General features: G+C 47.9%; 2 protein-coding genes, 1 long non-coding RNA gene and 1 other non-coding gene across 5 annotated transcripts; 2 read left to right on the plus strand and 2 right to left on the minus strand.

The window, feature by feature from the left end:
- Positions 1–6561: 6561 nt before the first annotated feature.
- Positions 6562–34669, minus strand: VANGL2 (VANGL planar cell polarity protein 2). 2 transcript variants are annotated; one of them, XM_004027716.5, is made up of 8 exons: positions 34359–34669; positions 19313–19573; positions 19039–19159; positions 15619–16226; positions 14680–14816; positions 14040–14175; positions 10938–11169; positions 6562–10103 (listed from the first exon to the last, which is right to left on the minus strand). In XM_004027716.5, exons 2-8 carry the CDS (start codon positions 19381–19383, stop codon positions 9843–9845), a joined length of 1566 nt encoding a protein of 521 aa, XP_004027765.1. In that variant the 5' UTR covers positions 19384–19573; positions 34359–34669; the 3' UTR covers positions 6562–9842. The 2 variants fall into 2 exon arrangements, with proteins under 2 accessions (XP_004027765.1, XP_063549780.1); XM_063693710.1 differs by lacking the exon at positions 19039–19159.
- On the plus strand, positions 27122–30938 carry LOC129527141 (uncharacterized). The gene is made up of 5 exons (XR_008672088.2): positions 27122–27225; positions 27340–27424; positions 28903–29056; positions 30325–30430; positions 30836–30938. It is a non-coding gene; the product is annotated as an uncharacterized lncRNA (long non-coding RNA).
- Positions 34670–42296: 7627 nt separating the features above from the next.
- Positions 42297–42438, plus strand: LOC115932074 (U4 spliceosomal RNA). Its single transcript, XR_004068432.1, has one exon. It is a non-coding gene; the product is annotated as a U4 spliceosomal RNA (small nuclear RNA).
- A 20280-nt stretch (positions 42439–62718) lies between these two features.
- On the minus strand, positions 62719–68494 carry NHLH1 (nescient helix-loop-helix 1). Its single transcript, XM_004027710.3, has 2 exons — positions 68228–68494; positions 62719–65021 (listed from the first exon to the last, which is right to left on the minus strand). Exon 2 carries the CDS (start codon positions 64844–64846, stop codon positions 64445–64447), a length of 402 nt encoding a protein of 133 aa, XP_004027759.1. The 5' UTR covers positions 64847–65021; positions 68228–68494; the 3' UTR covers positions 62719–64444.
- Positions 68495–71100: the final 2606 nt, after the last annotated feature.

Consider the following 71100-nt stretch of genomic DNA (forward strand, 5'->3'; position numbering starts at 1 on the left):
ACCATTTGTCTCTTATCTACCTATGACCTGGAAGCCCCCCTCCTCACTTCGAGTTGCCCCACCTTTGCTTCAAGTTGTCCTGCCTTTTCCAGACCAAACCAATGTTCATCTTACATATGTTGACTAATGTCTCATCTCTCCCTAAAATGTATAAAATCAAACTGTATTCTGACCACCTTGGGCACATGTCATCATGACCTCCTGAGGCTGTGTCATGGGTATGTGTCCTCAACCTTGGAAAAATAAAGTTTCTAAATTAACTGAGACATATCTCAGGTATTCAAGGATCACACTTTCATTCTATACCCATATCAATTAATGCAAATATTGAAGTACATTAAGTCACCTCATCTGAAACTATCTAAATATGGTAAAACTCATGAATTTCCTCGTTCTGTTGGTCATTGATATGGTTTGGCTGAGTCACCACCCAAATCTCATCTTAAATTGTTGTTCCCGTAATCCTCATGTGTCATGGGAGAGACCAGATGGAGATAATTGAATCGTGGGGGTGGTTACCCTCATGCTGTTCTCATGATAGTGAGTTCTCACAAGATCTGATGGTTGGATAAGGGACTGCCCCCTTCAGTTGGCACTCACTTCTCTCACCTGCCGCCATGTAAGACATGCCTGTTTTGCCTTCTGTCATGATTGTAAGTTTCCTGAGGTTTCCCTAGTCATGAGGAACTTTGAGTCAATTAAACCTCTTTTCTTTATAAATTATCCAGTCTTGAGTATATCTTCATAGCAGCATGAAAACAGACTAATATAGTAAATTGGTACAACAGAGAGTGGGGTACTGCTATAAGGATATCCAATTATGTGGAAGTGACTTTGGAACTGGGTAACAGGCACACGTTAAAACAGTTTGGAGGGCTCAGAAGAAGACAGGAAACTTTGGAACTTCCTAGAGACTTGGAGGGCTCAGAAGACAGGAAAATGTGGGAAAGGTTGGAAGTTCCTAGAGACTTTTTGAATGGCTTTGACCAAAATGCTGATAGTGATATGGACAATGAAGTCCAGGCTGAGGTGGTCTCAAATGGAGATGAGGAACTTGTTAAGAACTGAAGTAAATGTCACTCTTGCAACGCAAAGAGACTGGCAGCATTTTGGCTCTCATTCTCTTTCCTGCCACAAAGTGAAGAAGGATGTGTTTGCTTCCCCTTCCACCAGAATTGCAAGTTTCCTGAGGCCTCCCCAGCCATGAGAAACTGAGTCAATTAAACCAGTTTCGGGTATTTCTTCATAGCAGCATGAGAATAGACTAATACAGTCATGTTGGCAAAAAATTTCTAGCCAAAGATAATTTATATTGGAAACTGCTCCTTTAATTTCTATGGCCTTTAGTGATAAGATCTCATTTTGGCCCTTTTTTGTGTCATTATTAACGTCTCATGGATCAGTTAAGTTGCATACTGAACTGCTTTTGTATAAACTCCACACGTAAGGCCTATCTCACAACATATCATTTAAGATTCCTATAAAATCACAATTTGATACAGGCGGCACAATTTTATATCATGAGCAACAATGACCTTACCAAACTATTTATTACATTCATAAAATTTAGACCTCTTAACAATTTTGATCTCTTGCATCAATTATCTTAGAGTTAAGTAAGGCGTGTTTAGGACCCTCAAATTGTCAGGGGTATATTAAGCTTCTTTTAGGGCCTTGCTGCTCAAAATAAGGTCTGTAGAACATCAGCAGCAGCACCTGGTGCTTTATACTGTGTTGCCCCAGAATGCATATGTTGAAGCCTAACCCCCAATTTGATGTTATTTGGAAATGCGGCCTTTGGGAGGTAATTAGATTTAGATGAGGTTATGAGACTAGGGCCCTCGTGATGGAATTAGTGCCCTTATAAGAAGAGACATAAGAAACCTCGCTCTCTCACTCTCTCTCTCTCTCTCTCTCTCTCTCTCTCTCTGCCATGTGAGGGCACAGCAAGAAGGCAGCATCCTATAAGCCAAGAAGAGATCCCTCATCAGATCCCAACCATGCTTGCCAGCCCAATCTCGGACTTCCAGCCTCAAGAACTATGAGGAATAAATTTCTGGATTTTAAGACACCCAGTCAGTCTATGGTATTTTGTTACAGCAGCCTGAGCTGACTAAGACATCTGGGCACCTGTTTGAAATGAAGAAACTCAGACCCTACCCCAGACCTGTTGAATCAGGGTCTGTATTTCTCATAATCCTCAAGTGATTTGTACACTTGCTATATGCACCATTAAAGTTTGAAAAACTCTATTTTGGGGACCTATTTCAAGACAGAGTAAAAACCCGATGAACATTTCAATTCCAGGAAAAAGGTTGCCCAGGGTCGAATTCTTCAATATGCTCCAAACCAGAAGTACACAATCTCGTACCAGTCACTGAAAATGAATTCTACAAGCTCAGCTTTCCCTGATGATACAGTTTGGATCTGCTTTCACTTTAACTGGATTCCATCTTTGAGGCCAGAGGTACTGTGTTAAGATATAAGTAAACTGACAGAAGACAAGAAGTCCTTCAACAAGTGTTCTTTATTACAGTAAAAACCATCCCAGCCAACCCCACCCTAAAATCACACATTCGTATGTCAAAGAGAACTAACATTAACAGGAACTTGAAAGGAGTGAAAATCTTCACTAAGTTAAATCACATGTTTCCTGACTCATTTAAGTCCCCTCATGCAAATTTTTGGTTGTCACAGTATTATTGATGGACCAACAGAGCTTCAGCTTCCTCTTCAGTGGTCTTTAACAGATTTCCAAGCTCCATAGTGACACTGTTAAGGGATTCAGGGGAAACAGCACACACCTGCATTTTTTTCCCCTGCATCACAAGTACCTATAATACTATCACTTTTATTACTAGAGCGGTGTCTAGAATTAGGTAAAGTTGTGCTTGATGTCTTCTTCGTCAGGTTTTTTTAAATAGAGTTTGTTTGTAATTTATTTATTTATTTTTGAGATGGAGTCTTGCTCTGTTGCCCGGGCTGGAGTGCAGTGGCACAATCTCAGCTCATCGCAGCCTCCACCTCCCAGGTTCAAACGATTCTCATGCCTTGACCTCCCAAGTTGCTGGAATTACAGGCGCATTCCACCAAAATAATTTTTGTATTTATAGTAGAGATGGCGGGGGAGGGTTTCACCATGTTGGCCAGGCTGGTCTCGAACTCCTGATCTCAAATGTAAATAGCCTTTTTAGAGTAGTTTTAGTTTCATGTGAAAATTGAGTGGAAGGCACAGGGATTTTTTATACATGCCCTGCCCCCACACTTGCATGGACTCTCCCATTATCTACATCCCCCACCAGAGTGGTACATTTGTTCCAATTAATCACTCAAAGCTTATAATTTACATTAGGCTTCACTACTGGTACTGTATATCCTATGGGTTTTTCAAAAAATGTATAATGCCAAGTATCCACATTTATAGCACATACACAGTAGTTCCACTGCCCTAAAAAATCCTAAAACCACATACTTTTAACCACATACTTACCCTAAGTGAAGCAGCAGCATGACCTAATTGTGCCCAAAAGCAAGAAGGGACAATACACAACCGAAGATCTCATACTCCTAATTTTTTTTTTCTTTTTTCTTTTCTTTCTTTTCTTTTTCTTTTTTTTTTTTTGAGACAGAGTTTCACTCTTATCACCCAGGCTGGAGTGCAATGGCCCAATCTCAGCTCACCACAACCTCTGCCTCCCGGGTTCAAGTGATTCTCCTGCCTCAGCCTCCCGAGTAGCTGAGATTACAGGCATGCGCCACCACGCCCAGCTAATTTTTGTATTATTAGTAGAGACGTGGTTTTACCATCTTGGCCAGGCTAGTCGCAAACTCCTGACCTCAGGTGATCCACCCGCCTCGGCCTCCCAAAGTGCTGAGATTATAAACGTGAGCCACTGCGCCCAGCCATACTCCTAATTTTTATAACCTTATAACCAAAGTCATTCCCCTTACAGGACATCAGAGAACAGATGGCTATTTTTGACAAGTGACATCAAAATAGTTTACATATCAGGCTCAATACCCTCACACACTGTTGGCTTCAGTCTACCTTTTACAGATGGTATTTACCACCTCCAGGAAAATAGTGTGCTTCCTCGGGTTGCCTACAACATATAACAAAATAAAATTTCCCAACTTATCTAGCAAAAGTCCCATGAGCTCCAAGGGGAGGGGGCCAATGTTTTATTTATCTTTGTATCACAATGCCTACCACACAGTAAGTGTGCCCCCAAAACTTGCTGAGATGAAATGAGAGAAGCCAATGCCTTGGCCAGGTTTCCCAACTCTAAACCAGTACCTTCTCCCACTATTCTACATACTCAAATGTGGCATTCACTGTTATGAGCAGGTAGGATGTCATGTCTACCCTGCCCTTTGTACCAAGAGAAATGGACCCCATTCTCAGCCTGAAAAGAAACTGGGGAGCTAGACAGGGATGACTATTCTCCAAGATTTACTATGTAGGTGGTCCTTTATTATCTCTCTAGCATCTTCCATAACCATGTGTACACTAATGCTGCAGTGCTTTTCCAAAGGCTGACTTTCCCCTACCCCAGCCTTCCTGGCAATTGGAAGAGCATTACTATCATATGCTTAAAGTAACAAAAAAGCCAAGGGTTACTTTAAGCAAGCTGACTTTCAGTCTGTAGAAGCCATTAAACTATCCCAAACAAACAAAAATAGTAACAAAAAAATTAAAATTAAAAAATAAAAAACTAATAACAAATCACTGAGACCTTGCTCTAAAGATCTTTATGTCTCCTCATCCAGAGCCCCAGCCCCCAGTTCCCCCTCTCGGCTGTATTTCAAAGGCAAAGGCTAAAAAACCAAAATCACACATGGGCAGCATATGTAATCACATATAATCACAAATAATGTCATGAAGTCCCAGGCATGACCCTGACAATCCACCAAGCTGGGTCCCTAACTTCAGTGCTATGTGAAGTACTTCTGTGGAAAACACATCCTTTCAAACAAAAGTTACAAATACCCTTTGCTGCCTGACAAATGGTCAGGATTATCACTTTTGCTTGCAGCAAACCTCTAGAGAAAATATGATCTCATCAATCAAATATTGAGGTCTGGCTTTAAATCTATGAATTCCTGGGGCCAGCATTACAAGAGGAGGTCCCTGAGGTTAACTAGCCTTCTCAAGGGTCCACCAAGGTTAGCTCAGTGAGGGCAGGACCATATCCAGTATCTTTACCAGAGAAAGTACTTTAGTATCAGGCTGGGAACATCATAGGCACTAAGTAAAGAATAAACTTAAAAGGTGTTTACTATACTTGGCTGTTGAGAACAAGAATAATTTCAGAGGCATGCTAAGGTAGAAATTTGGTCACAATGTAAGTCACAAGTTGACTCTGAAATGAACTGGAAACAGCAAGTGAAACTATTCTACAAACCTAGTTACAGAAAGAACAGAGCCGTGAGAATGGGGATGCAGTTTCAAGGGAGGTATTTTTGTTTGTTTTCACATGAGAAAGACTGGAGTGCAATTTTAAAGGGAGAAGCAAGTATATGATCCCTTTCATGAGCCCCTATTGTATTGTTAGTTGTTCAGTTCATTATTCATGCAATAATTTTTTATTGAGGACCAACTATATGCGAGGAACTGGTTTCAATTCTAGGAATACTTAGATGAACAAAATGTAATCTCAAGGTGAGTGTGTTCCCCCATCTTGAGTCTTAAACAAACTTCCTAGATTTCTTGAAGGAAACTCCCCGAGCTCCTTGGAATCCAGCCAGGGTTTGTCTACACTCTGCCTGAGAACACGCCATGAAGCCTTGCACTAGGGTCACCCGGCCTGTCACCCCTGTAAACTGGGTCATCCTCCAGGATGGAGCCTCTCTTGCCTTTGCATCCCCAGAGCCTGGCAGAGTATGAGGCAGGGGAGAGGAGAAGGAAATCTAGTGAATAGGCCACCTCCATACAGAAATGCTTGTTTTTAACCTTAGCAGGCTGTTTACATGCTAAGCATCTTGCCCAAAGTCACAGAGGTCAGGTCCAGGTAAGACTGGGAGAAGGGACCCAATCTCTTGAGGGTGATTTTAGTACCTGATTACATGCATTACAGTGACAACAGAGCACTGAACTCTCTACATATTTAGAACTAAGATATATACTACAGAAACTTGTCTCAATGAATTGTGATGGGCTGTCACCACTGACTAAAATCTCAACTATCCCCTGAAATTCCTATGGCACTTTATGTTTTAGAAACCCACTCCTGCCCTAGAGGCCATACAGACACAAGCTTGCTCAGGAGGGTGGACCCAGGAAGTAATCTTTCTTTCTCTATCCTGACAACTACACCAGGAAGTGGTTAAGCCCTCACATTGTTGTTTCTCTCTCTTTAGAATCAGGATTTGGAATAAGCAATTTCCTTTTTCATTTTCCCATTTCTCTCCAACACACCCTGAAGGCCTGCAGAGCAATGATGAGCTCACACTGCCCCCTCCTGCCCATTCCCACCCTAACAAGGAGTATATATTCATTATTCCCTGGCCCTCGTTTGCTCCCACTCCTGTGAAGAAAGAAAAGCAACAGAATGCCCCCACAAAAGTCAAATGTCTTTATTTTATATAAAAAAAATTTGTACAGTTTTAGTTCCTATGTTTAAGAAAAAAACCCTAAAATTGCCGTAGTGTTTAGATCCACTGCAAACTGTAGAAACAAGCTTTTTATATATTAAAAAAAATTTACATTTTACAATTTTCTACATGCATGCACAAGGTCTCAGCTCTGTAACCCCCCCAAAAAAGAAAAAAAAATCTAGATCCAACAGTGGAAAATTCTACATTTACAATCTCACTTGGAAGGAACTCAAAAAGCCCTCTTCCTTTTGCGCACGGAAGAACAAATCACAACAATCACACACCAGGACTGAATCCATCAGCAGATACTGCCCTGTGGGAAGGGCAGAGGAAGGAGAAGACAGACAGACTGACAGACACCACAGAGGAACAGGGGAGTTCGCCTGGGACCAATGGAGGAGAAGAGAAGTACGAACCCTGGGAAAAAGACGTGTCAGATGAGAAAGTTCCGGAGAGTCCGATGTCTCATCGCAGGTGTTACATCAGGGTTTGCCATTGGAATACTGAGTGGAGATGGGAAAGAGAAAAGTTAAGGGCTGAAATGGGAGGGGAATGGGAAGAAAAAATGAGAGACAAGAGGGAAATAAGAAAAAACAAAGAGAGCACAAAGACCAGTTTAGGAGAAAGGACCAATGGGGACAGTGGCAGAGTGGCGAGGTAGGTGAAGGACTGAGGCACAGCGTCCTGTTGTGGAGGGAGGAAAGGCAAGCGTTCCGAGGTGGTGAAAAGGAAGGCCTGCTAGGCACGGTGGGGATGAACGAGGATGCCATGAGTCACACAAAAGACAGTGCTGGTGAGGCCCAGCCACAGCAGCCCTATGGTGTCAAGGGGGTAAGAGGTGGGCATATCCCCACAGCAGGAGAATGAGCAGATCCAGCGCATGATGGGACAGACACAGTGGGGGAACTGCTCAGAGGGACTGAGTCAGCTGCACACCCCACAGCAGTTCACAGCATGGAGACAACTTCCCACAGGGGAGAAGCAGAGGACAAACACATGGCCATATGTCTGACAATTCATCCTGACATTTTAAAAAACAATAGTAATAATAATAATAATAATAATGAAAGAAGACAAAGATACCACAGTTCTGAAGCAAAAGACCAAAATGCTACCATTCTCAGGCACAGCCCTTAGTGCTTAGAGAGTTGGAGGAAAAAATTCTTTTTTTTAGGAAAGGGGAATGAAAAAAAAAATCACAGTGATTAAAAACATGGCAGGATCTTAAAATAAACACTCCCCAGCCCCTAACCTAGGGCAGCAACTAAGATCCCAAATCCTTTCCCTCTCCCCGACCCCAACCTGCTCCTCAGATCACACCACACTCCATCCTGTCCACAAAGGCAATGACCCCAGTCACCATCCAGGCCCTGTTTTCCAGGATAGTGAGGTATTTATGTGACTCAGAAGGGACTCCTCTGACACAAAGTTTTTGAAGAGAAGAAAAGAGACAGACCCCCAGAACAGGACATATTTCATACAGGCCTATCTCATAACCCTGGCCCCAGCCAGAGGCCCTGCCTAAGTGAGCTCCACAACCTACCCCTTTGGGGACAAGGTAAGCATTGGCCAATGAGCTCCTCTCTAGCATGTGGTGGGTGAACAAGTAAACTTTTGCAGAAAGGACAGCAGGAGAAACCCTGATCACTAGGCTCCATCATTCCCAGGGCTGGCGCTACACAGAGCGGGAGCCTCCCAGGGGAGACCCTAGGGATCTTATCCCAGGATGTGCTCTGCAAGGTAAGTACCAACCAGTCTTTCAGGGAAAAGAAGGGCCTACAAAAGGACACTGAGTTACTCAGAGGAATGGCCTAGTCATTGCAGCCATCAGAAAGGTCCTCCATGTGGATCCTGGCTGGATGTATATGGGTACTTCCTAATTCTACTCTCCTTGGCAAAAATGTCTGAGTCAAAGGCTCAGATTTATATTGAAAATATTTATTAGAGGGCCAGCAAATTTTGCTCAAAATGAGATCTAAATTATCAAGAATTTGGATTTGGTGCAAAGACTATGGAAGCTAAAATGGGGTGAGGGGTGAAGTACCTACAAAAGGCAGTAATCCTTGCCCCTCAACCCAATACAGACGGAGCCCAGAGCTCAGAGAATCAGGCAGGGAGAAAAGGGGTGGGGACCCTGGAAGGCCAAGGAAACGAGACCCCTGAGGCAAAGAACTGGACTTAAGGCAGGGGATGAGGAGGAGCTGCCGGCTCTTCCCCAAAAGAGATGAGGCAACAGGTCTCTGGAGTTGAGAGAAGGCGGCAGGACAGGGATGACTGGTGACAAAAATAAAAACATTTGTCTAAGACCACAGGGGCTGGGTCAGGGTCTGCAAGCCACTATGTCTGTACAGGAGTCTACATACCATCCTTCACTGGGAAGAGCGGGGACGAAAGTGAGGGTAGGGTTAGGGAGCAGGAGTCAGTGATGGGGGTCTCTCCAAAACCTCAGGGATCTATTCAGCCCTCCTCCTCAGGGGCTGCCTAGGAAGACACATTGGAAGAAAGGTACCTTCCCCTAAGTCCCTGGAAAAGTGGTCACAGAGGGTTTCCACGTGTTTGCCTATGGTCACGTGACCATACAAACCAAAAACATTAGGTGGAGATTTCTGGGAAAAGGATGGGATCCTTCTTTGCTCTAAATATATGTGGAAGCAAATGCTCCTAGCAAGGAGATTTCTAACTCGGGCTGTGTGGCAGGAGTATCCCTGCCCTAGAACCCAGGGTTTGTTGTGGCTGGGGTGAGGGACAGGAGGGCCAGTTGCTGCCCTGGAGGAGTTTGGCACTGTGGCTCTCTGGAGTCATGTCCATGTGCCCCAGAGAAACCCTGTTGGGCCACTGAAGAGAAATGCTTTAAGAACTTGGGTTTGTGAGTCGGGGCTCAGGAGGGGAAAGTACAATCAGCAGGGCCCTGTGCCCTTTCAGGAGAGACTATAATCTGGGAAAAGACTAGGGAAAGAAGAGGGAGAGAGGCACTGATTCCTGCAGGGCCTAGAGTAATACAAAAGTTGTTGGTGAGGTGGGGGTCCTTCCCAGGTACTGTTGACAGCAGGATGGTCTCTCCAGGTTCACATGGGGTAAAATAAGGAAGAAGCGAGGAGAGAAGGTGGGGGTACGTTAATTCAAGTAAAAAAAAAAAAGAGCAAGAAGAAGAAGGGTGGCAGGAATGTGGCTGGGCCTGAGAACCAAGCCCCCTCCCACCCCCTCAGGACCCCCCAGAGTTTCCCACTCCCCCTGCTGTTGCACAGTCACACTGAGGTCTCAGACTGCAGCCTCATGACAAACTTGTGTGACTTGGGATCCACAAATTCCTCGGAGAGTTTGAAGAATGGGACCTTCTTGGTGCTGACCACCAGGCTGAAGTCCTGGCGTTTTAAGAGGAAAACGATGCCATCCTTGAGGCCGTTGGTCACTGGCTCCTCGCTCACCAATGTCCACTGTTTGGCCAGCCAGCGTTCCTTGTGGTACTGGATGGTAGGTCCAGCCGCCAAGTATCGCTCCAAGAAGGCCTGAAGTGGAAAGAAGGGGCTGCATAAGAATCTCTGTCATCTACCCACTGTCCTTCATCCCCTAGGGCATAGTTTCCAAAGACAAGAAGGACGTCCCTGAGCTCACTCTATGCATATGAACTAGAACCTCAGAATGTTACAGCAGGAAGGGGCCTGAGATCATCTGCTTCAGACCCTCATTTTATAAATGAAGAAGCCAGAGTGCACAGGGGGATGTGGCTCATCAGGTAGGACTGAACTCGGCTCCCCTGATCCCCATCTGCTGCTCTTCTCCTTGCACCAGGCTGTGACCTGGGCAAGCCCTCCCTCATTCTTCCTTCCTTCCCACACAGCTTGTATGATTCGTGCCAAGCAGGTCTGCACCAGGAGGGAGCCAGAGGTGTCAAGGTTAAAGTGCAACATCTTTAGTTACCTGCTCACCAAGGGTGGCTCAGGGAAAGCAATTCTAGGAAGCTGGCAATAGAGTTGAAGGTGGGCAATGGCTCAAAATGACACAAAGCCAAGACCAGCTAGTGGAGGTGAAGAGGGTAATGGAGGTGAAAGTGGGCCTTTGGATCTGGTAATTCCGGAGCCCTCATAGAGATGAGAAATAAGTCTCAGCCATCCCCAAAATGGTCCTGAGGACTCCCTTCTCCTCATCTACCTAAAGACTTCACCCCACACAGATGGGGCAGGTGGAATAGGAATGAGAGAGAAGATTATAAAGAGGAGGTGGTGAGGAGAGAGAAATGAGGTGGACAGTGAGGAAAGTAGTGAGAGAATAAGGGAAAATGAAGGTGGGAAAGAAGAGGAGCTGGGGAAGGAGGAAGGATGCTGGCAGCAGGGCAGGCCTACCTTGGGCGTCATGTCATGTGTGATGCAGAATTCAAGGTGCTGCAGGATGCTCTCCATGGTGTGGTAGGGCTGCTGCTTGGTGGTCCGAAGGTACTTCTGCATGGCACGGGCCATGGATGCAAAGATGGCTTGGGCTGCCTCCCGGGGGTCCATCACCTCCCTGGGGTTCTTCTGCTCCTCTTCCTGCAGCCGCTTAATGTGAGTGAAGGCCTCCTCCACCGCCACTACAAGCCTAGGGGACAGGAGGGGACTGGGCCAGATGCCCACCTCTCTTTCCCCCACCCCACCCCTCTTCCCTAGCTCCAACACTCCAGCAGCCTGAATGAGGTCAGGCCTTTGTGCTCACCCAAAGTAATACAAAGCCAGAGGCAATAGTGCCTTTCTCCCACTGGGAACAGTAAACAGCCACAGAGTTCAGTGGGCCCAGCCCAGGGACTCAGAGGGCAAACCTAGTGTCAAACCCAGAGAGACAACTAGGAACTATGCTATAGGAAAGACAAAGCATTCCATCAAACTTTAAAGAAAACCTTCTTAAATAAGACCCCCAAATCATACTTCATTGGCTCAACAATTAATAGATATGATTACATCAGAATGACAGATTTCTATTCAACCATGACAGCATGGGCAACATTAACTGACGTCTGATGGAGCTGGGGAAAATATACACATCTAAAACCAACAAGGGATTCATATCTAGAACATGCAAAGAATTTGCTACAATTTATATCAAGAAGAAAATGACAGGAAACCTAGAGAAAAAAGGGCAAAGGGGGTGAACAGAAAATTCACAAGAGGACTGAAAGGCTAAAAGATATAGGAAGTAGTTACTGGCTAGCAATTAGAGAGATGCAAATGAAAATGTTAGTAAAATATTACTTTTCCATCAAAATGGAAAAAAGAAAGAAGGTAACTATAAACCAAATATTGGATAGGATGTTGGGAGTATTCCATGAACTATTGTGCAGCAAAAAGATGCAACAAACTAGATGTACAGACAACTTGGATGAATCTCAAAAACGCAGTGTTGAGGAGGAAGCAGGGAAAAAAAATCCATTTACATTAAAAGCATATAGATGGCCGGGTGTGGTGGCTCATGCCTGTAATCCCAGCACTTTGGGAGGGTGAGACAGGTGGATCACCTGAGGTCAGAGGTTCAAGACCAGCCTGGCCAACATGGCAAAACCCCATCTTTACTAAAAATACAAAAATTAGCTGGGCATGCTGGTGTGCATCTGTAATCCCAGCTACTGGGGAGGCTGAGGCAGGAGAATTACTTGAACCCAGGAGGCGGAGGTTGCAGTGAGCTGAGATCATGCCACTGCACTCCAGCCTGGGGGACAGAGCAAGACTCCATCTCAATTAAAAAAAAAAAAAGCATACATACAGACACACACACCAACACCAACAAAGATCACTACACTAACACTAACTTTGCACAAGGATACATATAGCTTTTAAGGAAGTCAAACACACTCAACAGGATGCCTAAAATGTGGGGCTGGAGTGAAAGTGGGAACTGGAGGAAAAGAAGAAACAGAATAAAGAACCATGAAAAACTCTATAATGACAATATGTTAGAAGCTGAAAAGAGCAATTAATGCAATTATCTGCACTTCAAGTCCAAAAACCAAAATAAAAGCCCCCTGGCCTAAGAGCAGGACCAGCCTGAAGTGACAGGACAAAGAAAGAAAGTGAGGCCTTCTATGCAGAACCCAGGAACCTGGGAACTTGAGTCATTTCAGATGGGACTCTGGGTATATAGGTGTGGATCTGTGTATGTCTATCATTTCTTCCTTTACTCTCTTGCTTCCCCTACATTTCTCAGTAAATTCCCTTTGAAAAGATCCTTTTATCTCAGGTAAACAAAGGAAAAAGTTTGCTCCTGGTTAAAAGCAAGGTAATGGGGAAAGGAAAGAGTCCTCTATGTGCCAAAAATGGTGGTGGCAGTACAGGAGATTGGATGACCCTGGTCAGGGCAGAAGGTAAAGGGGTAGGGACACCACTGGTTTCCTTCCCAAGTCTCAGGCCATTTCCAAGACAATTAGAGACAGGTTGGAATGCCACAGAAATGGAGTTGGTGATCTTTGTTCTACTACAGGGGATGCCAGCCTCAAATAGGAGCAAGGTAAGGGCTACCTCTTGCCCTTGAAGCCTGGAGTTCGTGTGGGAGATGGGGCGGAGGCCAGGTGCGTGGTCAAGTCCCGAGGCACTCTGCTCCTCCCTCAGGGAACTCCCGACAGACCAAGATGGAACCCGGCAGAGTAGGCACCAAGTAAGATTCTTCAGGGTTGACTAAATTCACTTAATAATATGAATAGGGAAAGGGAGAAGCTAGGATGGCATTTAAGAATTTACCAAAATATAAGCAATAAAACGTCATTTTTTGAAGGCAACAAAAGCACCATCTGGTGAGTCCTCTCAAGATCTACTGGCAGGCAGGCTAGTCTAGCCTGAGTCCATGCTGTTGCAGGTAAAGCTCACATCCCTTTATTGGGTCCCTACCCCACTGTGGCAGGCAGAATTCAAAGATACCCTCCACTTCTACCAGACTCCCATCCCCTCATTAGACAACAATCTTGGTACATTTTGCAGATGTAATTAATGTGCCAAGTCAGTGGGCTTAAAAGAAGACTGTCCTTTAGGGCCTGATCTCATCACATGAGCTCTTTAAAATCAGCGTTATCTCCAGCTGGTGGCAGAGGTCAGAGACCTGTTTCTGCTGGAAAAAAAAGTGCACTACCATCATGTAAACTGCCTATGGGGCTATGTGATAAGGCACTGAATTCTCCCCATAATAATGAGCTTGAAAGAGAAAGCATAGGCTCAGATGAGAGTCCTCTTGATTTCAGCCTGTGAGGCCTGAGCACAGCCTCCAGCCAGCCTGCACCTGACCCATGGAACTGGGAGATAATAAATGTGTGCTGTTTCACAGCTGCTAAGTTTATGGTAATCTGTTAGGGCAGCAACGGAAAACAAGCACACACCCCCAACTCATGTCATCATTGCCCTATATTTCCAGCAGTTACAGAAGTTCCTTGGTCTTCCTCTCCCCATTCACCCAACAAGCACCTCCTCTCCTCTTCTCCCCCAGGGACCCACCTGGCCCTCCTCTTGCGCACCCTTCGCTCATGCTCAGCCTCCTCATAGTAGTACTCATTGTGACTGTTGTCCCGCCTCCGAGCTGCCGCTGCAATCACAGCCCGAGACTGGCCAGTGGAGTTGTTGGTGCTGTTTTCTGCACAGGAACAGGATAGAGGAGATGGTCACATCAGAGTGTGGCCTCTCTTCCCACTCCAGGAGCTCTGGAGACAGCAGCCTGACATGTCCAGAAGAAGGTGTTCCCACCACCCAGCAATACCTCCTAATCCCAACCCTCCTGGCCACCTCTGGAAGAGGCCATAGGAAAGCAACAAGGAAGGCACTGGAAGCGCAAGAGTCCTGCAGATGTTCCTCCCCAGTGCAGGGGGTTCTGCAGCTCCGAGAGCCAAAGGGCTTAGACCAGGGCTGATGAGAGACACAGAGGAGCCAGATCAGGGGACACGCCATAGCATAAAGGGACGGCAAGTAGGATGAGCAGCTAAGATCAGCCACCTGGAGTCAAGGGAAGTGACTGAATAGAAGCGGCTAGAACATAGGCTAAGGAAAGGAAAAAGCAAGGGACAAAGGGTAAGAGAGAGGCGGGAACTTGGAGTCCTGCTTGGGAAGAGACAGGGAAGGGCAGAGGAGCAGGGCTGCTCACCCTCTCCGAGGGAATACACCTTGAAGCCAGACACTTTCTTGGCCAGGACGGACTTGGGCAGGTTGAGGAGGGCAGGGTTGTAGACAGGGAAGTCATGGTAATACTTCTCCAGGATCCACACTGCCACGCGCTGGATGCTGTGGGGGAGACGGCAGGAGGGGGTGGGAGAAGGGACAGACAAGGGGCACAGGGGAAAGGGACACATTAGGGCAGGTTGGCAGGGCAGGAGAGGACACAGGACAGGGACAAGCTGCTTCCGAGAAGCCTGACTCCGGGCCTGAGGTCTACTTACCAGGCTCCCAAGCCTTTCCCAGGGCTGGGCCTGCCAGTCGCTCCCCACCATGCCAAAGCCCAGCAGAGAAAGGGCATTGGGCCTGGGTCCCCAGCCAAAGATCACCTCATCCCCATTCAGCGTTCCCCCAAGATTCTCTAGAGGACCCAGGACGTGCCACTGATATTCTGTGTGGCCTCGAGGGGTAGCTTGTTTACTGGGAGCTGAAGAACTCTCCTCCTTATCTCTTTCTCTGGGGATCCCTCCTCTGGCCAGGTCACTTCACAGGCCACTCTCTGAGTCCTCACAAGAAGCTGTGCCTCCCAGAAAGGACTAGAAAAGGGATTCCAAAAAGCCCCTGTTTGTGCACCTCCCCATATTTCTTCCCTTTGGTCCATCCCCCTCTAATATTCCCTACCTCTAAATGCCTATTCATTCCCAACTCATAACTCCCAACTGATCTTGCCCCACGACCGTGTACATGAACCTGCCTATCAAGCAGCAAACATTGGTGAAAACCTACTTGGTGCAAAGTACTCAACTCCCTCCCACACAACCCTCCAAGCCCATCACCTCCAACCCACCATCATACCCTCCCACCCTAGCAGTCACTCCACATCCTCCCATGCCCTTTCCCTCCCAACCCTTCTCCAGCCGTGGGCGAGTACCTGAGATGGCCAACGTTGTAGAAGCGGCTGGCGCCGTCGGTGGAGCGCACGACCTTGAGCGTGAACTGAGGCTGGAGCTGGCGCAGCTCCAGCAGGACCACGGCCAGGTAGTGCACGAAAAGAAGGGCGTCCACCAGCGACACGGCGAACTGCACCACGCCCTGGTAGCTACGCTCCCGAGCATCCAGGATGCGCACACCATAGAAGAGCCAGTAGGAGACCACGAGCAGGAAAACCAGCACCATAAGCAGGGCACGCAGCACAAAGACGCGGGGCAGCGAGGCCTTGGGCCGGCGGAAGAACAGAGCCCAGCTGCCCAGTAGCAGGATGAGCAGTTTGAAGGCCACAGAGATGAAGAGGCCCTCGCAGGCCGTCCCGCAAGGCTCCAGCTCCTCCCGCCACAGCAGTGGGGGCAGCAGCAGGAAGGCCAGAGGCGTGAGGAAAGACAGCAGTGCCAGGGTGGCCCCCGCCGCCACACCCAGGTGACGAGAGCAGTCCAGAGGGACACTGTCCTCCATGTCCTTGGCGATGCGTGTGAGGTCATCGTGGGAGATGCTGTGCTCTGAGGTGCCCGTTACTACTGTCGTCGTTTCCCCCCAGTTGTCATCCTACAGGCAGAATGGGGCCAGCCACACAATAAGGAGGAAAGGATAAGAAGAGGAAGAGGAGGGAAACAGGAGAAAGGGTGAGGGGAGAGGAGACAGAGAAGAACACATGGGAAAGGAGAAGGCAGAAAGAAGAGAGGGTAATCAACAAATACGCAACCATCAAAGTATTTACTGAGCTCCAATGTGTGTCAAAGTCTGGCCTCTGCAGATGGCCAAATCCAAGACCCGAGCCCTCGGGGAGCTGGACACTGGTCAGTGAGAGAGGAAAAAACCACACATGCGGCAATGACCCTCAGAGCAGACAGCACAGGACAAATGCTGAAGGAGCTACTCAGGCAGTGACTGGGATCCAAGGGCAAACTCGCCAAGCAAAGCAGGCAGGCTTCCAGAAACGGTGGGACCTGAGCTGATCCTTGGGGGAGGGGGGCTCCAAGGAAGATGTTCCCAATCCCAGATGCACACATTAGAACACTTAGGGAAGTTGGAAAATAATGCTAATTATTGGAGAGTGCAATCTGCTTGTGAACCTTTAAAAAAAAAAAACAAAACTCCCCAGATGATTGTAATGGTCATCCAAGATTGAGAATCGCTGAACTAAATGATTTCTAAGGGCTGGCTGGCTACTTAAAATGTGATCTGTGGACCAGCAGTGTGGACATCACCTGGGAGCTTGTTAGAAAGGCGGAACCTCAGGCCCACCGCATGTTTACTGAACCAAATCTGCATTTTAACAAGATCCACATGAATCACTCAAACATTAACATTAATTCTGGAAGTCCTGCTGGGCATGGTGGCTCACGCCTGTAATCCCAGCACTTTGGGAGGCCGAGGTGGGCAGATCACCTGAGGTCGGGAGTTCGAGACCAGCCTGACCAACATGGAGAAATCTCATCTCTACTAAAAACACACACACAAAAAAAATTAGCTGGGTGTGGTGGCACATGCCTGTAATCCCAGCTACTCGGGAGGCTGATGCAGGAGAATCGCTTGAACCCAGGAGGAGGAGGTTGCGGTGAGCAGAGATCATGCCATTGCACTCCAGCCTGGGCAACAAGAGCGAAACTCCGTCTCAAAAAAAAAAAAAAAATTATGGAAGTCCTATCTAAGTTCCTTCCAGCATGCCATGATTTTGGCAGAAGCTAGATGAGGAGCCTCCAGGGCAGGAATGGCATGAACTGAGGCACCCAAGGGCTATGAGAGCAGAGGATCCCTGTGCAGAAGCACAGCAAGGTGCAACCAGGAAGGTAAGGCAGACAGCAGCCAGGCAGGGCTTGTGCAGGCCACGCTGCAGTGCTGGGCTGGGCAATAAGCACCTGTTCTCCGGGCATGGAGAGCCACTGAAGGAGTAAACCTGATCAAAGCAGCACAGAGAAGAACAGAAGACCCCAGGGGTAAAGGGGTGAAGGCGTGAAGGACACTGTGCAGACTCAAGGCCACTCTGGGTCTCTGGTCTGCAAGGCCACCTCTGCTGGGCCATCTAAATGTCTACAGTGCAGAGGCTACCTGTCTCTGGAGGCAAGAAGGTGGCCAGGCTGAGGTCCCCAGGTGTCCCTCTAAGTGTGGTCTGCTCAAGCTGTTTCTCTGCAGTGGCTGGAGGCCATCCCACAGAGGAGTCCCAAGACCACCAGCTGCCTTCAGCACCCACCCTTCGCTCCTGGGACAGCCTGGGGATATGGAATCACAACCTGACACCCAGGAGGTTCAGGTTACAGGATGAAGGCAGCCCGACAGCACCAGTGATTAGGGAGGTTGAGGAACCTCCTCTCTACAGGATGGGGAATGAGTCTGATGTGAAGATAGAAAGCAGATGCACTGACTGCCTTCAGCTCAAAGCCCTGGGTCTGCTCCCCGCCCTCTGACCCCTAGACATACTGCCCACCCCCTCCAAGGACCAAGGGCTTGGGATCTCCTCCCCAATAGCAGGTGAGCTGGTCATGCCTCAGGGTCACTTCAAGAACTCAGGAGGCCAGGCCCAAGGAAGAAGGGATTGGGAGAGAGGGAAAAAGACCATTTCCTTCAGGTGTTGACCTGCTCCCAAGGCCCAGGAATTCCCAATGTCAGCCACAGAGATTTCTTCTGAGGAAAAAGGAGCTGGGAATCTCCAGCCCCCAAGATGATCCCAAGGGGAATGAGACTTGGGCAACCTCAGTGTCACCTAAAATCCTGCCTCTGCCCTATTCCAGGACTGTGTTCTGCCCACTGTCCTCCCTACCAGGTGAGCACAGTGGGCAGCAGAGGTTAGAATAGAAAACCTGCTCACCCCTGTCCTGGAGAACTCTCTCCCGGGGCCCCTGCTCCATCCCTCAGCCTTACTTCTTGTCCCTTGGGCTTTCTCCATCTACTCTTCCCATACTCCTTTCCCAAGATCTAGGTGACGCCATTCTACAGGCTGACACCAGAGGGCACAGAGCGCCCACATCTCGAGGCTCCAGGAAAACTCAGCTTTGCTCACACATACCCCAGGCCCAGCCACCACCACCACCCTCCTGCTCCAGACTCCCAGCGGGCCTGACTGGCTGGCAGCAGCTCCACAGGAGCTGGCCAATTCCCATCACACAGCCCAGGTCACCCCCCACTCCTCTGGAGATAAGGAAGGAGAGGCTGCTGCTTCCAGAGGGATCTGTATACTGAAATTCCTGAAGGTCCTACCTTAAGACACTAAGCCAAGCTAAGTATAACACAAAACACGCTCCCCGATCTGATGGCTGTCTGAGACCAGGTTTCCAAGCCCTCCCCCACTCCGTGGAGCCTCCAGGCCCTCAGGAGCAGTCTGAAAATGCCCGGTCTGGACCACCGCATCCCCAGTGCTCACCCGCTCATCCCCTCGTGTGGACTCATTGTCCAGCAGGGGCTCCCCGGGAGCCTGGATTGTCACCGACTTGTCCCCTCGGCCCCCATCTCGACTCTTAGAGCGGTGTCGGTCCCGGCGGTCCCTGCGGCAGGAAGCCAGAAAAGGCATAGAAAGTCCAGTGGCGGACCAGGGTCTTCTCAGCAGCCACTCTACCCTACCACCCCTGCACGTGCCCACCTCTTAACAGCCCCCAACCCTCCCTCCGCCACGCATGTCACCCTGCATGCCTGCCCACCTGTGCTTGCGGGAGCTGCGGGAGTGGCCCGACTTGTAGGAATAGCCCGAGTACTGGGACTCGGTGTCCATGGCGTCTGAACGCCGCGCCTTGTAGCGCTCCAGGGCCGCAGGCTGGGGCCTCTTGGGGGGCCCCACAGCCACCTCCTTCAGCACCGGCTTCTTTAGGCCAAGAGGCACCTTTAGGAAGTCAACTGTCACCCTGAGGGACTCTATTTTGCTGGACAGGTGGGCTTGTCTCAGAGAAAATCCAGCGACGCTCCTGGTGAGAGGAAGAAGCTAGTGAGAGGCGGCTGGAGCTCCCTGTGGGGTCAGGGCAGAGGAAGACCATCTGCACACAACAGCCACAGGAGGCTCAGATGAGCCCAGCCATAGCCTGAGAATATCTCCACCCAGGTTCCTGCTGTCCACTGGGCCCAGTTCCTCCTACCCTTCTCTAGAAAGAGCCCTGCCAGGCTGTGCCAAGGACTCAGGCATGGGGGAAGATGGCCAGCAAAGGCTCCCAGGGCAGGAAGGCTCACCCAGAATGACCCAACCCCAAGCCCTCTGGAAGGGAGGAGCAGGGCATTGCTTCCCTATTCTCAGCCAGGGAAACCGAGGCGTGAAGAGGGCAGGTTTTGGCCAGGCCAACAGGCTGAATCAGTGGACACCTCAGAGAGCAGAAAGGAGCGGGCTTCTGTCCAGGGGCTACCCCAGGCCTCTTCTCCCCATGCTACACCTCCTCCCCTCACTCATACTTTCTGAGTGTGCCCACAGTGGGCTGCTTCCCTTGATACCATCTCCCCAGCATTTACTTCAAACACACCCAGTGTTGAAGTAAGCTGCCAACCGGTAAGATCAGGTTGGCAGCTTCCTTGAGGCTGCCACACATATGCACAGCCCCAGGTGAGGGTGAGGGGTGGAAACTATGGATAATACGGTAGGGGATGGGAGGAGAAGACAAGTTTCTGCTTGCCTGAAGTTCTGAAACAGGCAAGTCACAAGTTTATCTGCCTATTTATAGGCTTATCTTTCAACCATACTTCACCTTCTGATTCTGCAGAGGAGAATGACCTCTCCTCTCTCTAACCCCCACCCAAATCCTGCTCATTCTTCAGAGCCCCCCCCCCACCCCCTCATAGGAGCCCCCACCTACTCTAGCACCCAATGTTATCTTCCCCGCTGACCCTGACTCCCCTAACAGCCATCACCATCCACCGAGCGCTTACTTCCTATCTTCAGTCATTGACGCATCAAATCTTGTTTGAGCACCTTCTATGAACCATGTATTCTGCTAGGTGTAAAGTGGTATAACAGACCCTGAGTTTACAGTCTAGCAGGGAAGGGGCACACCAAACAAGTAAGCAGATAAGTATAAACGACCGATTGCAGGCATGATGGAAGGGCGGAACAGCAAACTATGAGAGACACCCATGGAGTAAGGGCTACTACTTTAAACTTAGCGGTTCTAGAAAGTCTGAGAAAAGGACACCTCAGCAGAGGCCTGAAGAAGAAATAGGAATTAACCAAGCAAAGAGTGTAGGAAAATGCCCATGGAGCAGAGGAATCACATGTGTGAAGGCCAAAGGCAGGAAAGAGCTTGTTGTATTTAAAGAACCAACAAAGGCCAGTGGAGCTAGAGTTGAGGAAGAGAGTGGATGGTAGAAGGTGGCACTGCAGAGACAGCCAGGCACCAGGTGAAGAGCTTGAGCTTTATTTTATTCTAAGGCCACAGGAAAACTTTGAAGGATTTTAGCTATGCAGATATGGATTGAAAAGAGGGAAAAATAGAAACAGGGAGATCAGTAAGGAGGCGACTGCAGTAGTACAGGCTTGCTAAGGGTAGAGCCACAGAAGAGTGAGTAACAGTCATGTTTGAGACTTACTGTTGGTGGTCAAATCAACAGGACCTAATGAGCGGGAAGGGAGTGTTAAGAATCCCCGGCCTGAGCAAGGGAGCAGATGGTAGCGCCATCAGTAGGGTAGGGAAGACTGGGGAGCAAGCAGCCTTGTGAGGGAAGATAATTAGTTCAGCTTCTAGCCTGCTAAGTTAGTGGCCATGAGACAGTAGGCAGCCAGGTGTCAGAGGAGCCAGACTTGGAGGACAGTCTGAGGTGGAGGTACTGAGGGTGTGAAAAGCTATGGGGATAGATGGAACTCAGATGGATCTGAGTTCAAAACCTAACTCTTCCACGGACATAAAGGACCCCAATAGGTAGACATGTCCAGAGGAAAAGGAGCAGGCAAAGGGGATGAGAAGGCCAGAGGAGGAGGGGAGCCAGAAGAGTGGGGTCTCAAGGCAGCCAGAAATTTAACAGTGTTTTGAGGTGGGAATTAAGTCAACCAGGTCAAATGCTGCTGAGAGGCTGATTATGTTAAAAAACTAAAATGGGGCCGGGTAATCCCAGCCTGTAATCCCAGCACTTTAGGAGGCCAAGGCGGGTGGATCATGAGGTCAGGAGTTCAAGACCAGCCTGGCCAAGATGATGAAACCCCATCTCTACTAAAAAGCATGGTGGCAGGTGCCTGTAATCCCAGCTACTTAGGAGGCTGAGGCAGAGAACTGCTTGAACCTGGGAGGCGGAGGTTGCAGTGAGCTGAGATCACGCCACTACACTCCAGCCTGGGCGACAGAACGAGACTCCGTCTCAAAAAAAAAAAAAACCTAAAATGGATTTGCTTTGTATAGTTACCTTTACTCCAACTACTCTAAACCATCAGTAATTTGAGAATAAGCAATATGATTGATACATATTTATATCCATCTCCCCTCCCATGGGCACAGAGCAAGGAACTGATACCAACCTAGTAAATGAACTTAGTCATGCCTCGCTTAACCACAGGGGTACTTTCTGAGAAATGTGTCATTAGGCAGCTGCATCCTGGGAACATCATAGAATGTACCTACACAAACCTTGACGGTATAGCCTACTACACACATAGGCCTTATGGTATAGCCTATTGCTCCCAGGTTACAAACCTGTACAGTATATTACTGTACTGAACACTGTAGCCAACTGTAACACAATGGTAAGTACTTGTGTACCTAAACATAGAAAAAGTACAGTAAAAATACAATAGTATAATTTTATGGGACCACCATCATATATGTGGTCCATCGTTGACCAAAACATCCATGACTGTACGCCTCTCTGGCTCTCAGGGAAACTATAATGACTGTAGGGAGATGAAAGCATGTGAAATCTTTCATCTTCTTAACAGAGTTCAATGGAGGCAATCCTCCATAGGATTAGTTATATTTGTCAGTATCCCCATGTCAAAGCACGTGCGTGATAAGGACACACTTAGAGGACAGGGACATAATACCTTAACCCAACCATAAGCCTTTCCAAAAACCTTTGCAGCAAAAATGACCCTTATTTATCCCCCTACCTGAAAAATATATGTTGGGCTCATCTACCCACTCTCCTGAGGACCCATTCTACTGGCCTACTCCTCCTTATAGTTTAGACATCTGACCTGCATTTCTCTTGTGGTTCCAGCCTATTCTTTCTAGTCTTCTTCATAAAAACTGAATTTTGCCAGGAGGCTCAAAGGCAACGAGTGGGTCACAGAGTGACATGGGGGTAGAGAAGGGGGTGGAGAAGTAAACAACTGCCATGGACTAGAGTCTAGACACACACACTAGATCCCAGGCTGTCCATCTCCTCATCCTCCTGTATACCCATCATCTGCCAAAGCCAACAGCCAGAAGAGCCAGGGATGTGCACTCAAAGATCTGAGTTCAAAACCTAACTCTTCCACTGACTAGCTGTGTGACCATGTGCAAGTTACTTAACACCTCTGTGCTTGTAGCCTGGTAAGCTCATTAGTAAAATAGGGAAGACAATGATGCCTTTTCATGGAGTAGCCATAAGGATCACGAGGGTGAAAGAAGTGCTTTTATAAATGGTTCAGCTAGTAATTAGTTAAGCAATTAACAAGTTTTAGCTCCAGGATCACTCATACTCCAATCCTCAGACACTTCCTCTGAGACTAGGGAAAGAGGTGGTATAAATAAACGCTGCTGTTAGTACAACTAAATAAAGAAGTCTCACACACACACACACACACACACACACACCCCAACCAGAACCACCACTTCAAACACACCCAGAAGGTAAACTGATGCCATTTCATTTCCCCTACAGATAAATTTCAAACCAGACAAGGATGCCAGTCCCCTTTTGTTCTGAGCTGCCCAGCCTAGTGCCCCCTATCTTCCTCCCCTGCTACTTACTAAAGACTCAACATGAATCCTGCTCCCCTGGCCTGCCAACCCAAGTCAGAGTGCCCAAAAAGCACCAAAACACGCTTCTCTCCTCCCTACCAAACACAGGTGCCAAAAATGAACCCGACTTCTGAGACCCTTGCCTGCTGTGTCTTCAAGTACACCAGGGAACTAATCCAAGCACTGCTGCTGGGGGGCCTGAGAGGAGGGAGGAGAGGGGAGTAAAGAGAAGGGCAGAAGTTCCCCTTATTTAATCAGTCTCAGGGATCAGGGGTTTGGAGGGTCTCCCGGGTGGGCAGCGTTCCCAGGGAAGAGATGGGGGGAGGGGATCGCTGGATGAGATCAACAAGTGGAAACGTCAAGAGGGATGACGAGACAGGGAGGGAAGTCTGGACTTGGTGCAGGACAGGGAGCTGCCCTAGTCTGGGGAATGGGGAGGCTATAGAAAAGGAATGTGCCCCACTGCCTTTCACCTTGCCCCCCACTTCCCAAGACACAAACACACACACTCAGTCCCCTGCTCAAACCAACCATGGATTATCTGGGGTTAAAATGAGACCAGGGAGGAGAGAGGGAGAGAAGAGAGAGCCTGTTACAAAAAGGAGACCCTTCTCCCCTCCAAAGGCCTTTCAGAAATAAAATTAATGGAATGTGTCTCAGTATCATCCCAAGGGGATTGGGGGGAGCTTGGCAGGGGGGAATGTGGGGGCTTTTGTCCCTGCTGCCCAGCTTCTCCCACATTGATCACCATGGCAACAAAAGCCCCCTGTTGCCTAGGTGATGGCAGCCGGGTCCTGGAACCCATACCCAGCATCCAAAGGGAGGGAGGTTATGGAGGTGGGGGCAATAGGGACAGAGGAGGAGAGAATGGGGTTTCTCCTCTGGCGGCCCCAGCTTTTGTCTGAGCTCTGGGATCAGGTTTCTTCAGGAAACAATTGGAGGCCTCTGGAAAAAATACACTCAGAACCTGGCAACAGGCAGAGGGAGCAGGGCCCTAGAGTAGTGCGTGTGTGTGTGTGTGTGTGTGTGTGTGTGTGTGTGTGTATAAGGGGGGTGGGTGTTGGCCAAAACACAGACCAGGGCGGACCAACCCTTTCCCATTTCCCACTCAAAGGAGGCGGCTCAAGTGGGCAAGGCGTTGAACACAAACGCCAGCACCCCCATGTGTGGCGCGTGCTGGGGGCCGATGACCAGACGCAGGCAGCTCCAGATGCCACCTCCTGCCACTGCTCTAGCCCCGGCCCACCCCGCAGCCCAGTCCCGGCTACTTTAGGCCTGGGGTGAGGTAATGAGACAGAGCATAGATGAAGACGGGGCTGGGAGAAAGAGCTGTGGAAACCAGGGTGACTAGGCCACGGAAGAAAAGGGGGGCAGGGACAGAGCACAAACATGCACCTAAAAAGGGCACCTAGTGTTCCTCATCTCCACCAAGGACAGGGCTGGAAGCAGCTGCGAAGGGTGCTTGGGTTTGATTTTTAAAAGACTTCCAGCCAGACGGGAAGACGATGGGAAAGAGGACAAGAAGCCTCAAGTTCTCCTCAGACAGGGGCAGAGATCTCTGATAGGACCATTTTTCTCTCCATAGTCAGGGACTAGGGAAGGGGGGTTCTGCCTGAACACAGGGAAATGGGTGTGATTACTGCTTCAGAACCTGCCTGAAGAGTCATCTGTGGGCCCCTGCCCACTAAAGGTCTCTGATTCCTACACAGGAGCCTGGGTCTTCCTGCATATGCCTTGCACCCTTTTCCCACTGCAGCCCGTGGGCAGGGGTATGCATGTGGGCACCCCCTAGCTGCCTGGCTCCCTAATCATCACCAACCATAGTGCCAAGGTCCAAGGATATCAATATAAGTTCCACTCAAAGTGCTGGAAGCCCACCTTCAGCCACGGAGGTGGCAAGAACTAAGCCCAGGGTCCAACCTCCCAGCCCAGGATCCCAGGAGCTAGCTCTCTGTGCAGTCAGAGAACCTCACCAAGGCCTAAGGCCAGTGCAAGGCGGAGCAGAGACTCGAGACACGGCTGTCGCACTTCAGAACCTTGCTTGGTTTTCCTCCTTGTCACACACCTCCCCTGAGTTTCACAGATGTGCTCAACCCAGGCAGCGCTGTCAGGCCCTGGTGGGGGGCTGAAGTTGATGGGTGTGGGTTGAAAATGCAGACATCCAACACAGCTTCCACAGACGGAAGGAAGTACCTGAACCTCTGACTATGCCCATATCATTCCCCTGACACCCCTTCCCCTTTCCCTTTTCCTTTCCCTTTCCCCTTCAGGAGGACACAGCTGGCTGAACCACCCTCTTCTCAGCAGTTTCCAGCACCAAGCTGAAAGGGGCCTTAGAGGGACAACCTCAAATTTTACAAATAAAAAAGTGGGACCCAGAGAGAGAAGGTGACTAGCCCATGGCCACTACTTCTACGGCAGCCCATTTCTGGCCTCCTCTAATTGTTGGAAAATTGTACTAACACTGACTCTGAGGAGTGCTCCTGTTGGAGTGAGACCAGGTTTCTCCATGAGACTGCTCTGGACACTGGTTCCTTGAGTAGCCACAACTGCAAGAAGGCCCCGACAGGAGAGGATTTGCTGACTCCGTCCTGCCCCCTCTTCTCACCAGGGACAAAGAGACAGAGACTAGACAGGCCTCAGCTAAGACAGCCAGAACCAAAGAGCCTCTATCCCCAAAAGGGGTGGTTCCTGCACCCATCCATCTACCACAACTAAGAACCTTGATGTTCCTTCATCCCCATCCAGCCTTGGGCTGTGGGCAAGCCACCCATCCAGAGAGGCTGGGCTTTTGCTATCACCGAAAAGACTAAGGTACAGAGTGGGCAAGGACCAGCTCCAGCCCTGGACCAAAAACAGGATGAAGATTTTGCCCTGACCCTCATTCCTAAACCCTGAAAAAGGCTGTCCTTGGGTGACAGTGCTGCCCAGGAGGCCAGAGAGAACAGCTGTATCTTGGTGGGCTGAGGGGTGGGAAGGGCAGAGCAGGGAGCCCAGGAGCTGGCACCAGGTGCCCCACCCCCGCCCTGTTAACCAGGCATTCTCCCAGGACAGCCCCAGACATGAGCTCACCATCCTCATAGCCCCAGGGTGGGGGCAGGATCCTTCTCCTCACTGGGCTGAGTGGCAGAGGAGGGGTGGGATCCTGGCCGTGCTTGTGTCATCCAGGCATCTAGGCTTCCAGAGCAGCTTCTCACCAGCAGACCCCAGTGCAGGGTGCACCGCAGGGGAAGGGCCCACAGACTGGGCTCCTGGCCAGGATACCTGAGCTTGCATTCTACTTCAAAAGCAGTTGGGGAAGCCAGAGCCAAGCCCCTCTCCACCTACTTCCTTAATTTCCCTCAGTCTAAGGCCGGGGGTGAGGCTGGGGACCTCTAAATCCACAAACACACCGAAATACCCACCCATACACATATACACCCACACTCTGTTCCCCCTCTGAAACCTGGAATCACTCCTGCCTGCCCCACCCAGCTCCACCCACCCTGGCTAGGCAGGTTCTGTAGAGACCTGCTCTGCTGTCTCTCTGGCACCCCCACCCCCATCCCAGCTCCCAGAAGGTACCTGCCCCCCAACACAGCACACAAAAGCAGACATGTGTGCACATTCATGTCCCATAGCACCCCATTCCCTAGCCTTCCCCAGACCCATTCCTAGTCCGTCTTGAAGAGAACACTGGGGGTGGAAAGGCTGCAGGAGAAAAGGTGAGTAATCCCCCTGGCATCTGTCCCAGGTGGGGGCCGGTGGGAAGACGGGACACTAAGCTGGTGGGAAGGTAACCAGGGCTTCTGGATTCTCCATTTAATTTTTACCAACAGGCAGGCCCCACAATTTCCACCACCGGGCTTTGAGCTGCTTCCTCCCTTGGCCTAGGCAGAGAACTGGCCCGTACCTGCCCACCAGGTGAGCTGTGGAAGAACCAAGAAGGAAAGCAGGCAGCTTGAGGTGTCTTCAGGGAGAGGGTGGACAATGGGAGGTGGGTGAGTTGTGCTGACCCATAAGCCAGCTTCCTGTACACTCCAAAAACAAATGCCCCCCTCTTCATAGCCTGCTGCTCGAGGTAGGCCCCAACTGTCCCTGGCCCCAAAAGACCTTCAAAGCCTGCTCACCCAGCCCCTGCCCTGGGGTGCAAAGATGTGAAAAGCAGCTAGTTGGGAAGGGGAAGCTAGCCAACCTCGGGCTTGCTGTGGATGGGGAGAGTTGAGCTGTGAGGATGGAGTGTGAGGGAAGAACATATGGGGGCACTGTCAGCAAAGGCTGGATTGTAGGAAAGTGGTGGAGTGGGCCTCAGGGTGTGAGATGCAGTGTGACTGGGGATGAGGGTGGCAGGGCTGGGTATCCCCATCCTGAGAACCTCCTGTTGCCTCAGCCCAATGCCTTGGATCTGGCAACTTGGCCAGTTCTTATCTAGAAAACCAGAGCCAGCTGAAAGGCCCAAGTACCAGCCGGCCTCCACCATCGTGACCACCCCCCTACCTGAGATTCTCACTCTTTGCTGAAAATTCTCAACTCTCCCATCCCTTATATCTGCCACCTCCATTCCTGAAGTAAAGCAGGTGACAAAATGCGTGTTTTTGTTCACAGTCTGTTGTTTTTTAAGTGACTGCATTCACACCTCGGGCTCAGCACCCGTTCCTATCTAAACCCTACTTACCCTAAAAAACCAGATCCCCTGGGCCGGGCGTGGTGGCTCACGCCTGGGATCCCAGCACTTAGGGAGGCCGAGGCAGGTAGATCACCTGAGGTCAGGAGTTCCAGACCAGCCTGACCAACATGGTGAAACCCCGCCTCTCCAAAAAATGCAAAATTAGCCAGGCATGGTGGTGCATGCCTGTAATCCCAGCTATTCGGGAGGCTGAGGCAGGAGAATCACTCGAACCAGGGAGGCGGAGGTTGTAGTGAGCCAAGATCGCGCCATTGCACTCCAGCCTAGGCAACGAGCGAAACTCTGTTTCAAAAAAAAAAAAAAAACAGAACCCCCTCCCTAGACCCACAAACAAACACACCCTCTCTCTCTGACCAGGCTGAGGGAGCCAAGAACACTCTGGTGAAAACAGGAGTCTGAAGGACATTGTTAGGGGCTGTGAGAAAACCCTATAGACAATAAGGACCAGGCTCCTCCCATTCACAAACAAGACCCCATGGGCCATGGTGGCCAGAGCCTACAGTCACTCCTTTACCCCAACCCCCATCCAAAATCATGGCCCAGCAAGGAGAAAGACACCCACCCCAGGAGAGGTTTCTGCCCAGATGCCGGCCTCGCCCCAGGCTTATGACACCAAGGTGCTCCTCCTGGAGATGAGATCGTTCTCTGACTCCCACCCTCAAGGGTAGGCTTCTCTACTCCTCAGGCTGACACTGGACTCATGTTTGCTTTTCAGAAAACAGGGGAATTACTCAAGTGCAAGATTAAAGGCAATAATGAGCAATCAGACTGAACTGGAATGACAGTAGGGGAAGGTGAAGAGACTTTGGGAAAAGGAAGAGCACTGAAGTCAGACCTGGCACAGCCTTTTATGAGCTATGTAATCTCAGGTGAGTCGCTCCCCTTTTCCAAACCTCAGTTTCCTTATTTATAAAATGGCAATAATAGTGCCTACTTCAGAAGGTTAAGAGTTTTCAGCAAAATAATGTATGCAGAATATTACAGATTCTGGCACACAATAGATGCTTAAAAAAATGTTAGTTCCCACCTTTTCTCCTTTAGTGGGTCCACAGTGAATCCCCTCCACTTCCTGCTCCCATAACCTCACTGTAAGGAGAAACACCCCAAAATAAGATGGAACCACCTCTAGGTGCAGGGTTGGCCCTGTTCTAAATTAGACCACATCCAGGTACTGCCTGAGAGAGCAACCAACATGCCTCTTCCTCCTCTCTGCTTCTTTCTTCAGAGGCCCTTGGATCCCCCACCTTTCCTCCTCTCCTTCCTCCTTCCTCACTTACAGTAAAGCAGACCTGGGTTCCAATCACCTCCCACTCTCCTCTAGGCTCTAAGCCCAGCTGTGTGTGGAGTGGCAGGGGAAGGAGGCCCCAAGCCTCCCACCCTACCCAGCTGCCAGCTTCATCCCACTCTCCCCTCTCCCTGCCCCACCCTGATTACCAGGATATCCTCAGGTCTGCTGATTCCAAGCCTGCTTCTCTCAAACCAGTTCCCAGCTGTTATGTCTGTAATTACCAATCTTGCCAGGGGCATCCGACAAAGCACAGCAAAACCTCATTTCCAAAGGGCCCCACCATAAAGGGCCTCTGCCTCCTACTCTGCACCAAGCAGGGTAGAGACAAGGAATGCAAACATTTTCCCTGGCCCACCACAGTTCTATCCAGACCACAACAGAGAAGGTGAGAGAGGGCTGCCCAAGCCACATCACCAAGAGACAGGATAAAGAAGGGGAGGGCCGCCATAGGGTAGAATGTGAGTAGGACTTAGTCCCAGGCCTTTCCTTCACCTCTGCTGCCAAAATCTCATCATGCACAGGGTTACCCACCTGTGGAAGGTAAAAGGGAAAATTTCAGGTCAATTCAGAGAGAGGGGAAGCTGATGTCAAGTGAACAGGGAGATGGCTCCCCACAAGGATGAGGGTTGATGCATACAGGAGTGAGCTGCCCAGGAAAGAGGAGGAAAGAGCACGTTTTTAAAGTCCCATCCCCAGCCCAGACCCTGAGAAGAGGCAATAATACCCTAGCCTCTCTTCTCCCCTAATACCTCCAACTCTACCAAGCCCATAGCACAAGCAGGAAAGGGATGATTAACTTTGTTTTTTAGACAGAGAAACTGAGGCCAAATCCCCACTTCATACTTCAAGGTACAGGACTACCAAATACCCTGTGTGCCTTCTTGCTCACGCTCAGCCTCCACCAGGAGTGCCATCCTAAGACCCTTCCTGTTGGCCTAACTCATCCTTTAACCAGGTAAAGTCTGTCCACACAAGGGAATAATATTCAGCTATAAAAGGGAATGAAGTACTAATACCTGCTACATGCTACCATGTGGATTAACCTGGAAAACATTATGTTAAGCGAAGGAAGCCAGATTCAAAAGGTCACGCATTCTATCATTCCATTTGTATGAAATATCCAGAATAGGTACATCCATAGAGACAGGATGCAAATTGGTGGTTGCCAGGGGCTGGGGTAAGGGGAAATGGCGACAACTGTGTAATGGGTATGGGTTTTGTTTCGGGATGGTGCAAATGTTTGGGGACTAGACAGAGGTGGTTGTTGCACAGCACTGTGAATGTACTAAATGCCACTGTTCACTTTAAAATGGTTTATTTCCTATTATGTGAATTTCACCTTAATTTTTTTAAAATCCAGCTAACAGGGGATCTCCTGCAGGAACCTTCCCTGGCACCTCACCCCAGGGCCAAGCACTCTTCCTCTATGCTCCAGTGGCCTCCTGAAAACACCTCCACACAGCACTCACTGGGCTGCAGTGAATCAACATGTTTTCGCATGTCTCCCCTGGGAAAACATCTTATTTGCCCCTCCATCCCCTGTGCTTCACACTGCGCCTGGCAGATAGGAGAGAGTGCCTAATGTGGTCGGCCAGAGGAAGATCAGAACCAAAGCCCAGTTCTCCTATCCCGACTCCGACCTCTCTCCCTTAATGATGATTATCCCTCAGAATCCGAACCATCCAGCTAACATTTACTATGTGCCAGGAACTGTGCAACGTGCTTTCTCTATTATTTCATTTAATCCTCATAACCCCAAGAAGTAGGGCCTATTATTAATTCCATTTTACAGGTGAGGCTTCATAAAGTTACCAGTTTTGTCTGATGTCACAGAATTAGACAGTGGCAAAGCCAGAATTTAAAAGCAAACCAGGGAAGAAAGCCACTTGGTGGGGGACCAGGGATTCCTTGTGGAAAGGCTCAGTCTAGGCTTGGAGGATGTGCCTTAAGACACCTAAGAGGCTGGGGAATGGGGTTTATTACTTGCCCAGATCACACCACTGTTAAGTACTAATTCCAACCAACTCTGACTCGTTTCTCTGGCCTCACAATGTGATGAACACTTGAGGGAAGGAGAAGACTGGAGTCCCTAAAACTCAGAGGGGATCAGATCTCTTCCTTTTCCCTGCCAAAGCTTCTGTTAGTCAAGTTCCCTCCCCATTAACTGGAAGGACCTGGAAACCAGATGAGCAGATAAAAAACTGTCCTGCTCTATGGCCAGGGAAGGGGGGATATTTCCTCAGATCTAAAAGAATCAGGAGGAGAGGCAAACACACCAGAGAGGCCTGCCCCGGAAGAATTAGAGGAAATAGAAGTCAGGAGCAAGACAATGGGTGAGGAGGGGCCAACGTGGCCACTGACTCCCAATCTGGAAGTACTTTCAGAAATGGCATTTCCTATTATCTGACCACAATTCCTCCTCTTTGGAAGAGAGCCCCCACCAGCATAATATATCATGCATGTGATCAGCATATACAGAGCAAACAAGGGACCCCAGAGGGCCAGGGCACGCCATCTTAGATGCAAGTGCCTTACTAGCCCTGGGAGCCCTAACTATCAGACAGGTGTTGGGTTTGGGGGAATGATCCATTAAAAAAAAAAAAGGTCTTTTCCTACTCTGCCCTGTTCCTCGTTCCTCATTCAAACCTTTTCTAACCCCTACTACTCTTATCTCCAGGCCTTAGGGAGGGTAGGGAGCCCTGAGGACTAAAGAGGGAACATTCCAATTGCACATGCCCATTAGAGACTCTAACATTCCAATTGCAATTGCCCAGAGACCATAATGGGTATGTGCAATCTCACCTCAGCTCTTAAAACTGGGTGCCTCAACCCAGCCACTGGCAGCAAAAAGAAAACTGCAAGAGTGTGCAATGGGGGAAGGCTAGTATCCTAAAGAAGGAGGTGAGCAACCCCTTTCCTATACCCCAAAAGAGAAAGGATGAGAGAGGACAGGGAGAGAAGGGAGCTGTGGCTTCTTGGTGGAAAGAGACATTCACTTCCTGGATAGTCACTGACTTCCCACCACACTATCATGATGATGAGTATAGCAGTATAGCCTGCAATGGGTACCTGGCCCTTTCCCGACACACAGACACTCAGCCCTGGCCCCACACCCACAGCTCCATCTCAATCATGCTTGACACCAGGGAAAAGGGAAACTTTTTGGTCTGATAAACCACACAGACTCACTTGCAAAAGCTCCTGAAGAAACACCCTATGCCACCTTCTCAACCCCATGGGCAGGGAACCCAAGCTGTTCCCCACCAGGTCTCAACCCTCCAGACATGCTTCCTCCTCTTGTTTCCATCCCACACCAAAATCTCAAGACTCCTCAGGAACTTTAGGATCTTAGAGTCAGGGCAGAGTTAGAAGGCTATGAAGCAGCAAACTCTGAGACGGCTTTCCAAGAGAACTGTGGCCTGAAGCTTGTAACTAAGGCTGGGAATCCAAGAGTGTAGCTTCTCCAAGCGCTGGAACCCAGCCTATGATGATGGGGGAGGAAGTTCTTCTTATTCTTCTCCCTGACCCCGCCAATCTTCCAAATTCCTCTAGGACTACAACCAGACCCCTTGTTCCCTATTCCCCACAACACACGCCCTCTTCCAGAAAAACCCATCCCCCAAAAACAGGCACTTCATAAGACAACTCATTCCCTCCCACCCATAGGTCTCAGATACTTAAGGCACTACCCCTAAACCCAGGTGAGGCCATCCACGAAGTCTCAAAATCCTGCAGACAGCCTTCCTTTCGGGATTTTTGCCAGGAAAATCTGCCTGCAGAGACAAGAGGTACCCCCGACACACACTCAGAAACATACATACCAGCTAAGGCAGGCACACACACTGATACCCATCAACACAGGTTACACACAAGAGAACACAGATTCACACCCCTTCCCAGTACACAGGTGCACACACACCTATCCACATACACTCCATTCTGCTATTACACACCCACCTTCCTCAGTACCTACACACCTCTTTCCCGTGAACCCCTCTCCCAGTACACACACATAGACATACACGCCTTCCCCTAAGTATACATATAAACACATATCCAAACACACAGCAGATGCATGGTCAGCCGCTCCCTGGGTGCACACACACTCAAGCACAGAAAAACACCTACACATCCAAACCAGGGGCCCACCTGCAGGAACATGCAGCACGTCAAGGCGTGCACACACACCAAAACAAAGAATCATGCACACGGATCCTCCACCAACCCTTCAAAACTCACTAACGCAGAGCCCACAGTCCCCTAAATGGGTAAATATGAGTGGGGAGAGGGATGCCAGCGCTGTCCCCTCGGCCCCTATACACAGTCTACCGCCTCCAGCCCCATCCTCGGTCTGTACATACACCCTATCTACTCTGCCCAACCCGCCCCCCTGACTCCACTCTACATCCTTAACGCATACCTGCCTCCGTCCCTCCCCACGCTCCTGAGGGGTGTATGCACCCCAAAACACCCTTGGCTTCCAATACCTCCAGACTCTGATCCTTCCACGCCTCTCCCCCCACCTCCAACACAAGCTCCCAGTCTCCGGCTTCAGCCGGCTCCCCTGGGATCATTAAGGCCCCCGCCCGGGCCCAGGAAAGTCCCCGGCTCTCCAGGCCTGGGCTCCGCCCCCTCCCCACGAGCCCCTTCCCCTCCCCAAAGTTGGGGGGGTACTCCGCTGTGCAGTGGGGAAGCGGACCGGAAGGGGGTTGCCCGGAGTCCAGCCCCCCTTCCCCCATAAGCCACCCCGCTCGCTCTGGGGTCGGGCACCCCCTGGCCCCTTGCATGATTTTCCTCCTTTTCCATTTCTTTTTTTCTCTCTCTTTCTTTCTTTTTTTTTTTTTTTTCAAACTTTGCCCGCGCCCCCGTGGCCCGGCACTCACCCGCCGCTGCGAACTGCCGGGTGGGCTCCGCGGGCGCCCCGCTCGGCCCGTCGCCTTTGTATCCGCAGCGCTCCGGGTCGCTCCGAACTCGGCGCTCCTGGACAGGCAGCGCGCGCGATGGGGGATGTTGACGGGGGGGTTCTTGAGTCTGGTCACCCCCTGCTCCGTCCCAGACCGCTGCCTCTTCCCCCTCAAGGCCCCGGGGGCTGGAGGCCAGGGGGGAATAGGGGGCGCTCAGGCTCCCATGGCGGGACCAAGGATCAAGGAATCAAGGATCAGGAATCAGATCGGGAGCCGGCGGCGGAGGGGGGAGGGGGCGGAGGGGGAGGGGATGAGGGTGGGGGGTGCAGGGGGCGGGGGAGCGCGAGCTCCCGGGTGCCGCCTCCCGGCTGTTCCCACAGCCGCCGCCCCTCCTACCGCCGCGTCCATTGTCTGCGGCCCCGCTCTTCCCGGAGTCGCCGCTCCCCCAGCCCTGCGCCTTCAGATGCCCAGCGGCCCTCCCCGATCCTGGGAATCCGCGGTGGGGCTGACACTCGGGTCCCGAACGGTGGGCAGGGGAATGCCTCGATTCTTGGCCTTGGCCCAGCCCGCAGTCCCTCCTGGGGCTGTCTTCCTCGACCCCTCCTGTCGGAGAAGGAGCCCCTAGATCCCCGGGGCTGGCCATATTCTCTTTAGGGCCACGGACCCGACTACACAAAATCCAATGGAATCTGGGACGTGGGAAGATTGATTTTTTTCCCCCCTAGGGGTCCGAGAAGGGAGGGTCATCCCTGATTTTAATTAGTGGCGAGAGGCGCACGCCTCTTCCCATGCATACGGGGATTTCCCTGACACCATCACTACCATATCCCCTCCTTCCAAAAATAATTTAATTACTTGGAGTTCTAGCTGCGAGCAGCGACCGCCCCAGTCAGTCTGGGACACTCCCTCATTAACACATTTTTCCTCCCCTCTGGTTTGAGTGTTGGGATTAATTACAAAGGGAACCCTGCCCTAGGGAAGAAGGGGAGGAGGAGAAGACGCAGGCGCCTGGGAGTTTGAATGGCAGAGGAGAGGGGGCCTTCTCCCAGGAAACCTCCAAGAGGAAAAATGCCTTGGCCAGTTGGGTCCCCAACCCCAAGCAGGCAGATTGTCCATCCCAGGAGTTTCAGATACTTTAGAGTTGAAGGTGCCACACAGGGATTGTAGGGTCTCACAAAATATCCTACACGTTTGGGGCATTTGTGCCTCCCAGTATGCCAAGAAACCAGTTAGGGTTCTTTTACATGTGACCCTACAAGAGTGACCCCACACCGTAAAAGCCTGGGCTGTGGGAAGTCCATGTTCCCCTTGGAATAAGTGAAAGCAGTATTCAATTATCATTAATGTTATTGCCGTGCAACCCGCCACTTAGAGTAGTGTCGTTTCAAAAGCATCTTCACATACTTCTCCCTAAGCAGGCCAAGTCCTTTTCAATATCTCAGCCTCCTTCAGTTTCCAGTCCTGGCACCTGCTCGAACAACCCTGTGATTAAGGAATCCCAGAGAAAGAGACTCCCAGCCTCTGTTCCTCACTTGTTTGGGAATTTTTGCTCCTCCCTGATGAAAACTATTTCCTGAGACCTAATCTCACCCCTTTTGATGGTTCATTCTAACCTGTCCAAAGATGAGGACAGAACCAACTATGCTGCATTGTTCAAAGATGCAGAACAGTAAAACACACTTCCTTTCTCCTTTGCCCAAACTCTGCCTTTCCTCATCCCCTCCTCCAGTAGTATGGGTAAGCAGGTGACTCAGCATCAAGACTACATGAAATATGCAGAATCATCATTTCAGGTACCCAAGTCCCTGCATGCATCCAGGCACTCATTCACCTTGTGCCTATCATGTGCAGGCGCTGGGCTGCACTGGGGCTCCTGGCAGTGACCACGACCAGGTGTATGAGGGAGTGGCAGGAGAGCTGGGGAAGGGTTAAGGGAAGTAGGGAGGACATGGGTGTCCCCAGCCCTGCCCCAAAGCACACCCCAGTGCTAGGCAGCTAGTGTGTAATTTGACACAGAGTCGAGGCTGCCATGGCACTGTCTTGACTCTCAGGCAGATTTAGTGTGAATTATCTTCACATGCTGCTAGCCTGTTTCACAGACCCCAAAAGGGCCCAGAGAACTGGAAAAAGGGCTTCTGATGCCAGAATTACAGATAATTCCATAGTCTGGCCCCACTGAAAGCTTGAAACCTAAGTCAGGATGTTAATAGACAAGGCTTCCCAATTAACAGGTATCAGGCATCAGGCTAGAATAAGCTTAGTCCCTCCTTTCTCTGACGGTGAGGTTGGGGGCTTTCAGTTACATCTCTGCAATGAAAACACTGGATTACAGAGTCCAACAAAAAATTTTATTGGTGTGGTCTGTCCCATTCAGCAATTCTCTGTATTACCTTCTACCTTCACCCCAGGATAGAATCCCATCTGGATTTCACACGTCCCCAAGTCACTGAGTAAGCAAACAGAGACCCAGCTAGAAGGCCCATGTGCCCTATGGTCTAAGGGACCTAGCTTAATTCTTTAGAAGGAAGGAGAGCACTGAAATGACATTCAACTGAGATTTTCCTAAAGGGGCCAACCTACAATAACAGAGGGAGGCCAGGAGCCTGAGGGACAACAGAATGGAACAGATTGGATTTTGTACAGCTCCTGTCCTTGAGGACATAGTCGAGTTTCTTAATTTCTTCAAGCCTCAATTTCTGCTTATATAAAAAGGGTCTAATGAGGTAACAGAAGGAACACCCTCCATATACTCATAGTGCCACAGTCAATTCCCAATCGAGTTTCCCCTCTCTGTTCTGTGCCTAGGATACTTCTCTTAGGAGAGAACACTTCTCTAGGACACTTCTTTCAGTACTCTTCCTCGGGGAAGGAAGCCCCTAGCTAAAAGCCAGGGCCCTCCATTAAAGCTCTTTCAACACCTCACCAGCTCACTAGGTGGAGGTGGGGCTGGTGGGGTCAGATCAGAGGCTTCCCAGGAGCCCTGGGAGTTGGACCCTCCTGGGGAAGATTCAAGGAGCTCAAGAAGTGACAGTAGACTCTCTCTGAGGGAAGGTCCAGACTATAGAGAAGCACCTACCTACTTCCTGTGTGGATGAAGCTGTCCCTGGAGGTCAGGACCAGACCACAGTAGCAAAAGTCAGGTTTTCTGCTCTGATGAAAAGTAGGGCCTTTTTACAATGCTGCTTAGAGAAAGGGAATCCTTGGTACCTTACTCATAGAAGCTTCACACTATAGCAGAATGGCCATCAAAGTGTTTCCATGTAAGCAATTAGCAATTTTAGCCACCTCCCAGGTACAGGTGACTGCAGTAATGTACCCACATGCAGGGCCACAATCACCATCTACTTCCAGCCCTGCTGATGAGCCTGGGTACAAGTTGATCTCCCGGAATAGTTAGAGATCTTTCCCCAGCACCCACCTTCCCAGAAAGGCTACTCTCAAAGCTCACAAAAGGATTTCCAGACCCAGTCTATATTGGGAAATACCTGGGTTCTGGGGGTGAGGGGTTTCCCCCTTCACTTTTAGTAAAAAAAAAAAAAAAAAAAGAATAAAAGTAGCTCACACACAAAAAAACTTAACTGGTCAAGAACTGTATTATGTCACAGGCTTGTGGTGAAGTGTCTGTCATGTGAGATCCTGATCTCTAAGAAGAAGGACCATGCCTCATTCATTTCTATATCTCTGGCACATAAAATTCAATAAGTTAGCATTAGCTGCCTTCCCTTCTAGCTTCCTTCTCTTTCTCCCTTCCTCATCTATGAAACCTTGACCACTCCCTATTCATCCAACCTTTATTAAGTGTGAGTTTCCTCAAATCCAATCCCATTATCATTAATCTAAAATGTTACCTGCAATTAAACCAGTGGTTGTGAACTTTGACTGCAGATTTTAATCACCTGGGAAGCTTTGAAAACACATCAATGCCCAGGACCATCCCAAACTAATTAAACCAGAAACTTCTGAGGTGTGACCCAGCTATTGGCATTTTTTTTAAGATACCTCAGTGATTCTAACGTGAGAACCACTGAATGAAACTTTCTGATTTCCTTCCTCCTTCTTGGGAAGAACAGACACTCTCCAGCTCCCTAGGCTGGGACTAGGCCCTGCAGGTGTGCGTTATATCCTGTCCTTTCCCACCTCCATCCATTATTCACAATCTCTCCTGTAACTAACTTCGGCCTCTTCACTGATCTTTGCCCAGCAGACATAATAAAATGAAATACCTTCCTCCACTCAGCAGCCTCCTCTTGCTTTAGCCTTCGCTTTTATTTCTTTCTCATCCAACCTTCTTAAAAGAGTAGATTCTTAGGCCGGGCCTGGTGGCTCACGCTGTAGTCCCAGCACTTTGGGAGGCTGAGGCGGGTGGATCACCTGAGGTCGAAAATTAGAGACCAGCCTGACCAACATGGAGAAACCCCGTCTCTACTGAAAATACAAAATTAGCCGGTCATGGTGGCAGGTGCTTGTAATCCCAGCTACTTGGGAGGCTGAGGCAGGAGAATTGCTTGAACCCAGGAGAAGGAGGTTGCGGTGAGCCGAGTTCGTGCCATTGCACTCCAGCCTGGGCAACAAGAGTGAAACTCCGTCTCAAAAAAAAAAAAAAAAAAGAATAGATTCTTTACTATCTCTCTTCCTCCCTTCACTCCTCAGCTCCTTGCACCCCAGCCATCCTTCCAATGTGTTTTCTACTCCTGACTTCAAATACTATTATTTCCCAGAATTCAGCCTTTGGCCCCCTTATTCCCCACTCCACATGCTTTTCCAAAGCAATGTCATTCACTCCTGTGGCTTCAGTCAGTGCTCACTTATGAGTGCTGCTAAATCCAGGTCTAACTTGTGAGCATAAGACTCAAATTTTCAACTTCCTACCATACATTTTAACTTGGATATTCCTTGGGTATCTTAAATGTAATAGGTTTAAAAGGAACAACATTATCTTCCTTCCACCTCTATCCCCTTGGCTTATTCAGACCTTTATCATTTCCAAACATGTCTCATCCCCTTCCAATCCATCTTCCTCCCATGTTGCCAATGTGATTGTTATGAAAGGGAAATCAGCCTGTCACTCTCTTACCTAAAACAATCCATGCCTTCCCACTGTCTACAAGATAAAGTCAAAACTTTTTGGCACCATACATAAGAAATTTCAGGCCTCAACTCATTCCCCTTCTCCGGGCTTATCTCCTAGTGCTCCCTGTGCATTTAAAGCCCAAACTTTCAACACACATACATCCAAACTATACCCATCTACTCATTGTTCTGCCAATTTGAGGCTCTATTACTTCTCTGCCTTCTCACAAAGTTTCCTTTGCCTAAAATGCCTTCCTCCTTCTTTCTGCCTGGAAAGTTTTGTTCATCCTTCAAGAGTGAACTGTGGCCTCCTCTGCAACTCTTTACCAACTTTCCCAAGCAAAGCTAGATGACCCCACACCCAGAGAACCTCCTTTGTGCTCTCAAAGCTCTGCATACCTTTGTTTTAGCATTTATGACATTGTATGGTAATTTCTTAATAATAATTGTATGGTAATTTCTCAATAATAGCATTTGGAGGTTGGAAGAGACTTTCTGAATTTTACAGATGAGGAAACAGGTACAAAGTAAGTGCCTCATTGCCCAAAATCATACGGCTAATTAGTGGCAGCACCAGAACTAAAACCCAGGTCTCCTGACTTACTGTTCAGTAGTCTGTCAACTGCACCACATTAACTGAGCACGGTTTCATCTGAAATAAAGATCAGGGTAGTGACTCCTAGCCTTTTGTGGACTTTTGAGACTTTGATGAAAGCTACAAGCGCTCACCAGAACAATGTACACATGTACACACACAGAATTCACATCCATTCTCAGGGCATGCAGGGGGGTATGTGTGGCATTGGTTTAAAGAGAGAAAAATCTAGAAGTAGCAAAACCAGTAAGAAGGCTAATTAAATAGTTTGGGGGCAGGGTGGGGGAGGGGAGTTGAGCCTGGCTCCAAGGCTGTGGGGATAGATAAGGATAGAAAAGAAAGCTCATTGCCGGGCACCATGGCTCAGGCCTGTAATCCCAATACTTTGGGAGGCTGAGGCGGGTGATCACGAGGTCAGGTGTTCAAGACCACCTGGCCAACATGGTGAAACTCCGTCTCTACTAAAAATACGAAATTAGCTGGGCATGGTGGTACATGCCTGTAATCCTAGCTACTTGGGAGGCTGAGGCAGGAGAATTGCTTGAACCTGGGAGGCAGAGGTTGCAGTGAGCCGAGATCATGCCATTGCACTCCAGCCTGGGCAACAAGAGCGAAACTCCATCTCAAAAAAAAAAAAAAAAAAAGCTGAAATTTGGAAGAGATGACCTGCAGGTGGGATGAACAGGGTTGAGGAACAAAGAGGCATTTAAAATGACTCAGAGGCTTCTGGTATGTACATTAAAGAAGCTGGTCATGCCATACATAAAATTAGGGGCTATTGAGAGAGCAGGTTTAAAGGGTAGATCATATGTGGGATTTGACAGGTATCTCAGGTATCTGTGGACTATCACAGTAGGGACATCTGTAGGAAGCTGTTAATAACATAAGCACTTTCCACATCTCTCCTGCCACTCTTTCTCAGGCTATCTGAACAATCTATTATTCCCTAGCCCAAACACATGCTTTACTGCCTCCAATCCCATTGTTCATCCTATTGCCTCTATATGGAGCACCTTCCTTACACCATCACTCATATGCAAAATATTTCAAGGTTCAATTTGAATATTTTCTTGAGTAAGTCATTCCTGACATCATCAATTTGACTTAATATCTCTCTTCTATAAAGTCCCAAATCTTTCTCTGAATCTCTCCCACCATATTCACTATTTTGTCTTTTTTTTTTTTGAGACAGGGTCTTGCTGTGTTGCCCAGGCTGGAGGGCAGTGGCATGATCTTGGCTCACTGCAGCCTCAACCTCCCCAGGCTCAGCTGATCATCCCACCTCAGTCTCCCGAGTAGTTGGGACCTGCCACCATGCCCAGCTCTTTTGTATTTTTTGGAGAGACAGGGTTTCGCCATGTTGCCCAGGCTGGCCTCCAAATCCTGACCTCAACTGATCCACCTGCCTTGGCCTCCCCAAGTATTAGTATTACAGGTATGAACCACCATGCTCGGCCATATTCACTATTTTGAATTTCAGTTTTTTATGTTCCTGAGAAAAAGAGGCAAGAAGAAACAAAGGATAGATAGTACAGATAGATAACAAATAACAAGACAAAAAGTTAAACCAGGCTATATCAGTAATCACATTAAATATAAATGGTCTAAATACTCCAATTAAAGGCCAGGCTCAGTGGCTCATGCCTGTAATCCCAGCACTCTGGGAGGCCAAGGAGGGCAGATCAGTTGAGGTCAGGAGTTCGAGGTCAGCCTGGCCAACATGGTGAAACCCTCTCTCTACTAAAAATACAAAAATTAGTCAGGTGTGGTGGGGTGCACCTGTAATCCCAGCTACTTGGGATGCTGAGGCAGGAGACTCACTTGAACCCAGGAGGCGGAGGTTGCAGTAAGCCAAGATCGTACCACTGCACTCCAGCCTGGGTGACAGAGTGAGACTCAGTCTCAAAATACATACATACATACATACATACATACTCCAATTAAAAAGCATAATTTGTCAGATTAGATTATAAAAGCAATATCTAACTGTATACTGCCTAAAAGAAATTCTTTTAAATATAGACAAAAATAGGTTAAAGCTAAAGGGATAGAAAAAATGTACCATGCTAATGCTAATCAAAATAAAGTTGGAATGGCTATACTAATACTAATAATGTAGATTTCAGAGCAAAGAATATTGCCCGGGATTAAAAAAAATCATTTCATAATGATAAAGAGGTCAATTCATCAAGAAGACATAATAACTCTAAACACTTATGTACCCAGTAACAGAGATTCGAAGTACGTGAAGCAGCTTTGCACAATGGCAAGTATCATAGCCAATGAGGTTTATCTGAGGCATGACTATTGCTAATTGAAAACTTTTCCCTATACCCCACTGTGATGACTTGCAACATAGTCAGCACTGACAATTTTTGACAGTCTATACAAAGACTGAATTTGGAAAAAAAACAAAAAAAAAAAAAAACAGCTGGGCTAGTCATAGTGGCTCGCACCTATAATCTCAGCACTTTTGGGAGGCCAAGGTGGGTGGATCACTTGAGCCCAGCAGTGCAAGACCAGCCTGGGCAACATGGTGAAACCCTGTCTCTACTAAAAATACAAAAATTAGACAGGCGTAGTGGCATGTACCTGCAGTTGCAGCTACTCAGGAGGTGGAGGCTGAGGCATGAGAATCGCTTGAACCCAGGAGGTGGAGGGTGTGGTGAGCTGAGATCATGCCACTGCACTCCAGCTTGGGCAACAGAGTGAGACTCAGTTTCAGAAAAAATAAAAATACAAATACAAAAAATTACCTGGGCATGGTGGCTCACACCTGTAGTCCCAGCTACCTGGGAGGATCACCTGAGCCTGGGGAGGTGAAAGCTGCAGTAAGCCATGATTGCGCCACTGCACTCCAGCCTGGGTGACAGAGTAAGACTCTCTCTTTATCTCTCTCTCTCTCTCTCTCTCTGTGTATGTATATATGTTTGTGTGCATATGTGTGTGTGTGTGTGTGTGTTTATATATATATATATATATATATATATATATATATATAATGAAGCAAAAACCAATAGAACTACAAGGATAAATTGACAAATCCACAATGATAATCAGTAATATCAATACCCATACCTTAATAATTGATAGAACAAATAGAAAATCAGTAAAGATATAAAAGATTTGACCGACAGTATCAACTAATTTGACTAATTGATTATAGAACATTCCGTCCAACAGCAGAATTTTTTTCAAGAACATTGCACATGGAACATTTACCAAGATAGCCATAAAATAAGTAGTGATCAATTTTAAAAGAATCAGATTATATAAAATATATTCCCTGGCTGCAATGGTATTAAAGTAAATATCAGTAATAGAAAGATGTCTAGAAAATCTCCAAATAAAATACCAGAGACTGGAAAGGGTGGAGGGGAAGGAAAGGATGAAGACAGGTTGATTATGTATACAAACATATAGTTAGATAGAAGAAATAAGTTCTAATGTTTGATAGCAGACTTGGGTGACAATACTTAGCAACAATATTATGTATATTTCAAAGTAACTAGAGGAGAGGACTTGAAATGATACCAGAACTTAAAAATGATAAACACTCATTACCAAGGTGATGGGGGATAGAAATCTGACATCAAGGTGTTGACAGGGCCATGCTTTCTCTGAAGGATCTAGGAAAGAGTCCTTCCTTGCTTCTTCTAGCTCCTGGTGTTTTCTGACAGTCCAGGGCATTCCTTGGTTTGTAAATTAATCACTCCTTTCTCTGCCTCCATTGTCATTTGGCTGGATTCTCTCTCTGGATCTCTGCGTCATCTTCCCTCCTTGTGTGTCTATGTCCAAATTTCCCTCTTCTTAAAAGACACCAACCATATTGGATTAAGGGCCCATCTCACTCCATTACCTCATCTTAATGAATTGCATCTGCAAAGACCTCTATTTCCAAACAAAGTCACAGTCACAGGTACCAGGGGTTAGGACTTCAATATATCTCTTGGAAGGAGGGGTCAATTCAACCCATAACACTAGCAATGAACACTCAAAAGATTAAATTTAAAACACCATTTACAGTGACAACAAAAAAATGTAAAATACTGAGAGATAAATCCAGCCAAAGATGTGCAAGTCCTATGCACTGAAAACTATAAAATATTGCTCAAAAAATTTAAAGAAGGTTGGAGTCTGTTCCAAGATGGCCAAATAGGAAGAGCTCCAGTCTGCAGCTCCCAGGGTGATCGATGAAGAAGATGGCTGATTTCTGCATTTCCAACTGAGGTACCTGGTTCATCTCATTGGGACTGGTTATACAGTGGGTGCCACGCACGGAGGGCAAGCCAAAGCAGGGAGGGGCATCGCCTCACCTGGGAGTGCAAGGGGTTTGGGGATTTCCCTTTCCTTGCCAAGGGAAGCTGTGACAGACTGTACCTGGAAAAATGGGACTCCTGCCCAAATACTGCACTTTTCCCAAGGTCTTAGCAACCGGCAGACCAGGAAATTCTCTGCTGTGCCTGGCTCAGTGAGTCCCATGCCCACAGAACCTTGCTCACTGCTAGCGCAGCAGTCTGAGATTGACCTGCAAGGCAGCAGCCTGGCGGAGGGAGGGGTGTCTGCCATTGCTGAGGCTTCAGTAGGTAAACAAAGTGGCCTGGAAGCTTGAACTGGGCAGATCCCAACACAGCTCAGCAAGGCCTATTGCCTCTACAGACCTCACCTCTGTAGGCAGGGCATACCTGAACAAAAAGCAGCAGAAACTTCTGCAGACTTAGATGTCCCTGTCTGACAGCTCTGAAGAGAGTAGTGGTTCTCCCAGCACAGCATTTGAGCTCCAAGAACAGACAGACTGGCTCCTCAAGTGGGTCCCTGACCCCTGTGTAGCCTAACTGGGAGACACCTCCCAGTTGGGGCCGACAGACACCTTATACAGGCAGGTACCCCTCTGGGACGAAGCTTCCAGAGGAAGGATCAGGCAGCAATATTTGCTGTTCTGCAATATTTGCTGTTCTGCAGCCTCCGCTGGTGATACCTAGGCAAACAGGGTCTAGAGTGGATCTCCAGCAAACTCCAACAGACCTGCAGCTGAGGAAACTGAATGTTAGAAGGAAAACTAACAAACAGAAAGGAATGGCATCAACATCAACAAAAAGAACATCCACACCAAAACCCCATTTGTCGGTCACCAACATCAAAGACCAAAGGTAGATAAAACCACAAAGATGAGGAGAAATCAGAGCAGAAAACCTGAAAATTCTAAAAACTAGAGTGCCTCTTCTCCTCCAAAGGATCACAGCTCCTCACCAGCAATGGAACAAAGCTGGATGGAAAATGACTTTGACGAGTTGACAGAAGTAGACTTCAGAAGGTCAGTAACAACAAACTTCTCTGAGCTAAGGGAGCATGTTCTAACCCATTGCAAGGGAGCTAAAAACCTTGAAAAAAGGTTAGGCGAATGGCTAACTAGAATAAACTGTGTAGAGAAGACCTTAAATGACCTGATGGAGCTGAAAACAATGGCGCGAGAACTTTACGACGCATGCACAAGCTTCAGTAGCCAATTTGATCAAGTGGAAGAAAGGGTATCAGTGATTGAAGATCAAATTAATGAAATAAAGCGAGAAGACAAGGTTAGAGAAAAAAGAGTAAAAAGAAATGACCAAACCCTCCAAGAAATATGGGACTATGTAAAAAACCAAATCTAAGTTTGATTGGTATACCTGAAAGTGATGGGGAGAGTGGAACCAAGGTGGAAAACACTCTTCAGGATATTATCCAGGAGAACTTCCCCAACCTAGCAAGGCAGGCTAACATCCAAATTCAGGAAATACAGAGAACACCACAAAGGTACTCCTCGAGAAGAGCAACACCAAGACACGTAATTGTCATATTCACAAAGGTTGAAAATAAAGGAAAAAATGTTAAGGGCAGCCAGACAGAAAGTTTGGGTTACCCACAAAGGGAAGCCCATCAGACTACAGCAGATCATTTGGCAGAAACCATACAAACCAGAAGACAGTGCGGGCCAATATTCAACATCCTTAAAGAAAAGAATTTTCAACCCAGAATTTCATATCCAGCCAAACTAAGCTTCATAAGTGAAGGAGAAATAAAATCCTTTACAGGGCCAGGTGTGGTGGCTCACGCCTGTAATCCCAGCACTTTTGGAGGCTGAGGCGGGCGGATCATGAGGTCAGGAGATCAAGACTATCCCAGCTAACACGGTGAAACCCCGTCTCTACTAAAAACACAAAAAATTAGCCAGGCATGGTGGTGGGCACCTGTAGTCCCAGCTACTCGGGAGGCTGAGGCAGGAGAATGGCGTGAACCCAGGAGGCAGAGCTCGCAGTGAGCCCAGATCATGCCACCGTACTCCAGCCTGGGTGACAGAGCAAGACTCCGTCTCAAAAAAAAAAAAAAAATCCTCTACAGACATGCAAATGCTGAGAGATTCTGTCACCACAAGAGCTCCTGAAGGAAGCACCAAACATGGAAAGGAACAACCAGTACCAGCCACTACAAAAACATGCCAAATTGTAAAGACCATCAATGCTATGAAGAAACTGCATCAATTAACAGGCAAAATAACCAGCTAACATCATAATGACAGGATCAAATTCACACATAACAATATTAACCTTAAATGTAAATGGGCTAAATACCCGAATTAAAAGACATAGACTGTCAAATTGGATAAAGAGTCAAGACCCATCAATGTGCTGTATTCAGGAAACCCATCTCACGTGCAGAGACACACATAGGCTCAAAATAAAGGGATGGAGGAAGATTCACCAAGCAAATGGAAAGAAAAAAAAAACACGGGTTGCAATCCTAGTCTCTGATAAAACAAACTTTAAACCAACAAAGATCAAAAGAGACAAAGAAGGCCATTACATAATGGTAAAGAATCAATTCAACAAGAAGAGCTAACTATCCTAAATATATATGCACCAATACAGGAGCACCCAGATTCATAAAGCAAGTCCTTAAAGACCTACAATGAGACTTAAACTCCCACACAATAATAGTGGGAGAATTTAACACCCCACTGTCAATATTAGACAGATCAACCAGACAGAAGGTTAACAAGGATATGTAGGACTTGAACTCAGCTCTGCACCAAGTGGACCTAATACACATCTACAGAACTCTCCACCCCAAATCAAAAGAATATACATTTTTTTCAGCACCACATCGCACTTATTCTAAAATTGACCACATAATTGGAAGTAAAGCACTCCTCAACAAATGTAAAAGAACAGAAATCACAACAACCTGTCTCTCAGACCACAGTGCAATCAAATTAGAACTCAGGATTAAGAAACTCACTCAAAACCACACAACGACATGGAAACTGAACAACCTGCTCCTGAATGACTACTGGGTAAATAATGAAATGAAGGCAGAAATAAAGATGTTCTTTGAAACCAATGAGAACAAAGACACAATGTAACAGAATCTCTGGGACACATGTAAAGCAGTGTGTAGAGGGAAATTTATAGCACTAAATGCCCACAAGAGAAAGCAGGAAACATCTAAAATCGACACCCTAACATCACAATTAAAAGAACTAGAGAAGCGGCCGGGCACGGTGGCTCACGCCTGTAATCCCAGCACTTTGGGAGGCCGAGGCGGGTGGATCACGAGGTCAGGAGATCGAGACCATCCTGGCTAACACGGTGAAACCCCGTCTCTACTAAAAATACTAAAAATTAGCCGGGCGTGGTGGCGGGCGCCTATAGTCCCAGCTACTCCGGAGGCTGAGGCAGGAGAATGGCGTGAACCCAGGAGGCGGAGCTTGCAGTGAGCCGAGATCGCGCCACTGCACTCCAGCCTGGGCGACAGAGCGAGACTCCGTCTCAAAAAAAAAAAAAAAAAAAAAAAAAAAAGAACTAGAGAAGCAAGAGCAAACAAATTCAAAAGCTACCAGAAGGCAAGAAATAACTAAGATCAGAGCAGAACTGAAGGAAATAGAGACACAAAAAACCCTTCAAAAAATAAATGAATCCAGGAGCTGGTTTTTTTAATAGATCAACAAAATACGTGGACCACTAGCAAGACTAATAAAGAAGAAAAGAGAGAAGAATCAAATAGATGCAATAAAAAATGATAAAGGGGATATGACCACCGATCCCACAGAAATACAAACTACCATCAGAGAATACTATAAACACTTCCATGCAAATAAACTAGAAAATCTAGAAGAAATGGATACATTCCTGGACACATACACCCTCCCAAGACTAAACCAGGAAGAAGTTGAATATCTGAATAGGCCAATAACAGGCTCTGAAATTGAGGCAATAATTAATAGCCTACCAACCAAAAAAGTCCAGGACCAGATGGATTCACAGCCGAATTCTACCAGAGATACAAAGAGGAACTGGTACCATTCCTTCTGAAACTATTCCAATCAATAGAAAAAGAGGGAATCCTCCCTAACTCATTTTATGAGGCCAACATTATCCTGGTACCAAAGCCTGGCAGACACACAACCAAAAAAGATAATTTTAGACCAATATCCCTGATGAACATGGATGCAAAAATCCTCAATAAAATACTGGCAAACCGAATCCAGCAGCACATCAAAAAGCTTATCCACCACGATCAAGTCGGCTTCATCCCTGGGATGAAAGGCGGGTTCAACATATGCAAGTCAATAAATGTAATCCATCACATAAACAGAACCAATGACAAAAACCACATGATTATCTCAATAGATGCAGAAAAGGCCTTCAACAAAATTCAACAGCCCTTCATGCTAAAAGCTCTCAATAAACTAGGTATTGATGGAATATATCTCAAAATAATAAGAGCTATTTATGATAAACCCACAGTCAATATCATACTGAATGGGCAAAAACTTGAAGCATTCCCTTTGAAAACCGGCACAAGACAAGGGTGCCCTCTCTCACCACTCCTATTCAACATAGTGTTGGAAGTTCTGGCCCGGGCAATCAGGCAAGAGAAAGAAATAAAGGTATTCAATTAGGAAAAGAGAAAGTCAAATTGTCTCTGTTTGCAAATGACATGATTGTATATTTAGAAAACCCCATCGTCTCAGCCCAAAATCTCCTTAAGCTGATAAGCAACTTCAACAAAGTCTCAGGATACAAAATCAATGTGCAAAAATCACAAGCATTCCTATACACCAATAACAGACAAACAGAGAGCCAAATCATGAGTGAACTCCCATTCACAATTGCTTCAAAGAGAATAAAATACCCAGGAATCCAACTTACAAGGGATATGAGGGAACTCTTCAAGGAGAACTACAAAGCACTGCTCAATGAAATAAAAGAGGACACAAACAAACAGAAGAACATTCCATGCTCATGGATAGGAAGAATCAATATCGTGAAAATGGCCATACTGCCCAAGGTAATTTATAGATTCAATGCCATCCCCATCAAGCTACAGATGACTTTCTTCACAGAATTGGAAAAAACTACTTTAAAGTTCATATGGAACCAAAAAAGAGCCCGTATTGCCAAGGCAATCCTAAGCAAAAAGAACAAAGCTGGAGGCATCATACTGCCTGACTTCAAACTATACTACAAGGCTACAGTAATCAAAACAGCATGGTACTGGCACAAAAACAGAGATCTAGACCAATGGAACAGAACAGAGGCCTCAGAAATAACACCACGCATCTACAGCCATCTGATCTTTAACAAACCTGACAAAAACAAGAAAAGGGGTAAGGATTCCCTATTTAGTAAATGGTGCTGGGAAAACTGGCTAGCCATATGTAGAATGCTGAAATTGGGTCCCTTCCTTACACCTTATACAAAAATTAATTCAAGGTGGATTAAAGACTTAAATGTTAGACCTAAAACCATAAAAACCCCAGAAGAAAACCTAGGCAATACCATTCAGGACATAGGCATGGGCAAAGACTTCATGACAAAAACATCAAAAGCAATGGCAACAAAAGCCAAAATAGACAAATGGGATCTAATTAAACTAAAGAGCTCCTGCACAGCAAAAGAAACTGCCATCAGAGTGAACAGGAGTGAATGGGAGAAAATTTTTGCAATCTACGCATCTGAAAAAAGGCTAATATCCAGAATCTACAAATAAATTAAATTTATAAGAAAAAAACAACCCCATCAAAAAGTGGGCAAAGGATATGAACAGACATTTCTCAAAAGACATTTATGCCGCCAACAGACACATGAAAAAATGCTCATCATTACTGGTCATCAGAGAAATGCAAATCAAAACCACAATGAGATACCATCAACAGATGATAGAGTGGATGTGGAGAAATAGGAACGCTTTTACACTGTTGGTGGAAGTGTAAATTAGTTCAATCATTGTGGAAGACAGTGTGGCGATTCCTCAAGGATCTAGAAGTAGAAATACCATTTGACCCAGCCATCCCATTACTGGGTATATACCGAAAGGATTATAAATCATGCTACTATAAAGACACATGCACATGTATGTTTATTGTGGCACTATTCACAATAGCAATGACTTGGAATCAACCCAAATGTCCATCAATGATAGACATAGAAAATGTGGCACATAAACACCATGGAATACTATGCAGCCATAAAAAAGGATGAGTTCATGTCCTTTGCAGGGACATGGATGAAGCTGGAAACCACCATTCTCAGAAAACTATCGCAAGGACAGAAAACCAAACACCACATGTTCTCACTTATAGGTGGGAATTGAACAATGAGAACACTTGGACACAGGGGCCTGTTGGGGGGTGTGGGCTGGGGGAGGGACAGCATTAGGAGAAATACCTAATGTAAACGATGAGTTGATGGGTGCAGCAAACCAATGTGGCACATGTATACCTATGTAACAAACCTGCACATTGTGCACATGTACCCTAGTATAATGCACATGTACCCTAGTATAATAAAAAATAAAATAAAATAAGAAATTAAAGAAGGTCTAAATAAATGGGGCAATATACTATACATTGTTTATGGGTTAGAAGATTTCATATTGTTAAGATTTTACTTCTCTAAAAGTTGATCGGCCGGGCGTGGTGGCTCACACCTATAATCCCAGCACTTTGGGAGGCTGAGGCGGGCGGATCAGGAGGTCAGGAGATCGAGACCATCCCGGCTAACATGGTGAAACCCCATCTCTACTGAATACAAAAACATTAGCCAGGAGTGGTGGCGGGCGCCTGTAGTCCCAGCTACTCGGTAGGCTGAGGCAAGAGAATGGCGTGAACCTGGGAGGTGGAGCTTGCAGCGAGCCAAGATCGTGCCACTGCACTCCAGCCTGGGCGACAGAGCGAGACTCCTTCTCAAAAAAAAAAAAAAAAAAAAAGGTTGGTCTATAGATTCAATGCAACCCAAACAAAATCACAGCCACCTTTTCTACAAAAATTGACATCATATGAAAATGCAAAAGACCTAGAATAGCCAAAACAACTTTGAAAAAGAATACATTTGAAAAACATATTACATAAGTTCAAGATTTATGATAATGCTACAGTAATCAAGGCAGTATAGTAGTATAGTACAGGCATCAAGACAGAGAAATAGATCCATTGAACAGATTGAGGAGTTCATAAGTAGACCCACATATATATGATCAATTGATTTTTCATAAAGGTACAAGAGCAATGCAGTAGAGGAAGGATAGTCTTTTCAATAAAGAACAGTTGAATACCCACGTGCAAATTTTAAAAAAGAACTTCAATCCATACTTCCCATCATACACAAAAATTAACTCAAAATTGATCATAAAACTACATATAAAACCTAAAACTAGGCTGGGCGCGGTGGCTCACGCCTGTAATCCCAGCGCTTTGGGAGGCCGAGGCGGGCGGATCACGAGGTCAGGAGATCGAGACTATCCTGGTTAACACGGTGAAACCCCGTCTCTACTAAAAACACAGAAAAATTAGCCGGGTGTGATGGCGAGCGCCTGTAGTCCCAGCTACTCGGGAGGCTGAGGCAGGAGAATGGCGTGAACCCAGGAGGCGGTGCTTGCAGTGAGCCGAGATCTCACCACTGCACTCCAGCCTGGGCGACAGAGTGAGACTCCGTCTCAAAAAAAAACAAAAACAAAAAACCTAAAACTATAAAACTTCCTGACAAAAACAGGGAGAATTCCTTGTGACCCTGGGTGAGGCAAAGATTTCTTACACCAAGAGCATGATCCATAAAAGAAATAAATTGATAAGTGGGACTTCACTAAAAATTAAGAACTTCCACTTTCAAAAGACACTTTTAAGAGGTGAAAAGACAAGTCACGGACTAGAGGAAAACATTTGCAAATCACGTATTTGATTTTTTAAAAACTTGTATCCAGATTACGTAAATAACTCTCAAAACTAAAGAAAGAAAAAAGAAAATAATATATAAAAGTATTGCAAAGGGAGAATAAAATTATTCTTTTAATAAAGAAAAGATGGATTGTTCAATAAATGGTGTTGGAACAACTGGATAGCCATTTGGAAAAAGTAAAGCTGGATTCCTACCTCATTTCTTAATCTAATAACATGCAGATACATTAAAGTGTTAAAGGTAAAATACTACCCACAAAAAATTAATAATGTAAGTATGAAAAGAGAACAAAGGATTTTTTTTTCTTTTATGATTTTGGAGCAGGGAAAGCCAAGGCCCAAAATACAGAAGTCATAGAAGACAAGATTATACATTTGACTAAATAAAAATTTTCTGCATGGCAAGTGTTACTGTCTATAAACCTATGGATCCTCAGTTTAATAATTCTAGAGATCCTAGAATCAATTAAAATTCCAAACAATCAAACAGAAAGTGGAAAAAGAATACCTCTCACTTTACATCACTTTACCTAAGCAGCAAGATTTACAGTTTGGATAATATCAAGTGCTAGTGGCTGGGTGCGGTGGCTCATGCCTGCAATCCCAGCATTTTGGGAGGCTGAGGCAGGTGGATCACCTGAGGTCAGGAGTTCCAGACCAGCCTCACCAACATGGTGAAACCCCATCTCTACTAAAAATACAAAAATTAGCCGGGCATGGTGGTGGGCACCTGTAATCCCAGCTACTTGGGAGGCTGAGGCAGGAGAATTGCTTGAACCCAGGAGGTGGAGGTTGCAGTGAGCAGAGATCATGCCATTGCACTCCAGTCTGGGGAACAGAGCGAGACTCCATCTCAATTAAAAAAAAAAAAAAAAATCAACCACTAGTGAAGTGGTAGGAAATGAAGAGCATCGTGAGCTGCTGGTGTGAATATAAATTGGTACCTTTTGTAGGGTGATTTAGAAGTGTTTAGTAAAATTGAATATGTGTGTAACCTGTGATCTAGTTCCAATACCTAGGAGTATATTACAAAAATAATTCTGCAAAGGATATGTAAAATGACATACTCGAGGCTATTCATTGCAGCAAACAATTAGGAAAAATATCTTCTATGATAAATATATTGTGGAATGTACATATAGTAAATGTAGATACAAAGAATGAACTAAGTCACCATATATTGTTTTAAATTCCAACTCATAAAAGTAGAATAGAATTTAATAACAAATGTTTGGTAAGATGGAAAAGTAAAAGAAGCAGAGTGAGATGTACACTACAATATTGTTCTGAAATGTAAAATATGCAAAATAATCTAATGTATTGATCATGGATACATAAAGAAAGAAAATAAAAGAATAAAAGATAGATTCAAAGACACACACTAAATAAATGAGTCGACGCCTATGGGGGGTGATAAAGAGAATTAGGTGGCTAGGCACAGTGGCTCATACCTGTAATCCCAGCACTTTGGGAGGCCGAGGTAGGTGGATCACTTGAGGTCAGGAGTTTAAGACCAGCCCGGCCAACATGGTGAAACCACATCTCTACTAAAAATACAAAAATTACCCAGGTGTGGTGACAAACACTTAAAATCTCAGCTACTTGGTGGGCTGAGGTAGGAGAATCACTTGAATCTGGGAGGCAGAGCTTGCAGTGAGCTGAGATGGCACCACTGCACTCCAGCTTGGGTGACAGAGCAAGACTCCATCTAAAATAAAATAAATAAATAAAAATAAGGAGAATAAGGTTAGGGATGGGAAAAGAGGATGCAACAAAAAGGGATACATGAACCAATTATCTAGTGTGCCACCAAAAAAAAAAAAAAAAAAAAAACCAATAAAACACTGAGGTTACTCAGGAGGCTGTAGCAGGAAGATCACTTGAGCCCAGGAGTTTGAGGCTGCAGTGAGCTAGGATAGGACCACTGCACTCCAGCCTGGACAACAAAGTGAGATACCATCTCTGAAAAAAAAGGGGTAATAAAAAATTTTTATTTTACCTAAAATAAATTGCATTTAAATATATATATATATATAGCTTTAATTTTAAAAAGGATTAAAATAAATTTTAAATAGGCCCAGGATATGAACAGGAAATTCACAGAAGAAAAACAAATATCTAATAAGTACATGAAATTATCATCGACTTCAAATAATAGGAAAAATTCTAATTAAAGAAAAATTTGATATTTCCTTTTGCCCATCATACTGGCAAAAAAAAAAATGATGATATTCATTGTTATAAAGGGTAGGAGAAATGTAGACTCCTACATGTGGTTGGAAATAGTGTGGATTGATAAAGCCTTACTGGAGGGGAACTGGAAGTATCTATCAAAATGTAAAATGTACATCCTCTTTAATCCAGCAGTTTTATTTCTAGAAATCTATCTTCACAAAATGCTCATATAGGCTGGGCGCGGTGGCTCACACCTGTAAACCCAGCACTGTGGGAGGCTGAGGCCAGCAGATCACTTGAGGTCAGGAGTTCGAGACCAGCCTAGCCAACATGGTGAAACCAACGCCTCTACTAAAAATACAAAAATTAGCTGGGTGTTGTGGCACGCGCCTGTAATCCCAGCTACTCGGACGACTGAGGCAGGAGAATGGCTTGAACCCAGGAAGCAGAGGTTGCACTGAGCTGAGATTGTGCCACTGCACTCCAGCCTGGGTTACAGAGTGAGACTCTGTCTCAAAAAAAAAAAAAATGCTCATATAAATGCACAAATATATGCATGAGATCATGTGCACTGCAGCATTGTTAATAATGAAAGATTGAAGCCATCAGCAGGAGGAAAGCTCAATGAATTATATACATATGTCCTATGCAGAAGTCTAAAAAGTGAAGCTAGGGCTGGGTGTGGTGGCTCATGCCTGTAATCCCAGCACTTTGGGAGGCCGAGGTGGGTGAATTACTTGAGGTCAGGCATTTGAGACCAGCCTGGCCAACATAGTGAAACCCCACCTCTACTAAAAATATGAAAATTAGCCAGGCGTGATGTCGCATGCCTGTAATCCCAGCTACTCGGGAGGCTGAGGCACGAGAATTGCTTGAACCTGGGAGGCAGAGGTTGCAGTAAGCTGAGATTGGGCCACTGCACTCCAGCCTGAGTGACAGAGGGAGACTCTGTCTCAAAACAACAAACAAAGAAACAAACAAAAAAAAGAAAACATGTTCAGAGATTTGAAGTAACTCACCCCAGGTCACACTGAAATCCATGTGCTAGCAGATAGATGATTTCAGTAAACTTCAATGTGGTGAGTGCAATGATAGAGATATGCATAGAAAGACCAGGGAGCACACCAGGAGCCAAGCTGGGGCTATAGGAGAGACACACCAAGTTGGGGTACTTTTCTGAAGGCAAGGACATCTGCATTGTCTTGAAGGATGAATAGGACTCGTATAGGTGAAGTACAGGAGGAGGAACCACGGGAGCAAAGGAACGGCAGTCAGGAGTAACACGGACTGTGCCAGAGAGCTTTGAGTGCCTTCGAATTGTTAGAGCAAAAAGTACAAAGGACAGAATGGCCGATGGGGCTGGACAAACTGGCAGGAGCTGCACTGTGAAGGGACTTTCATACCATGTTGAAGAACTTGGGTTTTATCCCGGGGAAATCATGGGGAATCATTAAAAGGATAGTGTAGAAGTGTCCCGGTTCAGTTTGCATTTTGGGTAGCTAAGTCTGAGGGCAGCCTGAAGGGTGGACCTACGGGGAGGAAGCCGAAAGGCAGGGAGACTAGCTAGGCCACCGCAATAGTCCAGGTGAAGAAAAGCATTGGTAGAACTGGTAGAAAAACAGAAGTCATGTTTAGGAGGTAAAATGAATAGCTACTGATGATGGATTCGAGGTGAGACTAGAGGGAAAAACGTGTAGCAATAGTCAGGGCAACTGAATGTTGATGATACCATGTTTTGCCGTGGGGATACCAGGAGAGGAGGAGGGTTGAAGAGGGGAGAAGATAAGGTGGCCAGTTTGCAACATGTGGAGTTGGACATTCCTGGGAGATATCCTAGTAAAGAGGTACAAGTTTTCAGCTACAAACCCAGAAAGCCAACTTCCTTCTGAGCAGCTCCACGGGAAGGCTCCTGGGGGGCTTTCATTCAGTTTGTCCTTATTACACCACCTTACTGCCACCATCTCCACCACAATTCTCCACAACGTTCCTCTTCCTACGTGTGCTACTTTGGAAAGTAGCACCACTGTGCACCCAGGCTCCCAGGCCAGAAACCTGGGAGTTCTCCTCTAGCCTGCCACATTTAATGAATCACGACATCCTGTTGAATCTACCATTTAAATAGCTTCCTAAATCTGTCCTCCCTTCCCCATTCCTACTGCCACTACCTAAATACAGACCCTCATCTTCTTGCAGCTGACTCTGCGATAGCCTCCTAAAACTGTTCCCTGCACAGAGCTTACCTTTACGCAGCTATGTTCAGAAATGTCCTAAAAGTGGCCAGGCGTGGTGGCTCTCACCTCTAATCCCAGCACTTTGGGAGGCCGAGGCAGGCAGATCATTTGAGGTCAGGAGATCGAGACCAGCCTGGCCCAACAGGGTGAAACCCCGTCTCTACTAAAGTACAAAAAATTAGTCGGGCGTGGTGGTGCCCGCCTGTGCTCCCAGCTACTTGGGAGGCTGAGGCAGGGGAATTGCTTGAACCCAGGAGACGGTGATTGCAGTGAGCCAAGATCACCCCACTGTACTTCAGCCTGGCGACAGAGCAAGACTCCATCTCAAAAAATAAATAAATAAAAAATTAGCCGGGTGTGATGGTGCACACCTATAATCCCAGCTACTTAGGAGGCTGAGGCAGGAGAATGACTTGAACCCAGAGGCAGAGGTTACAGTGAACCGAGATCGCACCACTGCACTCCAGCCTGGGTGACAGAGCAAGACTCTCTCTTAAAAAAAAAAAAAGAAAGAAAAAGAAAGAAATGTTCTGAAAGTGATATTTCTAAAGTGTACATCTGATGATAGTGTTTATCTACCCCACTAGAGAATGTTCATTGGTTTCCCATCACTGTGTGGCCAAGCACACACTCCCTATTATGCTTCTCCTGACCTGGCCCCTGCTTACCTCTCCAGACCATTCTGTCACTTTCCTGTCCCACCAGCCCCTTGCACTTAATGTCCCAACAATACCACACTGCTTATAGTGTGCTCTTGCTCACCAGAGCTTCTCAGGGTTCCATGCCTTCATACCTACAGTGCCTTTCCTTTGTAGGTGGGGTTCCCTGGGAAGTGGATTCCTGAACTCTGAGATCGTATACAGGAGAGTGCCAGCAGGAGAGTTCTTGAGAACACCTGTGAGGTGTGAGGGAAGCTGCAGTAAGCCGAGAGAGAAACTGAAAAGCAACGCAATGGCAACAGAGGCTTCTGTCCATCCCATGGGGGCTCTCAAGCTGGGATAACTTTGTAACCCCACATCAACCAGTCATTGCCCTAGGGAAAGAGCAACACCTCAGGCAAGGCGGCTTTCTTCCTCCAAAGGCAATTCCTGGAGAGGGACTCAGCTGTGAGTCAACACTTCCACAGCTGGAGAAGTGAGTGGCTTGTCCAGCGAAGGAGGAAATCTGCAAGGAGGGTCTTGGCAGCACACCACAGAATTCACTGTATGCATCTCATGGCCTTCAAAACCCAGCTCAGAGTTTACCGGCTGCCTTCCTCACCAACACCCTCTCTCAGGTAATCACTCGCTTCCTTGCAGATGCCTCTCACTGTTGGGAAATTGATATGTTTACATGCCTGTCTCCCATACTCCCTCCCAAGTAGATGGTGGGGAGGGCCTGATCCTGTATTTCAGAATCCAGAACAGTGCCTGGTATACACTGGCTATTCCATAAAGGTATGCTGCACTGAATAAATTGAAATCAACCAATGAAAGAGGTAGCTACAAGCTTATAAAAGAAGGAGGCTGGAGTTTAATGCTAGAAAGGATAAAAGGGACGTAGACAGTAGAGATTCTCACTTGGGAACCACACTGGAGGCCCTGCTTGGGAGGCCCAAGAGTCCCAGGTTAGAGCAAATCAAGGCTCTGAGCTTGGGATGTCCAAAGAGGGGCAGGAGCCAGAGCAAAACCTGTAACCTATAAATAGCCATAGGTTATAGCTCATGGAGCTGGGAGACAAAGGTAAAACTTCAAGGGGAGAACGGGCTTCTAGGAAAGAGGAAATTCGACAGCTCCCTCTCCTTGCTCCATACCTGCCAGCTGTCACTCAGACTCCTACATTAAAAAGAGCACACACACACAAAAGTACACAGATATACACGTGTTCAAAAACCACAGAATCAGGTAAGCACGCCCAGATACAGAACACACACATAACACAGACACACAATACATGAAACAGGCACAGACCAGAAAAAAATCAATCTGAAAATTATAGGCCATAATATATGTAAATGAACCACCTATGAATTCTAAACTCTATTTATCCCTAGTCAGCCTTCAAGCCTCCTTCACCTTCCAGAAATCTCTGACAAGTAGAGAATTCCAGATTGCAGAATTGCAATTCCTTCGTCCTTTGTCCCCAGTCAGGTCATTTCTTCTCTTTTTCAGGCTCTCAGCAGCTCCTAGCTAGGGATAGGGAAGAGGGAAAATGTTTCTGCTAGTAGCCAGCAGGGGACAGTGTTCAACAAGCAATAATCAAATCCGCCTTCAACTTGCTGGAGGGAATGGAGGACGAGGGAACCAGAAAAGGGTCCTCAGACCAACACATTGCTCTGATCACACCCTCGACCCATGTCTCCCTTTTTTTTTCTGCTTCTTCAGCCCCCTTCTTCTCCTCAGCTGCAGTTTCTCCATCCTTCGTTTAGTAGATCTCATGGATTGTCTATGTGCTCAGAGAAGACTAAGCTCAGGAATTTCCCCCTCAGGGAGAGGCATCCCCCTTAGCCTCTTGTCCCTTTCCATTCTGTCTTGGTTCCCAAGGTGGTCAGGACTTCGGAGTTTTCATCTGTACTCCTGACCAATGCTCAGGAACCCACATGAGGGGCTCAGTTCCAGGGCCACCTCTCAGGGGATGCTTGCATCCTGGTGCACAGCTGGTCTAGTAGAAGTGGGGTTGGGTGTCAGGCCCCTGCACTGCCCTTAGCCTGGTGCTTTGTAAAGTGCACAAACTGTATGACAGTACAGTTGACCCTGCTACTTACTGCCCCGAGATAGCATCTGATGAGCGTTTCCGGTGTTGAACACTTTCACGATGATCTCATTTAATCCTCATCACACCCCGGTGGGTCTTGTTGTCTTTCCTGCTTTCCATATGAAAAAGCTGTCACTCAGGGAGGGCATGCGGTTTGCTCACTGTGGCACAAAGGGGAAAGGTGGAGACAGAGCAGGGACACGGGACCTCTGGCTGCCGGGTGTGGGCTTTCTCCCCTATAGCACAGTGTTGCTGCGCTGCCACCACTGCCTCCCTTCTTCCACTCCCTCTCAGCCTTTCAGGCTCATCTCTGCTTGCTCCCTTCTCCTCCCTGCGCTGACATCCCAGCACTGTGAGCCTCTTTCTTCTGCCCATAATCCTCATCCAATGAGAGGTCAAAAGCTCAGGAAAGAACACAAGAAGAAAGCAGAAAGATAAAGGAACTGGGTGGTAGAAAGGGCTTTCCAGAAAGAGGAAGAAGTAAAGGCAAAGAAGACAGGGCCTGCACTGGGGGTGGAGAGGGAAGGGAGGTGGGTGGAATGAGGAAGCGGAGCACCCTCCACACTGTGCCCAGACTTGGGAAAGGGCACAGACAGGGCCTCCATTGTGTGGGCACAAAGAGGCCATATGCCTGGCAGCCTATGACAGTGTGTGTGTGTGTGTGCGTGTGTGTGTGTGTGTGTGTGTGTTAGAGAGAGAGAGAGAGAGATTTTAGGCAACCCCCACCCAGCCCCTGGGGCCTTGCCTTCTGCTCTGTCACTGGTGATGGGTTTGCTGAGTTACAGGACAGGGCGTTGATGAAGACAGGACTGGAGGGTCAGGCACCTGTGGTCACTAGGACTGGAAGAGGGCATGGACAGCTGGGGGAGCTATGGCCATGCATGGGATACTTGGCAAGGGGAGGAAGAAAGCAGGGGTGAAGTGCAAGAGTCCCATTCTGGGGTCCTCCTAACTGCCCCTCCCCCACCCCACCACCCACGAGTTGGGTTTAGAGGGATGTGGAATGAGGGATGCAGAGCAGATCCTCTTCTAACAATCCCTTTTCCCCATCCTCCCTATCTGCTAGCCCCAAAGCTTTCACTATCCCCTCAGCCCAGGGACTTCCATCTCCCTGCCCTCTCCCTCCTCCCCCAGTGCCTGGTCCCCTGCTCCCTCCTCCTCCCACTCTCCACCTCCTTCTCCTGTCCTTCCCAGAGTGGGAAGAGCAAGAAGAGCGACAGCGGCAGCGAGGCCAATTGATTATCTGAAGAAATTCGGAGCTAGCAGTAGAACAGCTGCAGCTTCCCCCTCTCACCACCTCCAGGCCCTCAGGGATCCCTGAGGGGAGGGGCCCCCTAAGCCCTTCTGCTCTCCAGCCCAGGCAAAGAGACAAGAGAGGGAGGCAGGGAGCCCAGAGGACTGTGGCTGCTGAGCACAGAGAAGCACAAAGCTCTCAGGGCCAGGTATGGAAAACTTGGCTTCTAATCCCAGGCCATCATCATGGGTGAGTCACGTCACCTGTCTGGACAGTAGTTTACCTGCCTTTGAAATAAAGTTGTTGGATTCAGTGATTTCTGTGTTCCCGTCCAACTCTGGCCCTTTGGAGTCCTGAAGTTCTCCCTGATCTCAGTTCAGCCTTCCCTTTTGCCAGGCTCTGGGCAGAGCACATGTCATTTAACACACATGGGAAGGGGAAGATGTCAAGTCCTCCTGTATGGAAGCTCGTCCCTAAGTCTAACTCAAGCCCATCGTGCTGCTTATGTCATTCTTTGTTCATCAAAGATGAAAACCCATAGCCGGGCACGGTGATTCATGCCTGTAATCCCAGTATTTTAGGAGGCCAAGGCAGCAGGATCACTTCAGGCCAGGAGTTAGAGACCAGTCTGACCAACATGGCGAAAACCCATCTCTACTAAAAACACAAAAATTAGCCGGGCATGACAGCGGGCGCCTGTAGTCCCAGCTACTCAGGAGGCTGAGCCACGAGAATGGCTTGAATGGGGAGGTGGAGGTTGCAGTGGGCCAAGATCCCACCACTGCACTCCAGCCTGGGCAATAGAGCAAGACTCTGTCTCAAAAAGATAAAAAGAAAAAAGAAAATATTTCAGGGACTGAAAGTTGTCTCTGCATTTCCCTCCTGCTGTTTGCCTTCAGCCTTCTCGTATGACCTTAAGTTTGGAGAGGATCTTTTAATGAACCTAGCCAGTGTTCCATCTGAGGCAGCAATGTGCTCTATGATTTCTCTGCGTGTGGTTGATTCTCCAGCTTCTCTATTTGGAGTTCTCCTCTTGAGGCAGTCAGTGCCGTTGCTGGACAGCTCCAGGTGTTGCAAAATTTTTCTTCAAATTAAAATCTGCTTTCTTCTAACTTCTACTCACGGGTTTTGTTCGGCCTACTGGGGCCCCATAGAATATCCATTTTTGATTCTTCTTTCAATATTTAAAGATGGGTGTCATATTACCCCCAAGTCTACTCTTATCAAGACACATATCCTCAGTTTTTCAACTATTTCTTCTATAAAGGGGTCTCCAGACCTTTTGGTTTCTTCGCCACACAACCCTAAATCCTCTCTAGTTTATCAATGCACCTATGAAAATATGGGGTCCAAAAGAGGGCTAACTGTCAGCCTGGGTCATTTTATGGAGGCAGAGGGGAGTTGGCAGCATATGGTAGAAAGAACCTGGATTTGGGCCTTAGTTGTGCCCCCAGTTAGCTGTGTGGCCTTGGGTAAGACCCTACCCTTCTCTGAGCTTTAGTGTCCCCATCTATAAATTCATTTGAGGGTCCCTTCAGCACTCTTTTTTTTTTTATCCCTGTCCATATTCTTCTCTGAGTCCCAGGCCTGCCATCTGTTTTCCCCAGTATCCTAAGGCTGGGGAACACAAAGTAGGCCAAGAACTGAGATTGCAGGGAATTTTGACCCAGCCTAGAGACAATAAAGGGGAAGGCAATGTCTCAGTTTCATACCATAGCTTTTCCCAGCAGCATGGACCCACAGACACATGTTTAACTTGGGTTCCACTGAAATATTCACCTCCTTCTCAGGCCATAGAGAGCAGGAGCGGAAGCACAACATCAGAGAAGTCAGATAGTGTCACTAAATTGGTGCCAAGAAGGGAGTATCTGGCACCCAGATTTTGGTGAGGAGATCTTGGACCTGTATGTTATTCTCTCCCCTGCACCTCTTTTCCCTGTGGCCCCTTCTCTCTGTCTTCATTTGTTCCCCCAAACTGAGCTCTCCTGACCCCATCAGAAGAGCCTACGAAGCCTAGGACCCTCAATGCCCACCCTACCATAACCTGCAGGCCAGCTTCCTAACCCAATTGAATGAACCACAACCATACCTGGTGCTAGAACGAGGTCACTTTTATTTTTCTTTTTGTATGAAATTGGGGATGCAACCAGAAGGAATCACACAGAGATATGTGACACAGACCCCTGGGGCCTGCTCTTGGGAGTATCAGGAAGAGGCAAGGGTCACAGGGCAGGCTGGGGAGAGAAAAGAGGCAGATGGGACCAGGTGGGATTGTCTAGGGGTGGAGGGAGTTGAGGAAGGACATCCAGGAGCCCTGGAGCTGGGGGAGGAGCACTATCCTGGAGGACTAGAGTGTCAGGACAGGTGGATCTGGGGAAAGGATATGGTGTGGCAAGCAAAGGGCATGCTCACACACACCAGGAGTTGAAGAAGGAGCAAGAAAAGGAAAGGCGTAAGCAGGGAGGAAGCAAGAGAGACCCGGCTAGAGCTGCTGGGAGCCCCTCACCCTACCCCAAAGTGCACAACTCGGCAATAAATAGCAATATTTATAAATAAATAAATAAATAAATAAGTAAATAAATAGATGAATAAATAAGTAAATAAATAAATATACTTGTAGAGCTAGGAGTTTGGTGCGAGGGAGGAGGGAGCACAGAAATGCAGTGAGTTCATTTTTTCTATGCAGGTTCTAAGGCCCTTCATTCCACTGCTGACCCTGCGCTATAGTGCGCAGGTGGGGATCAGCAGCATGGAGTAGGGGCGCAGAGTTGGGGGTCTCTTCCCTTGCCAAAGGCAGCTCAAGGAAAGAGAAAAAAAATGTAATAAGTAGGTCCTAGGGCCAGGAGAACTGTGCATTCCCACAGGGCAACAATTGGGCATCCTCCTTGCGTTGGGGGGAGGAACCAGTGAGGGTGCTGCACATTTTCAGAGTGGGCTGAGATGAGGAAGCAGAAGTGAGATGTGGCCCACTCGTTGCCTGAGCCTTCTGCAAATACTCCGGGCTGTTTGGGATGTCATCCCCTAATCCGGAATCTAGGTTTTTGTTTTTTTTTTTTTTTCTCCAGTGACACACAGGGAGGGAGAAAATTGGGACAGTAGGAGTCAGAGGGACAGGGAAGTAGCCAAATAGCTCAAAGAGGGCAAGGCACTCACTACCAAGTAAGATCTGAGGTCTGTATGTGCTAAGCCACAGGAACAAGATGGACAGAAACAGGAAGAGTTTTTCCATAATTCCCAGCTACTGAGATTCCCCTCACAGGAGTCAGGGCACCAACGCCTGCCTCCCCAGGGCCTCACCCCTCTGCCAAGCACTGAGAGACTGAGATCTTGGAGGAAGAAGCCCACTCCCCACTCTAACCCCAGCCTTCCTCCCTTGCAATTCTGACAGCCCATCCCCACCAGGGGCAGGAGAAGCTAAAACAGATAGGATACACAGCTGGGGTCTGTGGTGGCTGAAAATTTGGACATAGGGGTAGAAGAGGCAGCATTCAGTGAGAGAGCTTGGGGGCAGACTCCAAGTGTGGCTGGCTTAGTAAAGCCAGCAAGGATTCCATACCAACCACACTAGCAAACAATTCTGCACAGCTGGGCCTCAGCAATAAACCCCGGAAGGAACCCAGGAGAATAGCCCTCGAGGTGCCTGGGTCAGAGAAAGGAAGATGCCCTCATGACCAGCTGGTGGGCTCTCTGCCTGTGCCCAGGGCCTTTCGGACTCCATGCCAAGGTATAAGGGCTCGGGGAGGATGCGGCCTTTCTAAGCAGTGAGCGGTGGAAAGGGGCCCCAGAGAGGCCCGGGAGGTGGGAGACAGGCTGAGTTCAGACGTCCAGCACGTGGTTCAGGTAGGAGATATAGCAGATGGCCAGGCGCAGGATCTCAATCTTGGAGAGCTTCTTGTCGGGGGGCAGCGTAGGCAGCAGCTTGCGCAGCTCGGCGAAGGCCAGGTTGAAGGCTTCCACGCGGATGCGTTCTCGCGTGGCGTGGGCCGTGCGGTACTTGGCTGTGGCGCGGCGCCGGCGCCGGCGCTCCTCGCGGCTCAGATGCTGCAGGTCTTTCCGGCCAGGCTCTCCCGGCTCTGGGCCTCGGGCCTGGCCCCCTCCCGGACCCCCAGGCCCGGCACCATCAGGGCCCGCCCCGCCCCCACAGTCACTGAAGCCCGACTCAGTCTCTGAGTGGGTGGGCGGCAGGTCCAACTCCATGGTGTCTGAGTTGAGCATCATGATGGAAGCCCCCTGCCCTGTGAGATCAGGATCCCCTCCCCACCCCTCCCTCTGGGAGCTTGAAAGCTGGTGGTGGGAGGGGGAGGAAGGGGGAGGAAGGGTCGTGGGGTCTGCCACTGAGCTCTAGAAGTCACTGCCACTTCAGGGTTCCATGGTCAGGGTGCCAGTCTGAAGCCTGAAAAAGAGAAGAGAGAAGTGATAGCAGCGGAGGGAGGAGGGAATGCTCAGCTCAGAGGTGGGAAAGCAGGTTTGAGATGGGCTGGGAGGGGTAAGGAACTGTGAGTGTGAGGGAAGAACAGCAGAAACTGGTGGGGGTCGGGGTGGGGAGAGGCCGAGAGACAGAGAGGCAGGTGGACAGGGTGAAAGGAAGAGGAGGACGAAAGGTAGTAAGAAGCGAAGAGAAAACGAGTAACAGGAAAGGAACAGAAGTGATGAGAAGGATACACCAGGCAGGTTAAAACTGAGCAAGAGGATTAAAGACTTAAAACCATAAAACTCCTAGAAGAAAACATAGGGAGAGACCTTCATGATGTTGGACTCAGCAGTGATTTCTTGGAAATGACACCAAAAGCACAGGCAACAAAAAGCAAAAATAGAAAAAACGGGACCACATCAGACTTTAATTTATTGACGAACGTAATCAACAGAGTGAAAAGGCAATCTATGGAATGGGAGAAAATATTTGCAAATTATATATCTGATAAGGGGTTAATATCCAGAACATATAAATAAATCCTACAACTCAACAACAGCAAAAAATCAAATAACCCAATTTAAAAATGGGCAAAGGAGGGATTGGGAGGGGGGTGAAATGAGAAATTACAGAATGGGTACCGTGTATGTTATTCAGGTGATGGACATCCTAAGAGCCCTGACTTGACCATTATGCAATCTATGCATGTAACAAAATTGCACTTGTACCCCATAAATTTATATAAATAAACATTTTTTAAGAAAAAAATGGGTAAAGGACTAGAATACACATTTCTCCAAAGATTTTACACAAATGGCCAACAAGCATATGAAAAAATGTTCAACATCACTAATCATTAAAATGCAAATCAAACCCACTATGAAATATCACTTCATACCCATTAGGATGGCTACTATAGAAACAAAAACCAAACAAAAAATAAATCTTGGCGAGGATGTGGAGAAATTGGAACCCTTATGCCTTGTTGGGATTGCAAAATGATGCAACCACTATGGAAAACAGTATAAATGTTCCTCAAAAAATAAAAAATAGAACTACCATATGCTCCAGGAATCCTACCTCTGGGTATATATAAAAATAAAATAGGGTGTCAAAGAGATATTTGCACACTCATGTTCATAGCAGCACTATTCACAATAGCCAAGAGGTAGAAGCAACCCAAATGTCCATCAATAGACAACAGATAAACAAAATGTAGTATATACATACAGTGGAATATTATTCAGCCCTAAAAAGGAAGTTCTGTCACATGCTACAGCATGAATGAACCTTGAGGATATGATGATAAGTGAAATAAACCAGTAACAACACAAATACTGTATACCTCCACTTATATGAGGTATTTAAAGTAGTCTAATTCATAGAAACAGAAAGTAGAATGGCGGTTGCCAGGGGCTGGAGGGAGGGGGTAAAGGGGAGTTGTTGTTTAGTGGGTATAGAATTATACATTTGCAGGATGAAAAAGTGCTAGAGATCTGTTTCACAACAATGTGAATATACTGAACACTACTGAATTGTACACTTAAAAATTAAGATTATAAATTGTATGTTGTTTTTTATCTAAATGAATAAATAAAAGGAGGAAAAAATCTGAGCAAGACTGCAGCCACAGCCCCAAGAGAAGTTAGCTATGACTCTAGATGCTTCCCAGTTGTGAGGGGAGAATACAAGCCTTGGCCCTGTGGTCCCCTCCCTCTCAGGGCCCCTCTCCACCCTTGCTGCCTGGGGTGGAGGAGCGGATAAACACACAGATTGCCCATTGTAGAATAGACTAGGACATATGGAGCTCTGCACAGCTGCCCCAGCTCTGCACAGCTCCCCTCCCAGTTCCCCAAACCTTCCCAGCAGAACCATTGTAGATATGAGATCCTGTCCACTAAAACCAGGGGAAGATATCTCTTCTCACCACCACCCCCCTGTGCACAACCAGCCTCTTCCTCCACCTCTGTCCTCGAAATTTTCAGCCCTTGCCATTCCCTGGCCCTTTTGGAGGCTTGGCAAGGAAGATTGGGGAAAGGGAACATAATCAACCTTCTACCCCCATACTCTCCCATAGCCCAAGGAAGGTTCAGACATGGTCTGCAGAGGACACAGACAGATTTTTGGGGCTACCCTTATGGGACTCAGCTAAGGTTTGCTTGTCCTAGGACCAGAGGAGATCAGGGCAAGGCAGCACAAACATGGCCTGGGAAAAGCTGGGGAAAGGGCTTTGCTTGTGTGCAGTGTTAAAGGGGAACAGTGGGCCACTCACCATCAGCTCAACTAAGAATGATTAGAAACAGAAGCACCAAGGTGCCTGCACTGTCACTATCTCCCCTTCCTCCCCAGCCCTGGCTTTCCTGTCTGATAGATACTCTCACAGGGGTTAGGATCCTCCCAAGCCTTGCCCCACCCCACCACACAGAAGATAGGTTCAAGTCAAGCCAACAAACAGCTATGAAGCTCTGGAGGGATGCAAAGTCATCCACATCTGATGACAAGTACACACACAATCTTAACAGGAAACAGAAGGTGGTTAGTGCTGAAATTGAGAACACATTCCATATTCTGGGGTTCAAATGAACTATGGGGGGATGGCAATAGTGTGGGAGGCCCCAAAGTCAGCACCTCCCAGTACATGTTTAGTGCCCCCAACTCCCCACCCCCATGCTGGGGCTGGGAGCAGTTCAGCTGCGGAGTTCCCAACACATTTATCACATCTATCACAGGCTAATTCTCTCTGCCCGGTCCCTGTGTTCCTTCATCCCTCATCACTTTGCCATGCCCTTCCTTCCCCTCTCTGTGCTCCCCATCTGGCCCCAGTCTCATCTCCACCTGGCCCCACTGTCCTCCCCAGTTCCAGTCCCGGCAGCAGCTTCTATTTACCCATCAAGTCCTCACCCCCAAATCCACTTCTGGTCTCAAAGTTCCAGGGTCCAAGGATCAGAGGAGCAGCAACTCCAAGCCTGCAGGACAGGACTTCCCACCCCACTTCTGCCAGCCCTAACCCAACTGAGGATAGATAGGCACAAAGAGTCGAAGGGGAGGAGTGGAGAAGAGGGACACGCGGAGACAGGGAGAGACACAGCGCACAAGGGAGAGAACTAGAGGGAGGCTCTAGGAAGGGGCTTGAGCCAGAGAATGGGAGGGACACGCCCATCCCTCCCCGCCCATGGTTTCCCCTTTACCTAGAAGGACCCTGTCAGGGGATCCAAGCCGGCAGGACAGGGGGCAGCGTTGACAGCCCCAGTCTCCTCTGGGTGCTCAAGGCTCATCCGTCTGCAAAGTTAGTGACCAGCTTTCTAGACTCTCAGGGGTAGCGTGGCATGGCTGTACAGGCTCCAGGGCAGATAAGAGGGGTGCACATTGTGGGGGTGTAGGGCCCAGGTGGAAGTGGTGGGCTTGGCCAGGTACTGGGGCCAGCCACACTCACACACACACCCTCAGACACACACACCTGAGCTGGCCCAGCCCTATGTATATATATGGAGATACACACACACACCCCCAGCTCTCCATTGGCTGGCCCAGGCCCACCCCCCCCTCATCAATATTAAACAGCCAGGCCAGGCAGCCATTGGCAGAGGGATCTGGGAACCCCTCGGGAGCTGGGGGCGGGGGCTGGCCCTGGGGGGGGGCGGGGAGTGGGGGAGCAGGGACATCTGTTCTCCATGCATATTTCATAAGCAAGAAATGGAGAGCTGGGGAAGGGGTGGGGCTGGGGCGAGAGCCAGGGCAGGACCACAGATGAACCCCCTCAGTCTCCCACACCAGAGGCAGCAGGGCAGAGGCTCCCAGCAAGCTATGGTTAAGTGCCATGGCCCCATTCTGAGTCCCAGCGTGACTTGGACAGCCCCTTCCTGGTGTCTCTTTTTTCCTGAGAGGAAGACTCTTCAAGGTACTAACAGGGAAACCGAGAAAAGAGCAAGTGGGTAGCACTAAAATGCAGAAGAGGACCCTAGGGTCCTGGCCCTCAAGCTCTTATCCTTCATAAAGCTGGTACCCACTGCTTGCCAGCCTGCCTGTAGCAACTGTTCAGGCCCCTACCCTCATCACCCTGGGACTCAATCACCCCCATACCCTCTTATCCCACCCGCTATCTTCCTATCTAACCCATCACCAAGGGGAGGAGCAGGATCAAATTTGGGACACAGACCCCACAGGGAGTTTTTCTAGGCTGGCCAGCCCAACCTGACCCACTGGGAATTAGAGGGCTCTTAGGAAGAAAGAGGTAAGGGCTAAAAGGAGAGGAGGGGAGGAGTGCCAAGACAGGAAGAACCAGGATTGGAAGGACACTGGGAGAGGAGGGCAGGGCAGCCTAGGCAGGCTCTGAGTGTGTTTTGAGGGCATCAAATCAGCAATAAGAAAACCAGACACAAAATTATATGCAAATGGGCACTGATTAAGTTCCCATCAATAGCTCAGCAGCCTCCAGCATGTATATGCAAGTGTGTGTGAATGTGAATGTAAGTGTGAGTGTGTGTGTGTCTGTGTGTGTGTTGCCGAGTGGCAGGATTGAGGAGGGGCAGCACAGGGACCAGAGTGCATAGAGAGACAGTGCATAGAGGGTTTCAGTATCTGAAGTTCTCTCCCCACTCAGCTGTTGGATGTCTTCTCTGAACCTTTGAGAGTATTCAAAAGAACCATGGCTGGAGAGGACTCCAGAGATAGTGTGGTACAGTGAAAAAGGCTCTGTCAGCTGTGTGACCTTGGACAAATAACAACCTTTTGAGCCTGGACCTCTTCTCCTGTAAAATGGGGTTGATTATAGCTGCTTCTTAGATTGCCATGGAAATTAAGGGAGATAATATGTGTAGTGGGCCTAGAGCTTAGTAGGAGCACATCCCACCTTCAGGCTGGAGGGACTTGCCCTTTCCCTGTTGTTGGTCAACCTTTTCTGGGCTTTCTCCAGGGTGAAGCATTCCCTAAAGGGGTCCCATAATTCCTCCCCAAGCTCCCCCACCTGCCCCCACCCCTGAGTCTGGGAGGTGCCAACTCCCACCTGGGCAGGCCCAGACAGGTGCCCAGGCGCCAGCAGATGGGCTGAGCTGGAGGGGAAAGGAGGCTTGAGGAGGGGGGCTGGGGGGCAGGGGATCAGGTGGCATCTCAGTTCTTGCATCATCATTGCCATGGTGCTGATTAAAAACCAATCTCCACCTAATGAGCCCCCAGCAACAACAATTCTACCTCCTCAACTCTCCTGCCCTCCACCCCATCCAAGAAATTGGGAGACCAAGAGACTCAGGAGAGAGTGCCATGGGGGAGATGAGAGATACAGAAAGAAGGGGAGATGAACAGAGACAGGGGAAGCGGAGGGAAACGACGAGAAAGACACGGGAAGATACCGAGACTCAGGGAGAGAAAAAAATGAGAAACCAGAGTCATTGGGTAACAGACATGGGGAAGACATAGGGAAATGGGAAGACACAGTCTCATGGGGAGATCGAGACACAAAGGAGGTAAAAAGATTTTTTTTTTTTTTTTAAAAAAAGAATGGAAACAGAATTGCCAGGTTGCCAAGGCTTTGTGGAAGACTTGGAGACCCAAGCTATGGGAGAGATAGAGACTTGGGGAGAGGCTTTAAAAGAGGATGCTGCGGCCGGGCACGGTGGCTCACGCCTGTAATCTCAGCACTTTGGGAGGCCGAGGCGGGTGGATCACCTAAGGTCAGGAGTTCGAGACCAGCCTGACCAACATGGTGAAACCCTGTCTCTACTAAAAATACAAAAATTAGTTGGGTGTGGTGGTGGGCGCCTGTAATCCCAGCTACTCGAGAGGCTGAGGCAGGAGAATCGCTTGAACCCGGGAGGCAGAGGTTGCAGTGAGCCAAAATTGTGCCATTGCACTCCAGCCTGGGTGACAAGAGCAAGACTCCGTCAAAAAAAAAAAAAAAAGGAGGCTGCTAGGGAGACACAGACTTGGATGAATACGTATGTGGAGGAAACAGCTATTCAGCGACAGGGAAATACTGACACCATGAGACAGAGTCCTGAGGGAGGCCCCAAGGCAAGGTGGGGCCACATAGGCACGGGGTAAGCAGAGAGCAGACAGTTGGGAGGAA

Source organism: Gorilla gorilla, chromosome 1 (genome assembly GCF_029281585.2).
Source record: "Gorilla gorilla gorilla isolate KB3781 chromosome 1, NHGRI_mGorGor1-v2.1_pri, whole genome shotgun sequence".
Classification (NCBI taxonomy): Eukaryota; Metazoa; Chordata; class Mammalia; order Primates; family Hominidae; genus Gorilla; species Gorilla gorilla.

Bases quoted from the DNA above. Each gene is read 5' to 3' on its own strand.
- VANGL2 (XM_004027716.5), bottom strand. From the start codon at position 19,383: ATGGACACCGAGTCCCAGTACTCGGGCTATTCCTACAAGTCGGGCCAC. The intron at 16,227-19,038 runs GTGAGCACTGGG...TTCTGCCTGTAG, and splicing joins CCACACGAGGGGATGAGCGG to GATGACAACTGGGGGGAAAC. The intron at 11,170-14,039 runs GTGGGTCCCTGG...CCTGTCCCCTAG, and splicing joins GTGCGCAAGAGGAGGGCCAG to GCTTGTAGTGGCGGTGGAGG.
- NHLH1 (XM_004027710.3), bottom strand. From the start codon at position 64,846: ATGATGCTCAACTCAGACACCATGGAGTTGGACCTGCCGCCCACCCAC.